The sequence below is a fragment of the Phragmites australis genome, chromosome 23, assembly GCF_958298935.1.
Source record: "Phragmites australis chromosome 23, lpPhrAust1.1, whole genome shotgun sequence".
Classification (NCBI taxonomy): Eukaryota; Viridiplantae; Streptophyta; class Magnoliopsida; order Poales; family Poaceae; genus Phragmites; species Phragmites australis.
The window spans coordinates 13934995-14006789 of NC_084943.1; the positions used below are offsets into that span (position 1 = coordinate 13934995).

Consider the following 71795-nt stretch of genomic DNA (forward strand, 5'->3'; position numbering starts at 1 on the left):
CACGGAAGAACACAATCTGAAATTGCAAATATAATTAAGCTCACGAGTTGGGGTTTCACAAACCGAACGACGGCGAAACTGTTTAACAACAGATTAATCTAAGCAAAACCCAAAAAGTCTATGACGACGGCTGCTAGATATATGAAGAGGGGTGTGCTAGGGTTTTGGGCGACCAGGGGGGTGTCCACAACTTGGGCTTAGACCCGAACACGTTTGCAAGGCCCGATATGGCCCAAAATTGTGATACAACACATTGTTTTGACGACACAAAATAATCCACCGTGAATCTGGAGCTGGGACCAGTACCAAAACAAAGCTATCATCCTTGGCTTTCTAACGCATCAAAGAACACCTTATTTGGACTCCATATGAAGAAGTTATGGCCGTTTTAGTGCGGCGCTGTCTACTGAATCCGAACCGAGTTCCGACTCCGACTTGAAGTTGGCTTGAGTCCCGTCCGACTTGACTGTTCCATAGGTGCTTCTTTCATATTCCTAAGCATCAAAAATTCATAAAAATTGAGTAGCATCTCATCCTTATAATTAGTAGTATGGACAACTAGTAACGAATTCACCTCATGAGTTAAACGATGTGCACGAGCCCGTGTAATCGGTCTTTGTAATGGATCAATCACCGGAGGATCACTTGTAGCGCGCGTATCTAAATGAGTGATGTCCTCATCATGGTAACTATGGTAATTAAGGTGGTAAGGTGAGGCAAGGTGATCAACTCCCTTCATAACACCTAGGTGCAAGGTGAGGCGACGCAACTCCAAACACATATATATCAGACAAAAATAAGAAAAAGAAAAATGGGAATATACATGGGCCGCTACCACAATCAGGGAGGCAGCCTACTGGGGAACAAAAGCCCAATCCAAGTCCTAACAGCCCATAAAGCACTAGCAAGGCTCCCTCCCCTCCCATGTCCTAGCAGAAGCCGCCTCCCGCCCTCCTATGCTCCCGTCTGCAGAAGCCTCTGTCTTCACGCTTCCTCCTAGCAGTCGGAAAGGGACAGGTGATGCTGGAGTCAGGCTAGGGAGGGGTGGGCAGCAGAATCGAGTCGGAGAAGGATGGGTGACAGCGGAATCGAGTGGGAGAAGGCATGCGCACAAAGTGGAGGACGACACTTTTCCCCTAAGGCAACATAGCATGCCTTACTTCTTAGGTGACACATTGAAAACTATGATGGTAGGAGCCATAGCAAGATGATATGGTGCCGCAGCTGTATGAAAGAAGCACAACATCCACCATGTAGCAGTCATCCCCCCTTGTTCACTATAGCAGCACTGTACCACGTTATTGTAAATGAAAGTTCAGAATTGTAGTCATAACCTGAATGACTTCTAAAAGCAAATTGGAATTGGTTAATTTCGGAAATCTATCAAGATTTCTTGAAATCCTGGTATTCCAATTAAGGGGCAATCATACATCAGATACGTTTATGTGCAATCTGAATACGGAGCAAAAACTCCATTAATAATTTTTTTTTGAGGCATCCATTAGTATATTTGGGGTATGACTAAGGTTAAGGGATTGAAAAAAATGGCATGTCATTATTCCAATCCCCTTAGTTTACCTCTGATTAGGGATTGATTGGAAATCCTACTGTACCTAGACAATATTTTATACTGAATTCATTTCTACTTATTTGGGCTCTTATTATTGGCCAAATAATTTTTTTAACTATACTTAACACATATGATTCAGTCAGATCTTTTGAATATATCTCTCACCATTTATAGCACTATATACTTCTTGATAACAAGAAAAAAAAGATACTTTGCCCTTATCTGAGCATCAATCTTAGCAGTATTTTTGGGTCTAATGTAATTTTAGTTCTTGCAGAAGAATCATCATCTGGTTTTTCTGAGCAGACGCTTCAGTCATTTACAGTGGAAAAGTTACGCTCTCTTCTAAAAGAGAGGGGCCTTTCTCCAAAAGGCAAAAAGGCAAGCACAAATACCGCTGAACTCTTGTAATGCTATTTCGCAACTTGACATTTTGCATCCAAGGGACAAAATTCTGCTCATCTCAACTAAACCTCAAATTCTAGTTTTCTATACATCAATTTGTGACTGATGTGTCACAAGTTATTGGGGGAATCCTATATGCATTATCCATGTTGATAAATCAAATATTTTTCAAGCAAAAGTGCATACCTTTGATAAATCCATCTTTGGGATTTGACTGGAACTTAGAATCCTGGTGGCTGGTGGCACGGGAATGGGGTGATTGCTTGCAGTCGGCCAGCAGTTGACGCAGCTGGCCACATGTTGAACTGATGGTGGCTCCCTTTGCCAGCTAAATGTGTGACAAGAGGATGCAGCAGATTAACTTTGGGAGGTTGGTTTGAGCAGATTAGATTTGTAGGTGTCTATTATGGTGCTAGTGCTGCTCGTGGTTGCCATAGAGGATAGCTCTCAGGATAGGTTTGGTTAAAGCAAACCAAAATAGTGGCACAGGGGACAGAGGAGCACTTTGTGGCCAAGGGCAAGGGAAGGAGCCGCGACTTGGTGTTTGAGGAGGTAAGGGTGATGGTGGAAGAAAATATGGTGGAGATGGTTGGGTTAGGTGAGGCGGCGGTCGAGCGTATAAAATGGGATGGTTAGGGTTAGATGTGTCGGAGAGGGATGGGTTAGACGTCAGGCGATTGAGGCTATAATATGTGAGAGTTAGGGTTAGATTAAGCGGAGAGTAGTGGATTAGCTGTGGCGGGAGTCGAGGGTATAAAAGGGGAAGATTTAGGGTTAGATGTGTGTGGGCGGTGGAGAATGAGCATAGCCTGTGATCTGATCTGATCATGTGATTCCAGGAGGTATCCAGTTTCTTTCAGTGGCATGTCATATGATGCCTAGTTAGCTCGTGGTTTACTTCCATTTTTGAGAAGGAAACATGCATACAGAGTCTGTATGGCTAAACTCAGCACTGATAGAACTTTGTTGCATTCGATGCCTACTGAATACAGTCTGAGGAAAGAGATTCCACGTGGGGAATAAAGTGTAGCATAAGCGTTGGTTTATTAGTTTGGACTTTCAAAATTCAGGTTATCCACATGAACTGCTTTTACAAGTTGGTGGACATAAATATCCAGTTTTATGTACGTATTGTGTCTCTACCTCTCAATTTAGGAACCTGTACCATATACTCTTTTTGGATAATTCATTTAGGACCCCTCTTCTTGTTAAACCTTATAAAAGAACATCTCCTCCCCCTTTTCAGGATGAATTGATCGCTCGCTTAAGAGAGGCCTTAGGTTGATCCCAACTCCAGTCTTGTTGATCTCGTGCCAGCCGCATCTTGTTGGATGTCGCTGAATTATGAAGAGCAGACTGAATATCCTGCTATTAGTAATGCATACTGTCTTGTTTAAAGTTCCCAAGGTGTAGTGATTCACTTCAGCACCTATACTTGGACTGAGCTTACCTCATGAGATGTGAAAAGCTTTTGATGTTCTGTACGCCTGTGAAGTCCTGTTGCAGATAGGGCAGAAATGAGGAATTGACTGACATTTTCAAATGTACGCCTTTTTGGTGTATGAATGTTACATTTTCGCAACTCGTAATCTGGAAACATGATTGGTGGCACTGATTGAAGTTAGGAATTCAGCATTCAGGCTCCATATTGTTTATGTGATTGATCTAAAAAGGTTGTGTGAAGATGAGTAATATAAATCTATGGTATATAATATGAATCTGAATTTCTAGGGGTCTCTTACATACTTGAAGCATATGGTTGTATTTAGGTAGGGAAGCATATGGTTGTATTTAGGTAGGGAATTTTTAGACGTATGAAAACTTTTCGCAGGTGTTATCTTTTAAATGAGAAAATTTATTCCTAAGTTTAAGTATGACATAATCTTACTCAAAAAGAAATTCATATGCCGTACAATGACCTCTATATTTATGGAGCCGAGGGACCTTGCGGAGGGAGATAGAGGCAATCGGAAGCACAATTACAATCCAAAAGCACAACCGCCATCCAGAAGCATAATCACAATCTACAACGTCAACTTACCAAATAACGTGTAAGGAGTTTTTGACTAGATCTCATCTAGACTAGTTATGATCTTATTTTTAATCTGTCTTAAGACCAATATTAGAACACAAGGCATATAGCTATTATACTTATATAGATATGAACTTATATAAATCTATGTTTTTTTGCGCTTGATTCGGCACGAGGGACTATCCTTTATATTCATCATGTATTCGTAAGGTTGGTGGTTTAGCCACATCATGATCTCCTCCTAGGATTTTTAACCATGTTTGTATAATAATATTGTTCAATAAATAAAACTTTTCCCTGGAGTATCAGCTGGTCTTTTTGAAGATTGATTGCATTCTTTCATCATATCATCTTTTTGGGCACAATGAGTATGGGATCGCATGAAAGCTGAAACTATGTGATCTTTGTGACAAGATTCCTTTGATCTGAACCTGGTTGCGCTATTGGCTGCTCAGCTCATCTCATGTATTGTTTGTTCCTAACGCTGATTACTGAAGGAAGTTTCTGGCAATGCAATGTTGCGTAGCTTCTGTAGCCATCATGACCACAGCTTTTCAGCAATGAAATTTAACAAGTTCTGAAACTACTGAAATTTGACGGTATCAGTGATGAATAAAATCATCAGAAAGTGGTTCAGTGCTCTCTCAAAGATTAAAAGAGTACCTTTTTAAAAGCGATTTAAGGGTTATCTTTTATTTATTTATTTTTTGGAAGGAGGCAGCAGCATTGTTTGGTTTAACCAAGTATTTAGCAGCATTGCTTTAAGAATTGTGCAAGTGGTTGCATCTCAAAACCATGGTTTCATGGGAGAATGCAGCGGTGCAGAAACCATGGGCGGCGGCTCATCCTGCGATGTGTACAAAGGATCTTGAACTAGAGATAATCAAGGAGTTTGACAAGGATATCTTGAGAGCTGAACCAAGACAAACTTCAGAACAACATGCTATTTTTTTCCTGGTTGGATTTAGTAGTGGCCGCACGCCAGCCTACATACCCATATTTGCTCTTGATTGTCTGCGACGTGCAAGGAAAATGGTCTTTGTGTGGTGCCACACGAAAGGACCGTGGAGAAGAAATACGGATATACAATATGTTGCGAATTTGAAAATCTAGTTTTATGTGTATTTTCTCCATTTTAAGATACATGGTGTGTCATAGTTTTTTCAATCTTGTTCTTATTATGTTGCTTCCCTCTTCAGTATTATGGTTAACAATTCACTCTAACTATTCTCTTTTATCTTTAAGACATTAATATAGTGGATAGCAGTTGGTATCATAGATATTATGGTTATCTCATCAATTTGTTTCTGATGATTTTATATCCTCTTAATTCTTTTGCCAATTAAACTATGCTTTATAAATGAAACGGAGGAAATAAGCAATATAGTTAAATATTTACTCCTCTAAGTGGTAATGATAACTTTTAAAAACTGGAGATAAGCGATTTTTCTTAGTTGTTTAGAACCTTTCATGACCATGAGGATGGTTTTATTTAAAAAAAGGTTATGAGACTAATGACGTTATTTGATGTTTAAAATTCACCTTCTGTAAAAGGAACAGGAGAACAGAACAGCAGAACTGTCAAGTATGAACTATTGATGTATTCTTCTTGACATAATTATTCCTGTATCTACTTTGCAACACCATTCCCATTCGCTCCCGTAACTCTCTACAAAGATCGGTGTAACATAGGATCCAGCACTTGGGCAGAATCCAGTGTTCCGAACCAAGAAAGATGACGTCTGTGATGACTTCATGTGCAACATTCCCAACTCACACTTCGCTTAAACAAAAAATAAACAATGCAGTCGCAAGGAACCTACTACGTGGATTCCACCGCATGCGTTCACAAGTCACTCGTTCAGTGCAGAGAAGCTGGATTCCGCTTAAAAGCCGTTGGCTGCATCGAGCAGTACCACTTCGCGGCCTACACTACACCCGTATCACGCAACCAAGCAAGCAAGAAGAGGGATGGCGGAAGGCGCGCTGCGCGGCCCCTCGGATTACTCCCAGGAGCCCCCTCGCCACCCCTCCCTCCGCATCAACGCCAAGGTCCGGTCCCTCGTTCGGCGATGACGGTCATTCGATTCCGTCGCGAACCCAGCGCGCAATCTCGTCTTCTCTTCCCCGGATTGAAGCCTTTCTTGATTTCTTCTTCCCGTCGATGGTCTGGGCTGACAAGGCCGCGATCTTTGCAACGCAGGAGCCGTTCAACGCGGAGCCGCCGCGGCAGGACCTGGTGGCCTCCTACATCACCCCCGTCGACCTCTTCTTCAAGCGGAACCACGGCCCCATCCCCATCCTCGACGACATCGGCAGGTGCTGCTCTTCTTGCCGTTCTTCCTCTCCGAATGATCAATGGCCTCGTTCTTGAAATGCAACAAGAGCTCTGTATGTTGTTGCCTTGATTTGCTGTGTGAATTTGCAGCTACTACGTGACCATCGGTGGCCTAGTCGGCAGGCCGGGGCGGCTTTCCCTGGATGACGTCAGGTGTGCGGTGTTCTGGCCTGCCTGCCTGCCTGCCTTGTGTTTGATGATATGCCTGGGAAGATGGCTGAGGGTCTTTTGTATGTTTGCTTTGCTTCGCGTGCAGGAAGTTGCCCAAGTACAATGTCACTGCCACTCTGCAGGTGGCCTTTTTCTTATAAATTTTTTGAATAATGTGTAGATTCCTGGAGCCGAATTTGTGTGACGTTTTTCGGGTAGTTCAGTGTGCAGGGAACAGGAGAACAGAGATGAGCAATAGCAGGAAGGTCAGGGGCGTCGGCTGGGATGTTTGCGCTCTGGGGAACGGTTAGTGTGCCTCTCTGTTCAGTCGTTAGTAGCTCCAGCAGTAACAAAAAATCAGAATTCTCCACTTGAATGTATGTGACAAAGTTGTGCCTAAGCGGACACTTCTGAAATTGGAGGAAATTCCATGAGATGATTAGTAGACGCCAACATGCCATACGGAAGTTAAGCATACTCGTTCGACAAACTTTTGTTGTCCTCAACGGAGCAGCAAGTATGCTGATGCTTGTTAAGTTCATTGTGTCATCTAGTCTTCGTAAGAAGGCTTTCAGTTGGATGTTTTTGTGGTCATTGGTTGCCCATCATGTCATAATTTTCAAAGTATCTGCTACTCAACATATGCTTATTTTCAGCAACTTGGGGAGGAGCTAAATTATCAGATGTCCTTCAGCTCGTTGGTGTGCAATATCATACTGAAATCACTCCATCAGGTGGAAAGTATGTTGAGTTCATTAGTGTTGATCAGTGTCCAGTGAGTTTCCTGAAACTATCTATTTGACAAAGTATGACAGCCTTAATTATTTTCTGTATAAAACCATCTTCACAACATTGTCAGGAGGAAAAAGGTGGCCCATACAAAGCATCAATTCCCTTGGCCCAGGCAACAAATCCTGCAGCAGATGTACTGGTTGCATATGAAATGAATGGAGAGGTACGGTACCATAATATGCATCATTTCACCAAGTGAACTGTTTTCTGTTATATTTTTCTGGCTATCTGAAAATGCGAAACTCCAGCCTGATAGCCCTATGACATGATACTCGTGAATTACTGCATATGGATGTGCACGCGCTGATGTAGATTCCAATTATGTTCTCTCACCAAGGTACTCAAGCGTGATCATGGATACCCTCTCCGTGCCGTTGTTCCAGGTGTTATTGGTGCTCGTTCTGTCAAATGGTTAGATAGAATTGACATAATTGAGGAAGAGTCTCAGGTGCACTATGATAACTTCTCAGTTATATGTACCTTTTCTGTTTGGCAATAAGACGAATGAAACTCATCCATTCGTGATTCAGGGTTTCTTCATGCAAAAGGATTATAAGATGTTCCCACCATCAGTTGATTGGGATAATATTGTGTGGTCAACCAGGAAACCCCAGATGGACTACCCAATTCAGGTGTGCTAATTCTTAACAATCTTGTCTCCCTCAGCAACAGCTTCTATGACTAGTACTGAATTTATGGACCTACTGAAGATTGAAGAGAATATCATGTTCACAGAAATGACAATTATGGTTATCTTTGTTTGTGGTAATACAATATATAGGTACAACATTGGATTTGAATAAGCTGGCATCTGTACAGTTGCTTATCTAATAAACAAGGTATTTGAAATACAGATAACATAGTAAGCTGTAAGCATGTAAGATAATACTATTTTGAACATATTGTACCCCACAAAGTTCGGAGAAGTGAGCAACAGCTCAATTGGTAGAGCCTCCAGTTGAGAGGCCGCCCACCCGGGCTTGAACCCAGGTGCTCGTAGGTCATGTAAGTACCTCCCTAAAGGGTTTGGTACTCCCCTCTCTTAAGACAAAGCTAGGGAGACGTCTTCTCCCCGTGGTCGAGTTTAGTTTTGAACCCCACAAAGTTCCAATTACATTATTTCAATTTTTTTAGTCAGATCTTCCTTTCAGCAGCATATATCTTCACTTAGAAATTTGTGTAGTATATTTGTCATGATGGGTACTAATTATTATTTTTAAACCAATATGGTATTTTCAGTCTGCAATATGTTCTATGGAAGACACAAATGTCGTCGAACCAGGACAGGTTACATGGGCTTCTTAACTCACAGCTTATTTTCACTCGATGAGTTCCATTTCGCATCAAGATCTAACCCCTTTAGACTTCATCATTACTGAGTTTCTCAGGTCACTGTTACTGGATATGCCTTGTCGGGAGGTGGCCGGGGTATTGAGAGGGTCGACATATCAATGGACGGTGGTAAGAGCTGGTTTGGTGCACACCGGTACCAAAAGGAAGATGTACCATATGTGGCTGGTGACATAACCAGTGATAAGTGGGCATGGGTGCTCTTCAAGGCAGTTGTCGATGTGAAGGGTTACACTGAGATTGTTGCAAAAGCGGTATTATTTCTTCGTTGTTCCTCTTACTCTTGTCAGTGATCTTGCTAGTTCAATTTTAGCATACCTTAACACCTCCGAATAGCTCATGATAAAAAGTGTGCTGAATCTTGTCACCATGTTCATCTTGCACAAAATCTGCAGGTTGACTCCAGTGCAAATGTGCAACCTGAGAGCGTGGATTCGATCTGGAACCTTAGAGGGATTCTCAACACATGCTGGCATCGTGTTCGCCTTCTAGCAACACCCAATCTTAGAAGCTTCATATGATGATCCCATCCATCCACCTAGTTTTATCAGCTTACAGTTCTGTTATGACCCTAGCAACTTCGCATTATCATTCCAGTGATGATCTGTGACTGGAGTGAAGAGAGGAAGGAGTTGTCAATAATTCCGTCTCTGCCAAAGTTTTATCATTCTGTCTCTGTCGATGATTCAGGTGATGTAACTCTTGGCAAGTGAGAAATTACACATCGTTTCAGATTGGCAGGAAGAGAGGAAGGAGTGTATTAGTATTTCTTACTCCACAACCTCGTAGAAATGTTGATAAACACCACGGGATATAAGTTTGGTATATGAGGGTAATGTGTAATCCTGTATTTTTACAATGAACTTGATTTGCCCCGTGGCCACATTCAACTGGAAGTTCCTACCTGCAATGCTCATAGACGTTGGAATTGTAATGTTTTGTTTCGAGGAGCTACTGAATGTAAAGTTTTGTTTGCAAACTTCAATGTGTCATCTTGGCATTGTAAATTTCTCTCTAATTTCTTTCTTTTAGTTTTAGTTTTTTTATTATTAGATAATTAGTTTAAAAAGAGTTTAGCAGATTACATTGTCGTAATTCAAAGTTTCTCCCCACTCCCGACGTGCGCCCTATAAAGTAAGAACATCAAGGCACTAGTTGCTGCATGACTCCTATTTTGTGCAAAACATATTTCTGTGTAATTTTTCGTCTATACATATGTGGACAATAACGTATGCTTATTTTATGCATACAAATGTTTAAACTTGACTTTGGGCCTGTTTGTGGTTCTTGTCTGTGCTGGGCTGCGGCATCTAATTAGTTAGAGAAGTAATCCTAGTGGTATAACCTGTTGCTATATATCAATAGAAAGATATTTCCAACAAACTGATTGCATTCAAACCCAGAAGACTGATAAAACACTTTTGATAATGTTACAAATAGACACCTTTTAGGTGTCATCATATGATCCATTACTAATAATTATGTCTATTGAAAAGGGATATCTTTTCAATAGATATGTTCTTTCATCATATCTTTTCAGCATGTATAAATATGTAAACAACACATGAATCAATACAAGAAATATTCTCTCTACTCTGAGTTCAATCTTTATTCTCTACTATGTTCTTCTACAATTACTTACAATACGTTGTCAGCCATACTAGTTTCTACCCTAAGAGGCCAGGAGAAACCATATAAACCAGAGGCACGAAGGCCTCTGAACAAAAGCGAGAACATGAGTTCATCGGCCACTACAATCAAGAAAAGAGAGGCACAAAAGTCTCTCCCAGAAACATACAAGCGCCATACATCATCCGCATAGCCACTGCACTACGAAGAATGAACACAGAAGACCGACACGAGATCAACTACAGAAGGTACTGGAGCGCTTGTTCCTCGACTGCAACCGCATGAACAGTGACAGCGGCCGACCTCTTCCATCCAAGCAAAGGCGCCATCCAAATGGTGATCATTCCCATCGGCCACCACCAAGCAATCTTCAACAGAGGGAAAAACACCACTGACAGATCGATCACACACGGTAAGCATCATTCAAATTGATAAACTTACCTTGATTACGATGGTTATCAAGGAAGCTGAACCCGCGAGAGCAGAGACCAGATCAAATTGATCCAGATTTGGCATTGGTCGCGGCATCCTCAGATGGTGGGGCCTTAGCCCTCCCGGCGTCACCACAGGCCGGTAGGCGGTGGCTCTCCAATTGCTTGGCGCTCCTCGCTCAGCTTACTCCTCCGTCGCACCGCCCAGATTCAATATCTGGCAAACGCGGCGGTCACATCCTTATGACTACGGCCAACCTCTCCGGTGGCGTCCCTCTTGATGCATTTCTCTTGACGGCCACCGGTGGCCGCTTAGACACGACCGCAAACCGCGCTGTACACCTCGACGGCCCGCCCTCCAGACGTGGCTCTGGCAAGGCTTCATGGCGGTCCTTGGTGGCTGCCCCATCTTAGGCGGCGGTGCTCAATGCGACGTGGTGACGTGCTCGCTTCGGTGCCACACGCCACACACCATAGCGGTGTGGCCTTCATTCCATTGGATGCGGCTGCTCCAACGATGATCGGCGACCAACAGTTCTTCAGCAAACAAAGGCACGACGGCGCCTGAGCGCTCCCCAAGGCGGCACAACGATGTGCCCGCACCAGCGTTTCCATCCCAACAGCAGCCGAGGCTCAAAGACGGCGCGAAGGCACTCATGTCAGTTGGCGCTTGCACCGGTGCTACCCTTTCATGCAACCCCAATACGACCGCCCATAGCGGCGGCGGCTGCGCTCAGTGGGGGGGGGGGACAAGCGGTTAGGGCTAGAACCCTAACCCGCCGCCTCCTTTCTGTTATATGGGACGAGGTGGGGGCAGCCCGAATGGGCTTTGGGCTAAAAAGGCCGAAAAGGCCTCAGCCCATATTTTCTTAGCCCATGCGCAAAAGAAAATAGAAACCCCCTGCTGCTGTTATGAGGCTCAATAGTAAATGGGCTTCAGCCCAGTCTCATTTTTGCCTGAAATTTAATACATTGGGCTAGCTATTTCCATTTTGACCCCTGGGTCCCAATAAATAGTCCATTCAAATAGTCCTATTTGTATTATTTCTATTATAGCCCCTGTAATTATTCATAATTATACTAGTTTGTGTACTTTTATGAATAAGAATCTCTAGATCCAAAGAGTACTAGATTTGCAACATGTTCAATGTGTTTGCATCCTCACATTCCTAAAATCATGTCTTTACCTTTTCATACTTTTAAATTCTTGCAATTTACTTTATATTGCAATTGAATACTCTCTGCATACCTATTTGGATTTAAGCCTAAAATTGCTTCATATAAGCACAAAGCCCTTAATTAAAAGCGAACTTTCATGCAAAATTTTAAGTTACTACCTCAACTAATATTGGTATAACACAAGGTCATGGATGATATGAAATCTACTGCAATATTTATAGATTATTCTCATAACAGCGAATTACTCGCCCACTACTGTGCGGTCTACACCATTTTTTTTACTAACGTCAAAGTGTTAAACAATTACTATACGGTCTACACCCTTTTTGGTGACTATCGTTAAAAGGTTAAATCACTACATTTGAGTTCTACACCATTTTGGTGATTACCTTCTATGTAATTACCTCTATTTAATACTTGCGAAACACAAGATAATGGAACAATGACATCTACTGCATATTTCCAGATTATCCACCATTACTGTGAGGTCAACATTTTGTCATCTTGACTTAATGATTACCCTTAATGTGTTCTTCCAAATATTATAATTATCTTAACACAAGGTAATAGGAACAAAGGCGTCTACTGACAAATATCAGATTATGCCTCCTACACCATGAGATTATCTTCAACGTGTTAGCTACATAATTTGAGAACTACACTATGTAATTCAAGTCAAATTGGTCAATCCAAAAGTGGTAATTAAGGAGAATTGCTTTCGCTCAACAACACAATGTTTTCCCTACGGAAGCAAAATGAATTTTTATTCCATAAGATGGTGAAATAGCGAAGCTGGTAGCAGAAGTGTTCATGCAAAGACCTGACATTAATTATGATGCTAGATACCATATGGTATGTGTGAAAATTATGTTCTTATATTCAATATCGTTAGCATATCAAATGAATTGGATAAATTCATAATGGACTTCATATTCTGAATCTAAATATAAATCACAATATATATTATGTACAGCTTAAAGTCACTCGATGACTTCAAGCAGTTAAGTTGATTGTGGTACAACTAACTAAATGAGTTCCTTCCACATAAGGGTTACTCTAACTACAATAATTTCATATGTGTGTTCACAATGAAATCCTAATTGGATTTTGTACATCTCCAAACCACACACGACAAAGTATGTAATCCTCTTAAGACGGAATTTGAGATGAATGATTTGGGTAAAACCAAATTTTGCTTAAGTTTACAACTTGAGTATATTCCTTCAGGAATATATTATCCATGAGTCTACCAATATCCAAATGATATTGAACAATCATATCCATCAAAACACTTATGATTATTCAATCCCTAAATATGAATTAAGATCAATTTATACCTTAGGCTGATGATAAAAATATATTGAACCTAAAGTTCTATATCTTAATGCTATCAAAGCGCTCATGTATCTTGCAAATCACAACATGTCTGATATTGTATTTGCAGATAAATTGCTAACTTCAATAGCGCAACTCCAACAACACTATTAGGTGGGAGTCAAAGATGATATCCACAGATATCTTTATGGCACTAAAGATCTTGATTTTCTGTCAGAAAAAATCAAGATATGATCATAGTGGGATATCCAAATACTGGCTATATATCTGGTCCCTATAATGTTAAATCACAGACCGATTTTATCTAGGAGTCATCAAAATAGATTCCAGTGGCTACTTCCACTTATCATTCTGAAACATCACATATATGTGCATAACTTCGCAGAATGATCAACCACATATAGCAATCATATGGTATTGGTTTCATTGAAACACCAACAGTTATCTATAAGATAATTCAGCATGCATTACTCATATTCAATGTTACATAAAGAGCAATATAACCAAATATATTACTTCTAAATTGTTGTATCCTCATAATAGGATATAGAAATATTGCAAACTAAATCACGTAATAATCTTAATGATTTATTCACTAAGCCCTTACCTACTTCCGCATTCCAAAAATGTATTCATGGAATTGGTATGCGACGACTCTGAGATTTGCAAGGTTCAGAGAGGGTTTATCCCTAAATAATAACTTGTTCATATTATATTGTACTTTATTCTTTTATAAGTTTTTCTTATACAGTTTCTCATATAAAGTTTTAATGAGACAATATCTACACAAGATCATATGGCATATCTCTTATTTTCCCCACCGGAGTTTTTAAAGGAGGTATTAAAGACATATCTATTATTCTCTAAACTTGCTTATGAGTTTTTCATTTTTAAAAGTTTTTCTCATATGAGTTTACAAAGAGACAATAATCAATATATGTTGTACTATTTTTTCCTTATTTTTTCACTGGATTTTAAAGGAGTTTTAACAGTATATCATTATTATTTCTCATATTTTCCTAAGAGGTTTTTCAGAAGTTTTATTATGATCTATAGATCATATTTATTGTTCTCTAAGCTCACTAAATGAGTTTTTCCTATCTAGGTTTCTCATATGAGCTTATAATAAGACAATAACCAATATATGTTATATCATTTTCTCTCTACATTTTTCTATTGAGTTTTAAAAGAGTTTTAATGGCATATCAACATACTATTTTCTCATCATATTTTCCCACAGGGTCTTAGAGAAGTTTTTACTAAGGAGTTTACAACTTGAATAATTGATCAAGGGGAGTGTTACAAATAGACACCTTTTAGTGTCACCATATGATCAATTATCAATAGTTATATCTATTTAGAAGGGGTGTCTCCTCAATATACACATCATTTCATTATGTCTTTTCAGCATATATGAATATATAAACATCATATGAATCAATACAGCAATCATTTTCTCTACTCTGAGTTCAATCTTCATTATCTACCGTGTTCTTGTACAATTACTTGCAATAGATAAGTCACCGCAAACAGAACCTAGATGCACCCAGTAGTTGTGTTGCCGTGCAAATAGGGAGGGGCTAATAAACCCATGCAGTTGCACATGCGAGCATTACTCGCATGATTAAATTAATTGCAGTACGTTCTTTCATTCAAAGTAGCCAAATGTAAAACTTAATCGGTAGCTCAAGGCCACTCCAATATCTTAGAGTATTAATTAGGTAGTCACGTATGATAAAAGATAGTGTAATAAGAAATTAAATGACAAAAGACAATGAGCTAGTGTCTTCTATAAGATATTAGTTGGGCTCAAAATCCAAGATATGAACATAATATAAATAATTATTGGGTAGCTTATGTCTTACTCGTATATGATGTGAGGTGAGAAGAGAGAATATATATTAATTATGTAAAGATCATTTTTGGTACAATGTATTGCTGTAGTTTATGTATTTTGTGTCTATAAGACATAGCAAACTTTAGACATTAGCTCGTGACGTGGGAGTCACCTAATTCCTTGCTCACGTTACACCTTTCGTCGACTGAAAAAAAAAGTGTAGCCGTGCAGCCTTTAATTTTATTCACTCCTTCAATAAAAAGCACTAAGCACGCAATTATTAGTAGCTGTCATGCGTCAGTTACTCTTTGTTTGAGGGATTCATGCATCAGTTACTTGGCGAGAGGTTCGTTGGGTAATGAAGTTACTAGCGCCGGACATCCCAATATATCACGTGTAATAAATCGATTCATCACGCGACAAATAGTTTCCATCTCAAAAATAAAATTGGAAAAGAAATTTCTTAGTCTCATGGCAAAAGGAAAAACATTTGGAAATTATTGTTAGAGTCACAATTGCATCGCAAAAGGAGCAAACCGTTTACAGCACAGGTTCACAACATTACATCAATTCCAGTTCATGGAAACAAAAAGAAAACTAATCCCAGATTTCTTCTTCATCATATTCCTTCAATCGGCAAGGCACCAACACCATCCCGAGCTTGCTTCTATCATATCCTATCCCATACTGATTCTCTCCGGGATATGTTTGGTTCAGGTACGAGGTGGGATAAGAGATGATCATCTCATTTTTAGATGTATTTGGTTAGGGGTTAAGGAGGGATGGGATGAGGGAATATGCCCTCAAATCCAGGACGAGGATATTCCAAAAAAATCACGGACGGAGTCATCCTTGGTGACACCCCATGCACGAGACCCAAGAGCGGTGGCGGTACGGTTTCCAGCTGCCGCCGGTGCCCAGGAGCCAAGCAGGCATGGTGTGCAGGAGCCGACCAGGTGCGGTGCCCAGCTCCAGTCTCCACATCCCGACCAGGCACGACGTGTAGCCCCTCTCTCCATTGCCCTCGGCCTTCTCCAACCAGGCGCGGCGGCGACCTCCATCTTTCATCGCCATTGCCGTTCTCCGACCAGACCCTTTCCTCCTCAATCGATTAGATCCAGCAGTACCTTACCCTATCCAAGGTACCCTAAACCCTATCTCGATTTCTCCATTTGTCATCAAATGAGTATGTAGTGATACATACTTACTACTTACTTCATGTGCAGTTTACTAAACAACAATCAACTATATATGTGTATGTAGCAAAATCTAAAGTTAAATCCGATTGTTATATTGTAGATGGACAAAAGGACCAAACTTTTAATTTATGGGGCAAACATATATTGCTATCAATGATAGCCATGGTTATTGAGTCTAGAAAAAGAAAAAGGGGTGTAATGAGAGTAGGAATAATCTATGTGCCAATGGATGAAAGGGATATGATGAGAATCGAGTACCTAAACACAAAAAACATGGAAGAATGGTACGACTTGTGTAAACATGCTTAGACTTAAGACAGTAGACATATGTGTGTGGAACAACAAGTAGTTATGTTTCTAAATACAGTGGGACATAACCTTAGGAATAGGTTAGTTGATACTAATTATGATAGATCCGATAAAATCATTAGTTGTTATTTCAACAAAGTACTTCATGATGTCGGTGAGCTACAAAGTGAACTTATTGGGCAACCTTCATTGAAGACTCCATCCAAAATAGCAGGAACCAAGGTGGGATCCTTATTTTTAAGTGTGAGGTACAGTCCTATCCCTTTCTCAGATTTGTAGTTATATAACTCCATATGGTCCTTAATCTCTAATGGTTTGTATTGAACATAAAATAGGATTGTGTTGGAGTAATTGATGGCACACATATACAAGCCTCGATTCCTAAGGATATTGGGCCTTCCTTTCATGGTAGAAAGTCCCATGCCACTCAAAATGTAATGACAGCTGTAGATTTTGATCTTCAGCTCACATATATCTTGGCTAGTTGGGAGGGGACAACACATGATACTCTAGTTTTACGAGATGCTTTAGAACGTGAAAATGGCTTTCATGTACCATAAGGTAATAGATTAATTTGTAGCTAATTTTCTCCATGATATTTCTTGATATGGAGCAATATGACCCACTTGTTCATCATATATTAGGCAAATTCTACCTAGTTGATACTGGATATGGAGCCAAACCCAGATGTTTGCTCCCTTTTCGTGCTGTCTGATACCATTTGAATGAATGGAGAAACAATCCAATGCGAAATGAGAAAGAGTTGTTCAACCTTAGGCACTCAGCTCTTCGTGTTACAGTAGAGCGTGCATTTGGTCACACAAGAGGATGTTTAAAATTCTTGATGATGCCACTCTATTCTTCCCATTTTCAACTCAAGTAAACATTGTTGTAGCTTGCTACATTATTCATAATTGGATTATACAAGATGGGGGTGATGAGTTAATTATACAAGATTCTAATTCTATATCAAGTCATAATCACGCTACATCATCAGTTGACTAAGCAAGTGAACATGTATTTATGATTAATTTTAGGTAGGCAATTGTTGATCACTGAAATTTATTTATACGGATAAATGGATAACTAAAATTTATTTATGAACATATATCATGCTACAACTTCTTTTTTTCATGATGCGTATGGTAGGTAATGGAGATTGAGGAAAAGGAGAGCACTTTGGGGAACAAGATGAAGGAAGTGGGCATGTCACATGGACCTCATCAATATCATCATTCATGCCCTTTAACCTGGTTAATTTGGTGGCTAGTGGCACTAGGACTTCATCAAGCTTCAAGAAAGCCCATCTTAATATGTGTGCTAGGGATTTAAATGAGCATTTCAAGATCAGACTCAGTGGAGAACAGATAAAAATCATTTGAGGACATGCTAGTGGAAGTATGCAAAGATACAAAGGCTTACGAAATTGAGTGCTGCTGGTTGGGATGAAGACAAATTCATTATTACTCTTGATCATGAGCATTATACAGACTATACTCAGGTATCATTGCAGCTACTTCTCATGTTCATAATATGCCTCACATATTTTGTCTTTTAATTGGTCTTTTCTTTTCTAGGATCACAAATCAGATGCTGACTATTTGAACAGATCTCTTGAACACTATGGTGAGATGGTTACAATCTTTAGGAACAGCATGGCTATTAGAAAGTTTACAAAGGGATCGAATGAGGCTCTAGGTACCGAAGATGGTGAAACTGAGATTGATGACGTGGATGCCAATATGGTTTCTACCACACCTAAAGATAATGGGGCATCTTCATCAACCAGCAAACCTAACAATGCCAGGACAACCGTAAATGAAGATGAAGGGTTGATTGCTGCATTCAAATCTATTGGTGAGAAGCTTGCAAAGGCTATAGTGAAGGCCGATACCGTGGACAAGGATGTACCTGATGATTTGCGGGACAACTTGAATAGCCTTCCAGGTTTTGAGGAGACACACATATCTTTCTACTACGCTCATTTGATTGCTAACCCTCACATTGCTAGAGCTTTCAACAAGCTACCATTCAACCACAAGTTAAATTGGGTTGCTATGTACATCAGTGAGAAGTTTTCTAGATGTTAAACATCTTTTGATTATGTAAGGACCGTCATCCTACTTTGGGCTTGTAACCCATTAAACAATGCATTGTAGGTAATTGGGTGAAGACTTGTACACGATTCTCAACTCTACTTTTGGTTTGTAACCTATGAAACAATGCACTGTGGGCTAATTATTAGTTGTCACCCTTATTTTGGTATACAACATGGTTTGTTTATGTGTGCAAGGTATAAACATGGTTTATTTATGTATCTCTATAAAACCATGGTTGCTTGATGAAAACATGAGGATTTATTTTGTTTGTTTTATGTATTGTAAATGCATGGTTTCTCTTAATTGATTGGATTGTAGTTGCATGATCAAATGAAGAAGAAAGAAGGAGGGAGTTGAAGGGAGGTAACTATATCCTACACTCACCAACTCTAGGAAGAGATAACCATATCTAGCTTTTTCATCCCCATCTCTCCATCCAAACAAAAAATAGGATCATCTTATCCACTATTTATCCTTCCAATTAAATAAAAAAGTAGTTCATCTCATCCCTGCAACCAAACAAAAACTAGGATCATCTCATCCCTAAAAACAAGGATGACAATAATCCATCCCACATTGCCTCCAAACCAAACAAACCCTCGGCCGCATGAGGAATGGCACCGCGTAGGGCACGTTACTTTCCAACTCTTGAACATAGGGATGGCTCTTCTCCAAATTAGCAACATAATGCTCCAATCTCCACTATGAAAACACAATTATTCCTCAGTTTCCACAGCCCCCACATGGCTGCTGAACTCAACATTCTGACTACAGGGAATTTCTTGTTATTTCACCAAAATTTAGCTACAGATCCATAATCTAGGCCTACTGAAAAACCAACTACTTCAGATATCACAATCCACATCTTCTTAGCCACTACACAATCAAATAGAAGATCATTGAATCTTTTTCACTACAAAACAGACATGTCTGTGTCTTCAATTCTTTTCCTCTTCTCTACATTATCTCTAATTAAGAGCTTGTTCTTAAAAATCAACTATACAAAAAATTGCACTCAGGTGGCACACAAATTTTCCATGATGATGGAGTGAAGACTGGCATCGCTCTAAAATTAACTAGTCTAAAATTAAAAACTTTTGGAAATTATATATCTCGTTGGAGAGGTAGTTGAAAAATTGTAGAACCTTGACATAAACATCACAGTCAATTGGAAGGTGTTGAAATAAAATTAGAACAAACTCCATACGAGCAACATCCAAATCCATGCAGATAAGCATCTTCTCAATGAGGCGTGCAACGTCCAGGGCACAAAAGTGAACATTTCACCGGTGTTGTTGTCGTTCCAATAAGTAGAATAAATTGATGCAACAATATTCCATAAATTGTTGAAACATCTCAAGAGTGGTGTCAGGGGAAACCTAGTTCAGTAGAATTCTTGCTACATTTGTACTAATCTCTATTATATGGAATACGAGTTAGTTCATGTGTCACATTTTTCCCTGTTCTCTTAACAAATAAAAATCTCTAAAATTTGAATAATTTACTCATTTTTACCGTCTACCCTTATCCTCTGACCTCTCTGTTTCGTTACCGTTACGGATATGAGACTATTCTTACTAATAAAAATAAATAAAAAATTATAAGAGAAATTAGCGGATAATCTCATCATCTTTTTCAGATTTTATCTAAAATCAAATTAATATACGTTCCACAATGCACCCATAACATATAAATGTCTCTATACTTAAATTTATATTTAATGTTAGGTCTCCAATATATATATTTTTGATTTCCAAAAGTTGCGATCGTTTTCTGACTTCCTGCCCGTTACCTTTTACGTCCACCGACATACGGGCCCCACGAGCCACGACCGGGTTGCCTACAACAAGCCCCGCCGAACCGAAACTCCCGGCAACTCGGGGTCCGCCTCCTCTCCTCGCAGCTCCATCCCTCTCCCGTCTCCACCTCTCCCTTCCCACGCCGCTCCGGAAACCCTACCCGCCGCCATGCCGCCGCCGGCCGCTGTGGCGCTTGGCGATCCTTCCCCCTCTGGTGATTACTTCTGCCTCCGCCGTCTACGCCTCCGTCGTCGTCGTCATCCGCCATGACGCCCGCCCGGCGGGTGCCCTGACCCCACCGCGCCCCGCCTCGGACGCGCTCGCCTAGGTCGGTGCGGGGCGGGGGCCTGTATAAGCGCCGTATGGGGGCCCGAGGGCGAGCGCGATCCCACTCTTGCTGCGATCGAGGCGGTTTTTGTGGTTTCGGCGGAGGGTTCCCGGCGTATTCCTGGCGCGGCGACTGCGGCAATCCCGACGCGAAGATCGGGGGCTTCTGATCGGCGGAATTTCGCTGCTCGGATTGACACAAAAGGTAAATTTCTGATCAAAATCGTTGTTGTTCTTCTTCGTTTTGTTGTGGTAGATTAGATCGATTCGCTTCCTCTGATTCTTGAAGTTGGGATTCTTCTTGTTCGATCGTGGTGACAAAAATTATGCGATCTGTCATCAGAAGCTACTACGATTTAATCATGTTTAGCCTAGAAGAAACACTTAAAACTTAGATTTCTTACGAAACTTGTTCAGGTGCGCTATTAATCCTCCGTTGATTCCCTTAAAAAAGGTTAGGTCTAGAAGGAAACTAATTTGCAAACATCTGAGCGTGACATATCTTCATAGGATCGTGATAAGTTAGGAAATACATGCGGAAATACTCTTCGTTGATCAATTTGTTCCCCAGGATTAATCTGGGAAACCAAACGAAATAAGATTTCAAATCGACTGCAGAAAATTCAGGGATCAGAACATCGTAGCTGTGCTACGTGAACAACTTCAATAAGTCATGACAACCTATGATCAAGCTTGGTTTGAAGTGGAAAATTGGTGAAACAGTACACATAATGAATTTGGCGTTTTAGAATGGCAAATCACATTGATTTGTTACAATATAATTTGTGGAAATTCAAATATTGTTTATCATAAGATATGCAAAACTTTTGTTGCAACCAAGCATTATTTCTTATTTGCTGATTAACAATACTAAATTAGGAAGCTGTACTCAGGATTGGATTGAAAAAGAATGTGATTTGTAAATGTTATCGGTGATAATATGATTCACCTAAATAAGATTGATCTGCAGAAAAATAAGTAAATAACTATGGACTTAAGGCATTGTTTTCTTATGTCATCTGCAACTTTGTGCCAAAGTCCTTGTCTATCACTCCTGATTGTATTGCTCCCAAACCAATTTGTTTAATGATTATGCTTGTGTACTAGATCGATTGAATTTTTTGTCAGAAATAACAGATTAAGGGAAAAGCAAGAAAAAACAACTGAATCAATATTATGATTTTATTACTCTTGTAACCTCCTATTTCCTTTATCATGTACTTATGTGCTTAAAATGGGTGAGATTACCATTGAATAATTTGTGCGTATTGGGATTTAAGTGAACACGAAAAAAAAAGCTGCAATGAATTAGACAATGTTTAGCTGATAATGCTAAAAAATATCACTGAGACCTAGGATTATTTCTTATTTTACCCATTAACATTAAATAAATTCTAAGAAGGAAGTAAGTCGAACTAGATATGAAATTACCAACATGAAGAAATTTTTAGAACTTTCTTGTCCTGAGTTGTTTCTGTACCTACCTTAATACATTGCCTTTGTTTATTATTAATTGGATTTCCTTATGATGAATCTGTTCACTAGAGCCATATCACGAATTAAGAATCCAATATTGTGTATCACTTTTTTTTATCAGAAAACTCCACCTTTTACATATTAGTATGGCATTGTTTTAGAAATGTTAGAACCAATTCAAACATTTATATGGAAATTGAAAAATGATTTTCTGCTTTCTTTTCTTTGAGGTGTTCTATTATTTGCTTTTATCTTAAAAGCAACTCCATATCTGGTAAATTGGAAAACTTAACAAGGGAAAAATGTAAAATTACTAAAGATGGTTTATCCTCACAACATATAGCCATTTCTGCGAACCATATTCGATACTTTGTTTAGTTGATCTTGTATCTTGGTAAACTTGCTTGTCCAAACCTTTTGCTGTGACGTTACTAACTTTGTGATCTTTGGACACACTGCTGATACCAGTGTTTGATACATTTTTTTGTTTTGAAGGTGCTTTATCTGTAAGATGGCTATTCTTGAAGCACTGGATCAAACATCGGCTCCTGTTAGTGGATCTTCTGCTGCTGTCAGTCCAGAAAACTTCATCAAATGCTTAAAGATGTTTTACAGCCATTGGAAAGGGGATATATCTGATCTTTGGGGCTCTTTGAGTGCAACTGCTGTTGCTACTCCTCCACCTTCTGAAGATATTCGGTATCAGAAATCATTGGCCCTGAGCATGTGGTTTTTTGGTCATGAATTTGCAGACACTATAATGGTGTTCTTCAGCAGCCAGATTCATTTTTTTGAGCAGACAGGAAGGTTGTGAATTTCTTAAACTTTTGAAGATGCCTGTTTCTAAGGCAGTCGGTCTTGATATTGTGCTGCACAATCTGGAAAAGGGTGACAATGGCTCTGCCTTAATGGATAAGATCTTACATTCAGTATTTGCACGTTCTGAATCCAATAGTCTCGTTATTGGGCACATAGCAAAAGAGAAGCCAGAAGGCAAGGTTCTTGAAGAATGGTCTGAAAAGCTGCACGGATCAAGGCTAAAGCTTTATGATGTTTCAGGTGGCATATCTGATCTTCTTGCTGTGAAAGATGTCACAGAAATTATGTATGTGAAAAGGGCTGCGTATTTAACTGCTTCAGTCATGAGGAAGTATGTAGTTCCAAAGCTGGAGAAGAAGATTATAGTGGATGAAAAGAGGGTTGCACATTCTAAGCTGATGGATCTGACAGAGAAAATAATACTTTCCCCGATGAAGATAAATGTGAAGCTTAAGGCAGAAAATGTGGACATTTGCTACCCACCTATTTTCCAAAGTGGAGGCAAGTATGACCTTAGGCCTGGTGCTTTTAGCGATGATAATCTGTATTACGATTCTGGAAGCCTTATTGTGTGCGCGATGGGTGCCAAGTACAGTGGCTACTGCTTAAATGTTGCAAGAACCTTCCTGATTGATTGTTCTGTGGAAAAATGCAACGCATACAAGGTCCTCCGCCAAGCGCATGATGCTGCTATTGCTTCTTTGACACCAGATAGCAAGGCAAGTGTGAGTTACGAAGCTGCAGTTGCTGTGGTCAGAGGTGAAGCTCCTGATCTTCTTCCCTTCCTTACCAAGTCAGGTGGAACAGGAATTGGCATCGAGTTCCGTGAAACTTGGCTGTCCTTGAATGAGAAAAATGATCTGACACTGAAGGCAGGGATGATTTTTAATGTTTCCCTTGGTTTCCAGAACCTTCCAGCTAAGGCCAGTGATAAAAATATCAAGGAATTCTCTTTGTGGCTGGCTGACACTGTTCTGATTTGCAAGGAAATGCCAGAAGTCTTGACAGCTTTTGTGTCCAAAGCTGATGACGATGCCTTCTATTTATTTGGTGCGCGCATGATTTGGTTGCTATCCAAAAGGTATAGCTCCAAGATTATTGAGTCAGTTTCTGAGACGAATCGATTAGCTCGAGCCACAAATATATACGGGAATCGCTAATTTGCTGTTACCCTCAACACGGAGAAGTAGCAGACACGTCTTGATTCGAAAAAACTTTCTGATTGACTTGAAAAACTTTCAGTTCAAGCAACTCCAAATTGAATTGAATCGACAAACCTTCAACTGAGAAGGGGAGCAGCATGTTCATTGTACGTGAGGAAGAGTAAGGAAAGGAGAAGAGGAAGATAGGTGGAAGCGCGAAGTGGGCTCGCTGAAGTCACAACGATGGAGCAACGCAAGCTTGCTGATGAGTTGCCAGTGCTCGACAAGCCACGATGCTGAGGTGCATGGCCCACGCTTTACCACGTTTCAAGCGCCTGCAAATCCTCAAGGTACTCCTCCGAATCCTCATCGTCGGTCTGAGCCACCTCCTCCAGATCCTTGTAGTCGATCTTGGCCACCTCCTCTGGGTCCTCTTAGTTGGTCTGAGTCACCTCCTCTGGAATCCTCGTAGTTGGTCTCGGCCACCTCCTCTTCCACTTCTTCGGGTTTGTTGTTAGTCTTGGCCATCTCCTCCGTCTTATCGCTGTTCACCTCCAGAGCTCAGGGTCCTCCTCTTTCGTCTCATCCCTGACTGCCTCGTCGGTCTCATCCACCTTCTCTTCTTCGAGCTCACCGTCCACCTCTACGATCTCCTCAGGGTGCGCCTCTTCCTTATCCCCAGAAGAAAGATCGGCCAACATTTCCTCCCCACTGCCACCATATCCCAGCTCGGCGAAGAGGACCATCATTGCGTTAGGACTAGAGAAGAGGTCCATCAACCAACAGAAGCAACAAAATCTTTAATAGCTTGCGGTATGTTCGTCTCTCGTACCATTCATCGTTATGCACATCAACCAATAGAAGAAGAGGGCGTGTAATCCTTGCCTAAGCCCGGTGCGGCAACAATTTGTTCTTTTTTTATTAATAGTGAATTATTTTCAAGTGTGATCTAATACACGTTGAGTCATCCCATATTTTCTTATTAATTAGAGTAATCTTCATAAAACTACAACTATTTGTACCATTGTAACACAGAATTACAACTATTTGTACTATTTTAACACAAAAATATAACTTTTGAAGTCTATTTCACAAAACTACAACTACTTTATCATTGGTAGCAAGAAATTATAACTTTTTGGCATATGTGTGGTTTATGGATGGGATCAGATCATGTGGCACATGTGTAGTTGATGGGTGTGATCAAGCTAAAAAGTTATAATTTCTTGTTACCAAGGTATAATTGTAGTTTTGTCAATATAATTCAAAAGTTGTAGTTCTGTGTTATAATGATACAAATAATTATAGTTTTGTGAAACTTACTCTATTAATTAAATTGATTAATAATAAAAAATTATAAGCATAATTTAATTAATTCTACTATAACGACTATAATTAATTATAGATTGAAAAAATGTAGCTAGTTTACATTTTTTTTAATTAATTGTAGTATAATTACTATAGTTATTTTCTATGCATGCATCTCGTAACTAGTTCCACCTCGTCATGCCGATTTGCATTGTACATTTGTACCACTATTACCTTTACAAATGAAACAAAATAATAAATGGGGTTTAGAATCCTTTATCATCTTAATTAATGATACTATATCTTCTATAATTAATTATAAATTGCAAAAAATAGATAATTTTATAATGTAGATAATTATTAATTATAACATGAAAACTTCTAGGGAGTAACATGGACTTCAGTGCTTTTTCTGTGTTATATTCTTCTGTTTGGCAATAAAAAATCGATAGTCCTTAAATAAGAAAAATCAAAGAAAAAATAAATTTTAAACAAGAGAAGATATACTTTTCTAAAAAAGATAATTTAATATAAATATTGATCTTTTCATTATAGACAAAAGAAAGATCAGTACATTGTTAACTTGCATCCTACTAGGTACACTATCCTAAGCCTTCTTCATCAGCGCCTTTGGCATAATTGCTAACTGATCTTTTCATATTTACACAAAAGAAAGATCGGCTACGACAAAAAAATCCGGATTTACAAATGGTCCCGTAATCAGGATCACAAAAGTGTCACCTACACCTAACTAATTCTCTGATCATCCTTAGTCAACCAACCATACTAGTAGAATCAAAATAATGCCAATTTTGAATAGTAGTGTTATTGGTTGAATTCTGTCATTTTATATGTCAAAATTGTTGGTTGCCTCTGTTTTGCTAAGGAGAGTATGCAAAGTGCAAACCAAGGTACTGTTGTGCAGTGATGCTCTTCTGTGTCTCCATAGGCTAAAGGATTTCATGCGTTCCTAGCTTTGTAGTCATGATTTGTGAAAACAAAAGCCTCTTCTCCAAAATCCTGAGGATTGATTCCTAAGACAATGAAAACCACAGTTAAGTACATGGGTACACCGATGTGTTAATGCTCCCAAGTCCCAACATTGACTGTTCTTCCTACTTCACTTGTATTGGCTATGGTTTTGCTGCTCCGAAGGCGATGCTATAGCGAACAAAAAGGAAGATTGGCCCAAACTGAGGCGTAGCCCAAGGCCCTAAGCCCAAGTTATCGCAGGTTCGACTCCAATTGGGAAAATGTGCAGTAGGTGTATGGCTTCCATTAAATGGCTATGCCTCATGTACTCCATGGTGTTGTGCAAGTCTTCAATTTTTCCTCAACTTTTGGGATCCGTTTAAAATGCCAAAATTCCACGTGAACTACCGGTTCATTCCAAAAGTGGTCACAGCAGAAGTGCCAAAAATGATCCTCTTTTCTCCTCAATCATACGTGGCCATTTCGATCCTGCTGCTACAATCCAATCTACACCTTTCACTACACTCCGAGATAACTCCTATCTTGTGAAAAATTTGAACCAAGAGGATTTCAAAATCCCATGACTGGGACAACTTAAAATTTGGATGCACAAACAGGCACGAACTCGAGGAGTCGGCCTTCTGCATTTGTGTGTTGCTTGCTGTGATGCCCCACTGCTACTGTGCCTGTTTTGTTACGAGCCGCCTTTCCTCTAAAAGCATCCGTGTTTTCAGTCAGGTTTCGGCTGGTCACTGAAAGATGCTGCTGCACCTTTTTTGTAGAATTATGCTGTTGCACTCTGAAATTGTGCATGCTATGCATGGCAGACGAGACAAAAGATTTAAAAAAGATCAGAGCAACCGCCAAAACACTTACACAAAAGAGAACAAATGGATGGCAGAAGAGACGCATCTAATTAAGGGAAAAAGACAATGCTAATGATGGGCTACTTTGAGCTGGAGTTAATTAAGCCTGGAGTACATATGTAAGCATTTGGGCCCCTAATTTGAGCTCTGATGATTAATGACAACACAATCATCGTGACAAACGTGTGTTTTGCAGGAGCCATTGAAAGTTAGGTCACGGTGATAATTCTTGGGTATTCTCGATCCATATTGGTTTTTATATTGATGGTTCAAATGATATGCGTGAAGAATGAGGACTAACTAGTTATAAGTGTCGTTGAGGGACACTTAGAGTAGTATAGGTCTTTGTTTTTCCTTTGACGGCTCTATTAAGGGGGTTGAGGATAGTAGCTTAACCTATACAGAGCTATGTAGATAGTCGTGATGCACACTAATCAAGTCTAGCACTAGGTAACTCAAAGGAAGCCCAAGAAAGCAAGGATCGAAGACGGTTCAAAATTTAGAGCGAAATGGAGAAGTTCAAAATTTCTGTGAACACCAAATGATCCAATGTTAACATCAAAAGATGAACAATGGTTCAACGGAGTAATTACATGTAGAGTAATTTTCAGAGGGAAATTTAAGTTATGTTTATCAGATATTCCGATGTTAACATAGGAGGATGAACAATAAATCACTCGAAGGTTTATGCAGAGAGCAATTTCTAGAGGGAAATTTATGTTCATCAGATGTTCCGATGTTAACACATGATGATGAATAGTAAATCATTAGAAGGTTTATGTAGAGAGAAATTTTGAAGAAGCAAGTTAAAGTTCTACACATTGGAAATTCCGTTGAGGACATCGAAAGATTGAGCACCAAAAGTTCCGATGGTCATCAGAAGAATCATTAGAGTAAGTGAGCAGAGGCTACCGTTAGCAAGGTCAAAAGTTGATGATAGGTAGTATAAAACTACCGTGTATCAATATTCTATACGCATCCATATCCCCTAGGTTTCCTGTATTCTCGAAGCATATCTGTGCCTGGGAAGGGAATCCCTATGAAAACTCCCCGTAGGTACCAGAGTATCTCACAAATATGGATGTTTATCTCTAAGAGTAACAGAATCCTACTAGGGAAGGAATCTAGAAGCCACACGATAGCCACCATATATGTACGGAGCCAAGGGACCCTGTAGAGGACAAGTCTAACCAGCAAGACACAAGCCCTTATTGCCTACAGAAGCCTTAAGCCCTCGAGCCTTCTGTACTCGTGATTTACATCGACATCTCATCGAGACTACATGTAAGGAGCCCTCGACTAGGTTCAGATCTATCTAGGCTAGCTAAGACCCCCTCTTGTAATCTGTCTCGAAGATCAATACAAGATCACAGAACGTAGAGCTATTATCCTTCGAGAGGTCTAAACTTGTATAAATCTCTATGTTTTGGCATACGATTTGGCTACATGGGGTATCCCGTATTTCATTCACATATTTGTAAGATTGATGGTTCACAAAATTGTCGACAAAAGTGTTATACACATCGGATGTTCCAATATTGGAGTTTAATCTTCAACGGATCATCTGGTGCGTATGGTCGCACAGTAATGGCTAGTTTCTGGGCACCGTTCCGATGAGAAGAAGAAAGGCATTGCCGGGTCATCTGGTGAGTGCAATTTCTCTGGGCCGAGGGGGTAACAGCTAGTTTGTAGTTGTTGCCTATAAATATCCCCCTCTACGCCATTGTCACATCCCAATTCCCCCAATTCCTAATCATGTCAATAAGCATAGTTTAGCATCATAATCATCATGTTTAATTGTTAAGTGTTTTGGATTTGCTTGTTAAATTCAAAAGGTAGTTTGATATTTGCTATGTATTTTGAAATTAACCGACATTTGAATCTTTGTTTATTTAAGTCTTGCCTAAGTTTTTGGGCGAATCCAATTTAAAATTGGGTTCATGGCATTTTGAAATCATGGCACAAAAATTCCTAGAAAGTTTGGAGCACTAGAGCACATCCCTTGGGTTAATAAAATGGGGAGAGAAAGAAAAGAATTTTTGCTACTGCAACAGACTTGCTATTCTAGCAAGTGGGCCCACTTGCTTTCCCACCACCTCTCCTCTCTTTCAGCAGCAGAAGCCCCACCCTTCCACCTCTCTCTCACACTCTCACACTCCCTCTCACCCTCTCCAACCGGCCAGCAAAGCAGCAGAGCTGCTGCTCTCTTTCCCTCTCTCAGACTTTCTCACTTTCTCCTCAAATCTTCCCCTCGAGAACTCGGATTCAAGGTATACATGTTATACCACTACTTTCCCCTCCTCCTTAGCTTCAAATCCATCTAAGAGTTTCTCACATGCACGGAGATTTGAAGATTTTACAAATTGATTTCGTCACCTCTCTTTTCTACAATTTCAGCAGCTTGCCTCTCTTCTCCAAGCACTTCTCCCGTCGATTTCTTCTTCAACCGGCAGTCACCACCCTCCAACAAGACCTTGGATAAATCCCTAGGTTGTCCATGGTAGCAATGCACGCTTTTAGCTCGGTTTTAGATGGATTTATGAGCTGAAAACGAAGTATGGTGAAGTATGTCATGTTGTTGAGGCATTAGTGCTAATAGAGAGTTTAGATGGAGTTGAGCTAATGATTCGAGTGTGTAGAGTGAGTAAATGAGGTCTAGAACCGATGTTTTAGTGTCAATACATGTTTATGGGGGTTAGGATTCAACATGCAAATCGAAACGACTTAAGTTGTTTGCAATACTTTATATTCTAGAAGGTATCGGAAGTTCTGATTTTCATATCGAAAGTTCTGGTTTTAACTCGAGTTAACCCAACCCAAAAGCCTCGTTTGAGCCAAAGTTTTTGACCCGATCAAAAGTTCCGACCTTGGGATCGGAACTTCCAATTGAATAGAGTTGCAACCCGAGAGCCCATTTTTGAAGAGTGTTGGATGTTCTGGCCAACACCAAAAGTTTCGACCTTAGTACCAAAACTTCTGATTAAACCTTTTTCTAGCCAAGAACCCTATTTTTGTAAAGTGCCGGATGTTCTGACATCATCAGAAGTTCCGACACTAGTACCGTAACTTTCAATTAAATATTTTCCGAACCGAGTGTCCATAATTTCAAAGGTTGGAAGGTCCGATGGACTAAAAGTCCTGACTTCCAGGCTGGAAGTTCCGATTTAAGTTGGAAGTTCCGATGTTACCCGGATTGCAAAATTTCTTTGTTCATTCGTGTGTCATTGTATTCTTAACTTGTTGTATTGCATCCTCATTCATTGTGCATCTTGTAGCATACAATTTAACACCTGATTCATGCTCATCACATTTCACACTTTCTTCTTTAGAGAATGAAGGATTAGATGATAACGTGGGCGTGATCGGGGGCGCTCTGGATTTCGTTGTTGTGGATTGTGATCAAGCGGAGCACCAAGGCAAGCAACTAAGCATATTGCGTCATTGGTTCAAATTGAATGGAGTCTCAATTGATAAATTATGCTTTATGTATGTTTGCATGTTTAGCGAGTCGATGTCGGGTCATGTGGGTAGAACCTATATTGTTGTATTATCTCTATCTTGATCTGTTGATGGCCCCTATTCCTTGTAACCTAGAATGATATTGTCGATGTCTAACTACAACGGTGAATCAAAATGCTTAGCAATGCTTAGGTCCTTGATAAAAGTCGAGCGACAGTGCGACCGTTGTTCGTGAGCTTAGAGCTTACTTACTATTGTTCATATTTATAATTATGATGTCAGGTTGGATGAGATGTAAGAATGAGGTGAGATGCAGACGGTGCTAGGGGTAGGTCGGGAGAGGAGCCCGGATGCCATAGATCGCTTGCATCGTTTAAGCACCGTCCGTCGGTGCCGTTGACTTTAACACTTTTCTGTGATCACCACATACCCGAATATGGGACGGGTAAGCCAAGTACCGTAAGTTGCCGCATCCATTTGAGTCATTTGCTCGGGGTGCGAGCAAGGGCTTTTATAGGCACTTGAGATCCGCCAGTGAGACATCGTACGCACGGGGTTTAGGTGGCCTCCACATGCATCGGGCATGGGAACAAAGGTTCGGGTGGGTATGTGAACGGGTTGGTATGTGAATCGTCACTCATAACTGACAGTTGTGTGTGCAATGGTCTCATATCGTGTGGGTTCAAGAGTACTCCCTTGCAGGGTATAAAATCAATTCAAATTGCTATTCTCTTGGTTATGAGCAAGCTTTTATCCATCCGCATCGGTCGTAGAGTTACGAATGTGGGATGTTTGATATAGAGGGTAGGTTGGGTATGGTTGGTGATGATCCTTGGTTACATGATATGGATCCTTTTACATTTATGTGTAGGTTTGTGTTTATAGGGTAGATTGGATATGTGTTTTGGTTAAGTATAGGTGCTCACACATAGTTGTTAGGTTGCTTACGCATACGAATATTTGCTTAACCTTGTGGCCTTTTTCTTGCTAATAAATCAATCCATAACCCTTGGAGTCGGGCTATTTATACGTGCCATATATGATTTAAGTCTTGCGAGTACCTTCGTACTCACGCTGCTCTTTCAGGTTGGCAGGCGAGGAAAGGTTAGCTTCTAGCTACTTCATGTTCGCCAGTGCCGGCGGCTGGCAAGAGTAGTGTCGTCTACTCGTGTGGCGAGGTTTGGAAGCCTAAGGGCATATGGCTCCACCGATCTTTTTGTTGTTGTTAGGTTTTAAATCTTCCACTGCGTAGTTTTATCTCTTTGATGTAAATTATTGTAAATATGTTTTTCCCAAAAGAACTTGTAATATAATTTTAATTACTCACTCTTTATTAAGCTGTATTGTGATACTGAATGTTGAAAAGATATGTGTTCCAATCTTAGGCACAAAACAAGTGCTGAGACTATCGGAGTAATATTCTAATTAATCATTGTAGTCGTGATTACCCAAATGATAGACTTAATGATTAATTAGAATATTATCTAGACTAATCCTCACAGCCATAAAGGTCCTCTTGGCAGGTGGTTAATCTCAATGGCATATTTAGAGAGTCAAAAAGAAGAAGAAGCACTTAAGTGATTTCTAAGCTCCGTAGTTGCAAGATTAAGGGTATTACTAGTGCTAGAAGAGTAGCTAATGTGCATCCAATCACCTCTTTGACTTAGATTTGGTCAAGTGAGATTCTTTGCTTTTTACTCTTTGTGATTGGTGTCACCTAAATGGCTTGGTGACGTTTAGTTTTGAGGAACTTCATGGTGCAGTGATTGTTGAGGCCCCAAGATGATCATATACCGGTATGGAGTCCACTGATCTAGAGTGGAGAAGAAATCCTACTAGAGAGCATTTGGTCCCTCGCGCGGGATCAAGAGGGAGCTATACCCTTACGCAGGTGCTTCAACGAGGACTAAGGGGAAGCGCCAACTCCTCGATGTCTCGAAAAAAAAATCAAGTCTCCCTATTTGTCACATTCCAAAAATGCACACACAAGTCACTAAGCATCATGTTTGACTATGAGCATTATGTATTTTGGCTATGATGAATTTTAGTGATTTTCCTTATATTTTTGGGAATTTAATCGATGCCATAAAAATTGCTAGGAGTTATGCGAGTAACCCAATTAGTAGAATTTTAGTTTATTTTTACCATAGGCTTTGAGAGTGAATTCAATTGAAATAGGTTCGTTCTGAATTATAGTTGTCGTGCATTTGTTTTTGGAATTTTGGAGCACTAGAACACCACTTATGGAATTAAGGAAAAAGGGAAAAGAGAATTGCTGGAAATTTGCAAATGAGTCACTTTTTAGTGGGTCCCACCTACTAGCCCCACCCTTCTCCTTCTTCTTTCAGCAGCAGCCCACCTCCCTTACTCTTTCACTCACTCTCTCATTCTCTCTCAAAAACACTCAAAAGGAGAGCACACTCTTCTCCCCTCTCCACTCCAAATCCCCCTTCAAGAAGTTGGATTTGAGGTATGCATGCTACACCATCACGTTCCTTAGCCTTCAAGCTTTCCATCCATCCAAGCATTTCATGCATGCACGGAGGATTGACGTTGTTCTTGATCTCTTTTTTTGTTGAAACAACGAGGAGTCGTGGCGTTCTTCTTCATCGAGCTTCTTCCTCTCGTGCCCAACCCAATGATTACCACCCCCAACCAAGACGTGGGGTAAGTTCCCTAGAAGCCCATGGTGGTGTTACATGCGATGATTTGGGGTATAGTCAAGCATTTGAGCTACATGCCCATGCTCGCGAAGCACCACTGTGTTCTTCGTTCCAAAGGAGCAATTAGGAGGGAAATGGTTTAGAGTGAGCATTTAGGTTTAGCTTGTGGGGAGGATCAATGAAGCTTAGAATCCATGCATTAGTGCAAACACATGCTTATGTGGAATGAGTTTTGACATGCAAGTCAAATCGACAGAAGAATCGATCTGAACTCATGCACGGTAGTTCAATCGGAAGTTCTGACTTTTGGATCGAAACTTCCGATTATTTAAGAAACAACCAACCAGAGGACCCCATGGTTGCAAAAACCGGAAATTTTAACCTACATCAGAAGTTTTGTCTTTAATATCAGAAATTCTAATTAAATAAAATCAGCCAATATGAGGACCCCATGGTTGCAAAAACCAGAAATTCTGACTAACACCAGAAATTTAGACCTCATACCGGAAATTCCGACCACCGTCAGAAGTTCCAACCCTAGCATCGGAAATTCTGATTAAATAAAATTAGCAACTCAAGAACCTAATGTTTTAAATTTTTAGAAGGTCTGACCAATCGGAAATTCCGATATTCCATCGGAAATTCTGATGTTACCAAGATGCGCTCATGTTAGGGACTTCCTTTCTCTCATGTTAGGGACTTTCCTCCCAATGTTGGGATAATGAGATGTGAGGATGAGACGAGATTTAGGTAGACATTATGAATGGTTCGGGAATAGAGTCTCAAAGGCCATAGGCCCGCCTAGGTCATTTAAGCATCGATCGTTGGTACTGTTGGCTTAAGCACTTATGCATACTTTTCACATATCTGAATATGGAAAGGACGAGCTGAATACCTCTTATAGCTGTGCTCCTTTGGGCTTGAACATCTATGGTGTGAGTGAGAGGGCTTGTAGAGACACTTGAAGTTGCTTTGGGAGTATACCTAAGTGGTCTCCGCACTAAGAGACACATGTTTCAAATGGTCGGGACTTAATTGGGAAGATTGTCACAGGTACCCTCTCTTGCAATTTGATCGGCTGCATGAGTCGCATGGTCTCGTGTCGTATGGGTAAAGAAGTACCCTCTGTAGGGTGTAAAATCAATTTTATTTAACGTGCTCTCAGTCATGAGCACGCTTAATGTCCATCCGCATCAACCGTAGAGTTTCTGATGATTTGGTGTATGAGTTGATATGTGGTATGTTGGGAGTTGGCTCATGTATGTCTTTGATGAGATGAGCATGTACTTATGATGGTTATGTTTATACTTATGTTCTTATGATGGGATAGTATAAATTTGAGATATGTTAGGTTCTCACACTCTTGAGTCAATAAATTGCTTTTGCATACAGATTCATTTAACCTTGTAGTCTATTCCTTTCTACTAAATCCAAATGCAATATCATTGGAATCGAGTTATTATATGTACCAAATATGAATAAGTTTTGCAAGTACCTTATACTTATGTTAGTATCGTTGAGTTTTTGCATGTGAGGATGAATTAGTGTATAGCTACTTCATGCCCGTCGATGTCAGTGACAGGGAAGGGTAGTGGTGTGCTACTCGTGGTGGTTTGGTGGTGCCTTAAGGCAAATGGAACCACCTCTTTTGTTATTTTAGATCATATTTTCGCTGCATAGTGACATTTACATGCTACTAGTAGGATATAAACTTGATGTATTTTGCTTATTCTAGTGCTTTTTCATGTCTATATTGAGAGCTCGAACACGTCTAATTGTCTCTCATCTTTAAATTCTAGTTGTAGTACTTTTAAATTGCTAAACTTGTAATGACTTAAAGACTTGTAATATATTTACATTACTCGCTCTTTATTACGACTTGATATGATGAAGCTTGTTGTAATGGTGTGTGTTCCCATCTTAGATATAAAACACATACCGGAACTACTAGGATTGGATTTATCTTAATCATTTAGTGGCTACTATTGTTGTTGTGAGATGTAGGTTAGCACATGGCACGTCAAGAGATGGATGTATGCTAGCTCTCATCTTATCAAATGTTTGCCCAATTTGATTAATTCGAATGTAATTTGGACAGTTCTCACACTATCTCCTCTCTTTATCTTGAGCAATTTAATTCCAAAATTTAATTTTCACATTTGCATCCTTGCAATTTCTTTTGCTAGGGTTGCTTTGCTAGACTACGGATAGTGTTTGATTGAGCTTGCATGTCATTCACTTATGAGTAAATTTTATAAACCTACAATTATTTATACCTTTCTAACAAATAACTACAACTTCTGATACCTATTTCACAAAATTACAACTATTTATGTCCTTGATAACACAAAACTACAACTTTTTTTATGGTCCCATCCGTCAGCAACATATTTTGCTAAAAGTTGTAGGTTTGTGAAATTATGCTGAAAATGTGTGGCTGACGGGTGAGATCAGATCAAAAATTTATAGTTTTATGTTATCAAGGGTACAAATAGTTGTAGTTTTGTAAAATAGATCTCAGAAGTTGCAATTCTCTGTTACAAATGTACAAATAGTTGTAGGTTTGTGAAATTTATTCTTCACCTGTAAACCAGTGCATATATAGATTAAAGTTGTTACTTTCTTTTGTAGTAGTTTTTAGGGCTAGAAAAGTTTTAAAATCCAATTTACTTCTCTTTTAGGCATCTTGATCCTACAACATGCTACTAACATGTGTGGTTGACTTAAGCGTAGTACCTTGCTTGTCTTATATACCTGTGGAGAGGGCCATTGTTCCATGCACTCATCTTTATTCTTCATCTATTTTAGTCAGGATATTTTCTTATTTGTCAAAATCAATTTTGTTTATCCCTTACATTCTGTCCATTGTCTCATTGCTATGTGGGTCCAGACCTACCTTATCAAAATTCAAGATTTTGCAGAATTGTAATGATAAATAAGGAATTAATCCATTTTCATTAGGGTCATACTGGCATTTTCACTCCTCTATAATATTGATGTGTTGTAAATATGGTTGCTGGGAATCCAAGAGTTGTGCAGAGCATAGTAGGGATATAAATGTCAACACAACTCATCTTTGAAAAGAGGGTCCAGGGATAGTGACTGAGTCTTTTTTGCGACAAGAAAGGAGTAGGCATGTCAACGGGGAATATTCCTGCGGGGAATGGGTAACCATCCCCGTCCCCGACCGGGGGAAATTTCCCCGTCCCCGTCCCCGTCCCCGCTCGCGGGGAAAAAAATTCCCCCATCCCCGCCCCCGCGCGGGGAATGGGTACCCGACGGGGTCCCCGTCCCCGCTATCGAGAAGGAATTTTGGGCTGGGCCGATTGTAGTTAGGTAGAAATTTTTGGGCTGGGCCGATTGAAGTTAAATAAATTCAGCTCAATAAAAATAAAACTTAATATTCGGAGCCCCGCGGGGAAACGGGGATGGGGGATGGGGAATCATCCCCGCCCCGCCATACCCGACGGGGGGGATTTTTTCCCCATTAAACTCCCCGTGGGGGAAAAAATGATCCCATCCTCGTCCCCTAATAGGGGAATTCCCCGTCGGGGAACGGGGAACGGGGCCCCGTTGACATCCCTAGAAAGGAGTGTGGAGAGCATGGTCTTGCAAAACAAAGATGGATCAAATTTCTTAAGACCTCAATTAGGTTCTTTCTTTCCCACACTAGTTGAGTAAAATCATATATTTAAGCAATATTTTCCCCTTGACATTAGGATTAAGAAAACTTTATAGCATAACACAACATAAATAATCGTTAAATATGATGAAATCTGACATATAGGACAGTGTAAAACCTTAAAAACTTCATAGAAGAAGGAAAAACCTCGGTTAATAATAGCTAAATCTGATGGAATCCGATATGTATGGCACTATAAAACCTTTCAAACTTCATATATAACAGAAAACCCTCAGTAAATAACCGTTAAATATGACATTTGTAAAACCTTGAAAGCTTTGCAGTAGAAAAACCACGCTTGCCGCTTCACAGGAGGATTGCAATGCGAAACACCTGATTCCTGATGAATGCACTGTTCCGTACACATGGCATCTTACGGTTTGATACGCCGCTACTCCACCAATGAAAACCCTAGAATCTGGGACTACCATTATTTAGCAGTGGCAGCACCACACCCTGCTCCAAGTCTCTTGACACCATGTGCGTCTCTACTCCACTTGCTTCATCCGCAGCAGGTCCACCTGGAAGCTGATGAGGAGTCATAAATATAATTAGACAAACAAAACTGAGCTGGTCCAGGACCAAACCAAACCAAACCCACTCACCCACTCACCGACCTCATCTTCATCGGCGCCGGCTAAAATCCATACCCGCGCAGCACGGAACTAGCATCACCTCAAATACTACGCCCACACAGTACGACCCACATAAGGTACACGTGGGACGTTTTGATTGGTCCTTATTGACTGGGCCCGCCTGCTGCACGGGAACGACACAACGATCTGTGTACGTTTCGCTGGTGCGCGTACGGGGATGTACCACTCGCATTTAATCAGTTCATCTAACGCCGCAAATTAATTTCTTCCCCCTCGCGTGCTCGCCAACGAGCCACGGGATCCCCTCCCGCACTGCCGCTGCTCGACTCCGCGTGGTCCACTGACAGAGGGGGCCAACCCGTTCGGCGGGCCCACCAGTCAGTGGAGGTATGCAGTGCTGCGGTTTGAGCGCGAGCATGTAGGAAAATTATCTAGCGCCGGGTGAGGGGGTCCCGAGCCGTTGCTGTGCTCTGCGTTTTCTCCTTCCTTCTCCCTTCCGAATCCAGCAGAAGAGGAGTGAAGGGTGGGGAGCAAAGATATAGGAGAGAGAAGGGGGAAAAGCTGCGCCGCCGCCGTGATTCTTCACCGTCGGGCGCTGCATTCCTCGCCGCTAAAGATCTTGGCGTAACTCCTCTCCGCTGCACCGGGCCGCATTGCGCGTCTCCGGCGTCGAAAATCCGGCTCGAATCGTCTGTCGTTTGCGGACGGGGATTCGTTGGTTTCTTGGTCGTTTTCGCCGATTCTGCTGCCGTTTGGGGGTTGAGAGATTCGCCGGAGCTGGGAGGCGAATTCCTTGGCGTTTGGCGGTTTCTTCCTGCCTCCGTTAGTCCTAGGAGGTTCAGATCAGGGCCGTGTGGTACTGAGGTGAGAGCTCTACTTGACTCTTGGTTAGTTGACGCCCTCTTGCCTGTGTGTTTAGAGAGTTTGGCTCAGTTTAATCTTGTTCCAGTTGGTGGCTTCTTTTCAGATAGCATACATCGGGAACGCACTTCATTTCTGGTGAAAAGGGCCTTCAGATTCTTGCGCCTGAAAAGGTATTCAGCACTTTACATCTTCCTTTTTGCACTGCTGATGCTCTTTTTTCTTTTTGCTGGCGCTTTATTAGAATGTGCCATTAGAAACGCTGAAGTAGGGAATGCCGTGCGGAGTTAATGTTGTTTTGGTCATCAGTTTGTTCCTCTATTGTATTAGTTGCGTCGGGCAAGAAACTGCCGTGTATCTAAAGATCTACCATGTTCCATTGCTCACAAATGGCTTGCTTTGTCTTTAGTAACTCACCCATTCGATTACACTTTGTGCTGGTCATATCAGGTCACGCCGGACGTAAGCGTGGCGGTAGTGGGGTGGAGTTCTTGAGCATGATGGCTCAGCAGCCTTGATACATGGTTGAATAGTTAGAGTAGGCGAAGAGGATTTCTTGATCTGTTTCGTGTTATATTTTCGTGGTGAGCCGGAGTGGAATATTTGGTTTATGGTGAAGAATTTGAGGGTAATTATTATTTCTGGGAGAGAAAATCTAAGCTTGTCCCAGTTCTTATGCTTCCAATGTCACGGACATTGAGTGGCACTGTGTTAATTCTTTCTCTCCGTCTTATGTGCATTTTTTTAGATCTTTCTTTGTTGATATAGAATTATCAAGACTTTACAAACTTTCCATATATCTCTACAGGCACAAGAACTTCCTTGAGATGATGTAGTGATCTTTACTCCCAATTGATCCTCCGTACAGTGATACATCAAGATGGAGCAAATTTCAGTGAGTTACTTCCTGCTGTTAATTACATTCATCTTCGACCCCAATGGTTTCAATTTCAGTATGTTGTGCACAAAAGTTTTCTTATCAAACAATAGTCTTTGCACAACAGTCATAACTGAAGCACTGAGAGATCTGTTTCTTTTTTTTTTTGACAACTTTTATAGCTGGGGAATCGGTACAAGGAGTGCAGGCCACGAAGAAGTAGCAACTGTCGAACTCAAATATTTGTTGGGAAAGATGTGATGAAAGAACTTGAGCAAAGGCGTTCATCGCCCAGTTTGATTGCAAAACTGATGGGAATCGATGTACTGCCACCTTCTAGTGTAGTCCATAGTCGGCATCAAGAATTTAAGGATGTCTTTGAAGTGACAGAGGAGCCACCAGAGGCTGTCACAAAAGAGAGGTCCCATCATTTCTCTAAAGGCTTGCCCAGTTTGAGACAAAGCGCGCTAAAATTAAAAAAGCTTATGCCATCAAAGACACTCTATAGAGATGATACATTTTATAGCAATGTGGAGTGCACAGATGGCCTGGATAGTTTGAATTCAGTGGAAATAAACAATCCTTTGTTTGAGAAGCGCCCTCACGACATGAACTATTCTCCAAAATATCAGTATGAGAAAGATAATGCAAGAGCTTGCAGGAAGTATCCTGTGGGTTTAGCTAATTCCTCACTCGGCGATTTCAGAAATTTATTGAGAAGAAAGAATGAGGATTTCAGCAGCATTGTTGTTTTGGAACCAAGCTTGGAAAAAGGCCATGATCCAGAAAACGTTTTTTCCATTCCATACCTTTCTCCTCTTAATAAGAGCTGCAGGAGAGGCATGAAACATGAACAATCTGAGTTTCCTGTGATGGATGATGAAAGAGTTCCGCAACATCTTTTAGGTACTGAAGATGTTAATGTGCCGAGAAATATAAGGGAAAGATACTTGACTAGCGATTTCATTGATCCACTAAATGGACAGGAAGCATCCTTCTGTCAATTCAGCACGATAGATATGAGTTGTTCTGGATCATCTCAGAAGTATTCTAGTGGGAACGGTACCTTCAGGCAAAGCAAAAGGTCATCATCAAATAGATCGCCGTTGAAAATACGCCAGCAGTATGAGGAATCTGCTCTTGGATCGAAAACTCTTGCAGAAATGTTCGCTTTATCCGATTACGAAAGACTGAAACTAAACTCAGACTCACATGCTCAGATTCGACACAATAAATTTGACCAGGACAATGGTCATAACAAGGAAGGATGCTTTATAGTTTTACCTAAGCACGCACCTTCATTGTCTCTTCAAAGCTCTTCGGACAAGAATTCTTGCTTCGAAGGACCCCATCATGGTACAAACAATCCTACATCCAGTAGTTACAGCAATGGTATGTTTCACTTCGATGATAAACCAAGACTGCTGAAGCAAATTGGCAACACCAGCGAAGATAACGTGAGGAATGCTTCCGGTTTCAAACATATTATGGCTGACAACTTCTCAACTTCTGACTGCTTAAATGAGAAAGTATTGTTCACAACAGATGAGGACTTAGTGCAACAACCTGCTGAAACTAAACCTTCAGTGTTTGACTCACAGTTATGTAGGAAACAAAAGGTATGTGTCCTTGCATCCATGAATTTAGAGAACCAGAAAAAAAGGAGTGAACCTGAGGATCTTTTATTTGTACACTCACTGAATTGTGTATCATGTTCCAATGTTCCATCCAGTTTCTTTTTCTGAGTTCTTTCCGCATACAGATTTTTCTTAGAGTACCTTTTAGAAATTGAAAATCATCTACTATATACTCACACAAACCTGCACTTTTCTACCAATAGATGTGCTTCGGTTACTGCGGTGCTCTAAATTTCTATTTCATGGCAATTTGTGAAGCTCTTTCTCAGGCAGATGTGTTCTGTTTGAGTGTAGTAAGCTACCTTTTTGGTATACCTTTTTAATTCTGTTAACTAGTTGGTAATGTTTTTTAGTGAGAACTTGTGCATTACTTCACTATTGCAAAGTATCATGATTAATCTTCACTTAATCCACTATTGTGCACTAAGCTCTGATCCAGTTTTGATCTATTGATAAGTTTGGCACCTTAAACATAAAAGATATCCGATTTTAGGTCTTAATTTACTGTATTCTTGTGTTCATATAAAGTTTGAATTGTACAACTCATCCAAGTGCTTCCCGGTGTGCTTTAGGTGACAAGATTACCTTTCCACTGTCATGAGTATGAATCAATCCCTCTTTTGGATCATGCTGATGGAGCAAAGTCTTTTAAACGCTTAAAAGAGGTTGAGCAACCGAGCCCAGTGTCCATTCTTGAGCCTCCAACTGATGAAGATAGTTGTTTTTCTGGATATTGCAAGTATGATCTGCAAGACATGGCTAGTAAGTGAGACAAACTTTACTTTCCTCCAGTAAAACAAAGGAAAAGTCTTCACTGCAGCCACATACTTTTATGGTTTTTGTAGATGGTGATGTGCAGTTCAAAAATATTGAACTCAGTATAAGTAATTACTAAATCAAGTTTAATAATTACAATTTGCACCATACTCAAGCATCATAGGTAATTAGCCTAACTAAATAGTGCTCCTTCAAAATGTTATTGTAGCATGTGGTGCTGAAATCAAACATTCTTAAAGCACTTTTATGGATTTGTGAAAACTTGATACTACAGTTTATGTATGACAAAATTCCTCAACAAATCTGTTGAAGAAATTTCCTCCATTGAAGTTTCTTCCTTTTCATTGATGTAGAGAAACAAACAGACAACCATCAACTTCGTGATGAATCTGAAGTTTCCATGTCAAGCGATGATGAAGATCATTCTGCTTACCAATTTTTGGAAGCATTTCAGGTTGAGGAAGACAGGGACTTCTCATATCTCCTCGACATACTTATAAGCTCTGGTATCATAGTCGCTGACTGGCAACTCTTGTGCAAGTCATGGTACTCACCTGGTTGCCCTGTTGGCCCTCATGTCTTCGACAGGCTTGAGAGGAAGTACAATAAAATTGCTACATGGGCAAAACATGAAAGGAGGCTTCTGTTTGACCTTGTGAATTCTATCCTTTCTGAGGTTCTTGCACCATGCATTGATGTGCACCCATGGGTGCAGTCTAGTAGACATTGTGGGCCTCTTTGGGGCCCTGAAGGGCCTGTTGAGAAGGTTTGGCAGATGATTGTCAAGCAGCGGGAAGAGTTGACCACACGGCATCCTGATGAGATGGTTCTTGATCCAAACTGGTCAGAACTTGGTGATGACATCAACATGGTTGGAAAGCAAGTAGCCAGGATGTTATGTGCAGACCTCTTGGAAGAAGTCATAGTGGAGTTCCTCTGAGGGTAGTCTCATGAGGACCCAACTGAGAACTTTGTAATTGTAACAGAGTACTAGGGCAACATGGGGTTCGCGCAAGCTTCATGCAGATTATGCTGGAAGCCTGTAATGTCATTACAAATGCACATATGCTGCATTTTTCTTCTGGTTTATGATAGGAGATGCATATCATATGTCATTACACTGGAGAGCGTAATATACAGGCCAAACGCTCGTGCAGGTATGACTGGAGTAACAGAAGATGTACTATCCAATACTTACGTGTGTAGTAATCTAGAAATGTGAGCTTTCAGTATACCTTTTCTTGTTATCCAGATTTCAGATGTAACCAATATTTAGGATCCAGTTGTTCCTATGTCCAGCACATATTAGAGGATGATAACATCTAAAGGCATGTAATCGCCAGAAGCAGAGTATTCAAATAGGGTAATAAGACGTGAGGATCTGAAAATAATTGTCCTTTTTTATTCTCATATCTAGAGCACATGAAGTGTTCAAACAGCATGGCGACCTATCGGAAGAAGTCATAGTGGAGTTCCTCTCAAGGTTGGTAGTTTCATGAGGATCTGATGCGGTAACAGAGTACTATGGCAACATGGGTTTGCACAAACTTCAAGCAGATTATGCTGGAAGCTGTAGAGCCCACGAACCTATTATTTGGTCTCATGATTGGACCACAAACACAACTGATTTTTTTATGTGCAAGTTTGAATAGCGCATCAAATTGCTCGGGGTAATTAACTTTTCAGATCTAATGTAAGGGCTAAACCTGTCTTAGCATACATGATGTGTAACGTGTATATGACCTTCAGATGTGCCTTCTCTAATTTTCTGTATGGTCTGACCAGAATTCTGTGTTAAAGGTGTTCTAATTATAGCATTGAGTGCCTATTTCTTCAGTTATATTCATATGAACAATGAAATGTTGTTTGTGTTGTTTAGCTCATTTTTTCAGAATCGCTCTGCTGTGTGCTGCTGGTGTGAAGAACATTGTTCCCTATGATTCTGATCACTGCTTTCTCCGAGCTGTGTCAGTGAACTTTTCATTTGCTTGGAGTTTGTCTCCCCAGAAATGTCATCTATATGTAGGAGTTTAAATGTTACATTGGAAGACGTGGTCCTTGCATATTATTGAACTGTGTGCTAAGGCTACAAACAAACTAAGAAAAGCAGAATTTAGGAAATGATTTGCAGTTATTTATACCCTAACGGCCGCCAGCGGTTGGCATGGCTATCTTCTTCGCGTCTGGCCTCTATGGTGTCCTTGGGATTTCAGGTGCTGTCAGTGCTCTCCCTGGGCTGCTCCTCCGCTTCCCTGACCCGGTAGGGTGGCGCGGCTTTAGGGCCTTGCCTCCGCTCCGGTTGTTTCCGCGCTGACCACCATAGTGCCTTCTTCTTGCACTACCTTCTCCACCTTTGCTTGGTGGTGGTTTGGCCTTTGGGTCTTACCGCAGCAGCCGGCTCAGCTCTGCCGCCGGTGGCCGTAGAGATGGTGGTGGGTTCTCTCTGCCACAACTCCAACCACCGGTGACTGCCCCTGCTGTAGAGCTTGGCTCCCCTCCTTAGTTCCTTCTATTGGGCCTTAAACCGTAGCCAACCCCTCACTGTCTTCGATTGTTTTTTGGTATGTATGATGATGAACTAATGCTTATGAATGCTCTGTTATGTTGAATGTGTGCTGCTGATGCTTGCTTATGATATGATGCTTGACGAATTTTACAGGTTTAGCTGAAGCACATTATGAGTAAAGCTTGATGATTAGCCACTTTGCTACAATGGTCTGCACTAATCTGAGCAAAGACGCATCTCACTTATTAAATTGACATACAATTAGGGATCTTGCCTTTGGGTAACGTTATCCTCTTGCTACGCTTACATGCACCTATGATTTCAATTTTTATTGGTTTATGGCGCTGAAAATAACTGAGGTGCTTGTTCTCACGTTAGTAGTTCAACACTACTCCTATGCTGCTAGTTAGTTAGACCTGAAATCAACTCCTACTCTTGTTGGTTTCATTCTCGAAACCCAATACATGCTAGTTCATTCTCTTTCTTGATCTCACCTTGAAACAAGGAAGAAGTTGGAAGAAAGTAAGTGAATTTACTATATTTGATGATGGTGATGCTTGCGCTCTCTTTAATCCTCCTTCTTCCTCCTCCTAAGCATAGCAATTACAATTTCTTGCATTAGCCATGCCTCTTAGCAAGAGAAGATAAAAAGAGAGGATAGGGATCACTTGTGGTCTACTCGATGCAATGCATGCATTGAAGAAAATTGTTCTGTTGACACCTAAGACACATGCGTCACTTGAAATGGAAACATGCCATGGAAACATTTGCAAATTCGGTTGTTACACTTGGGTTCCTAGCTTAGATTGGCTTGGGTCTTTTTGCAAAGTGGCCTAGGCTTCGGAATGTTCGAAATGACTTGAAATTTTATTTAGAAAAGTAAAATGATTTTCTGGAAATTCTTCTGAATGCCATAGCTGCTGAATTGTGCTCCTATAAAGGTTGGCACAGTCCAACGGCTGTAGGGAATTCAGGGGTTTAATTTTCAAAGCCAAAATAAGTTTTAAAAATTAGACATATGGGATTCTATCCTACAAAACGAGGCTTTTCCTATAAAAACAGACATTCGTTTTAAATAAAAATAATTTAGTATCCCTTCAACTGATGCATGAATGCACATGATGACATGAGTAAAGTATTAGGGTCGAAAAAATTATGGTTTGTATTAAGAGAGCTACAAGAAGCTCACGGCTATAGCACGAAAAACCAATACATAGGTATATTAGGCTATTGCTGGCATCACAGTCCATCCAATGCGTTCACAGCTTTGTGTGAATTCACCATTCCGTTTTAATAGGTTAGCTGAAACCCGAGCATTAAATTCATTGCAAAAATACATTTTTATTAGGCAAGAAGCAAATATTAATTTGCCGTTAGGATCTACAATACCTCTCACCTAAAAAGAGCCCAAGTATTATTCATAATTATTCATCATAAATGCAAGCATACACAAATTTATCCATAGACTATATTTTTTAGGAGGTGGTTTGAATTTGCTATCCTATAAATCATGAAAATGTGCAATCATACACAAATGTATCCACAAAAGATGTTTAAGGAGAAGCCTTATACTGCTATTTACTAAATCATTTTTTTAATGAAGGTATATAATAATAAGAAAACTTGGTATATGATGATTCGCCAAATACAGTTAAGATCAGGTGCAAACCCCAAAGCATGTTTCACAAACCCTATAACTTATTTTATTGCTCGACCTTGTATGTCATATTCATTAAGGGTGTGTTTAGTTGGAGAGCGAGGTTGTAGGGCTATCTATGTTTTTTTGGATGGAATGATCTAATTTTCTAGTTAGTTGAGATGAATGAGATGAGTCAGTTTTCTGTTTGGTTGGTTGGATGAGATGAGCTAAGTTGATTGTGATGATTTTTTGGTAAACACCCCAATTTGTGCACATTCATATATATGCATTCCATAAGTGTTTGTATGAATTTGTGCATGTTTGAATTCAAATTGAATTAAAAAGAGAATATCACATGAAATGAAAAAATGAATATAAAAAGAGCATTGTAAAGGAATTCACTTTTTTACCAAATAACCTAGGGTTGAAAATAATTTTAGAAATTATTACGCCACATGAGGGAATATTAATTATTTTTTCTAGATTTTTGGGAATTTCTTTGTGGCCTTAAAAATTGCTAGAATTTCTAGGAGTAGACCACTTTGGAGATTTTTATTTTGAAATATTCATGGGATATTGAGGTGAATCATTTTAAATTGTATTCATCATGAATTATAGAACCTATAGAAAAAGTATCATTATTTTTGGACCATGTCAATCTCACTGTCCAAATAGAAAAAGAGGGAAGAAAAAATTTGAAAACGGGCGGGTATTGTTCATCTGACCTTGTCATCCGCTCTAGGTGAGGAGTCACGGACGTGGACCGAAGTAGACGAGCTCATCCGGGTCTTTTTGCGGGATGAGCTTGTCTGGAAGCTTGATGGAATATTATTTTTGCTTGGACGGTCCTGTCCGCTCTGGTCCGTTAACCAAATAGTCGGCGGGGCAAAATACCATGATAGGGCAATCCCATCCACCACTTGTCCCATGAACCAAACAGACCCTAAGTACATTAAACACTCATCCTTTCTTACATTCCCTTCATATTACAAAGAAGCGAAAAAAGGTGGCAATGTGAAAGATAATTTCAACAATCCTCTAGGTTACATCGACGATTGCACACATCTACTCTCAGCGGATGCATATTGAGTCCTTTTCTGGATCTTTGGCTTGAAATATATTCAGCCTGCCGGCAGTGTATATGTATTGTACTAGAAACCTTGTAACAAGTCTAAAGCATTATTGAAGCTCGTGTTCTGTATAATCTATGAGCAACTGAAATCCTGAATATCTACGTGAATACGATTCACTAGGAATGAAAATGATGTCCATAGTCACAACAGAAATTGAATGCGTGGCATGGGTGCGGCTTCATGAGATAGAGTATAGTAGTATTAACAACAAATTTCATTCCCAAAATTTCCACCTGTATAATGAATTGGTTGCAATAATGAATTCAATATGTTAGATGCCATGAATGTCAAGGATTCATCATATAAAGGAATCGAACACACTCCATTAAAAAAACAAAAGTACCCTGTTAAAATGTGACCATATCTATTAAAATAATATTCGCCGATGTGACTTGAAGTATTCGCCACTATCAATCTCATTATCATGCGGGAACTACGGGACACTCAATGCTTGGCCAGTTTAGTGATATCCATCAATTTAAATCAACCGATATACTGATATATTCATGTTCTACACCTTATTTAGTGCTGGTAATAGAGGTTGGAAGACTGGAGTACACCATAATATATTGTTCTCCAAAGGCAAGTTCTATCCATACTTGGAAAATATCTCCCAATAAGGAAACCAGTGTCCCAGATACCTTGAGAGGTATAGATCAAGTCAACTACGCTCAGATTCTGAGTAGGACACAACCTATCTCTGCCCGACTGTATAACCAGAGTAGGGGGTACAATCAAGACAATTCAATTCAAGTTAGCTCAACTCTACGAGATCTAGCCTTCAAGCTCTGGAGAACCCATCAACAAGATAAAAAGACTCACCAATTATCTTAGAGTTTAGATCTAGAAACCTTACATTGTAACCCTCTATTCGACTTAATACAAAGGCCAAGGCAACACATAGGATGTATGACTATTATCCTCTACATTGCGTGTCATTTTATTTATGATCTAAAGTCGATAGCTACCTGCCAGGTGATCACTACCCCATACAAATAATGTATTATCATTTTACTAAACCTTGAGAGCTGGCACTGTCCGTGGGGATTGACAAGGTATTTTTGTCGACTGACAAGATCATATGTACCAAGGCGGGTTTTTTAGACGAGGGGTTCTATGATGACTTCGGTCCCGAGATCTATGTACAACCTAGCCAGGTGAACATGGGTCCACAAGATCAGATCTCATCTTCTGGTGATCAAGTTCCTCAACTTGGGGGCCAGTTTCTTTCACCCAAATCCGTACTTGGCGCACGATCGACCAGAACTTTGCGGCTTGAGATGTAGCTAGCTCCTCGCTCTCCCTGCTGATTGCTTGGAAAAAACAACTCTCAATATAAATTGATAAGTCTCTCAAGAAGATATCTAAAGCAGGATCTAGTCGAGAACCTACCGACTAGGCACCCTCTTGTTGTCTCCAACTTGAGTGCGTAAGTTGTGTCCTTCCAAGCGGTCTCATTCTTGAGGGTAGTGACCTTGTCCTTCTCTTCTGCCAGCTCTTGATGTAGTCGTTGAAGCTTGTTTGTGGAGAAGTCTGAGGCCTGGGCCTCAAGGTAGGCGCACTGACCATACATCTTCTTCAAGGAAGCTATGCATTTTATAGTGGCTTGAAGAAACAAACAAGTTAAAAAACATCCAAAGTTCATTCCTTTTGACATGGATTTCTGAGGTAGGTAAAGCCTACTTCGATGGAACTCAAAGCGTCTTCTCCTTCAAAGGAGGGCTTGGGAGCCTTGTCAACTTTGTAGACAACTTCCGGCAAACCCGGTAACTTGTGGCCATCCACTTGGACAGGTGCAGTGGAAGAAGGGTCCGCCAGGTTAACGATCACCCCAGCACAAAGGACCTTTTCCGGCTCCTGAATCATCACCTCTGTTTCTACCATTGTTTCCGGGTCAGGAAAGACTTCTCCTATTCTAGTGGTAGTCAAGGATATGTGGCGGTTGGTGCTGGTGTGATTGGTGTGTCTTGTGCTCCTTTAGCACCTTCTGACTTCTTACTACTACACAAAAAGTTATTGACTAAGGAAACCCCAAAAGAAGAGATGAAATTAACCGATAAGAGATAAAAAGAGTATCTTATCTCTTAACCTTATGTTTAAACCATCATAGATTAGGTGGGGGCATCTCTCTTGATGGCATGATCTGCACGGAACTCAAGCATTGGTAGCGCACCTCCTGTGTGTTGCCTCTACTCCTATTCTGATGGCTCTTCGAGAAGGTCTACCGAGTTCGTGGCTTGCATGATCTCCGGGGTCTTGGATAGGTGGGGACAACTCCTTGTCAACCTCAACATCCCCTTGGTCATGCTGTTGTTGTTGTTCTTGCTCCTCCCTCAGGAAAGGACTGTATGTAGTCTTCTTCCTCCTTTGGCTCAACCTCCTAGTCCTTGCGACTTTGGTTCGTCATCGATAATCATTCATGTCGATGAGTTTGACGAATAAAAGAGGAGTGGACCTCAAAACCATGATAGCTTGGGAGGAGGGTTAGAACATACTAGTGGCAATGGCTAGCGGTGAATGATAGTGTCATCTGACTTGCTATCAGAGTTTTCTACTCTGATGGGGCATCATCACCTCCCAGAACATGCTAGGGCAGCATCACTTGGACCTAGAGGCAAGCTGGAAAAGCTTCTCCTCTTTTTGCCTTGGTGGTGCCACTAGTGCTTATCACCGGTGAGCCCCGTGTGATGATCTTAGAGCACCGATCAACCTCACCACCACGTAGATACTCTACGATCGGATCCATAAATCAAAGGGGCACTAAAAAGAACAATGCTACCGAAATATAAATAATTTTTACATCTAAGTTCACCAGCCGTTGGCTTGTAGTCAACTCACAGACTACCTTCGGAAGACCACACCTTTTTTGTAGAGGAGTCTTCTCGAATAGGGTCTTCACCCTATAGGTAAGCTTCTTGTGGGAGAGCTCTATAACAAAGAAATTGATGTTAGCTTCAGGGTTATCCCTTGTCAGGTCATTCTGACCCATGTACACAGTCGCCATATGTTGGTGCTTCTTCAGAGGACAGAGTTAGTGCGTGATGAAGTCCTCTGCCATGTCCCATGCCATGAGACCTTGAATCTTTAGCTTCTAGATGCACTTCAAAAGTGCCTTGAGCTCTGGAGTCATCTTGACTTCCTCCTGCCATCTAGGCTTTGCCACGGCTAAAACGCCACTATAGTCGAGGTGCCCCCGGTAGGTATACTGGCAATAGAACCAATGCCTCTTCTAGTTTCCCCATGAGGACTTCATGTGCATGGTGATGTAAGAGTTAGCCATGCCTTCAAGGAGCTAGAATCCCGCAGACCTTGTGACGTTGGTGGGCAGCAACTTCTTCATCTAGGAGAAGCACTGGAAGAGAGTCATCGATGGTGGCACCCCTATGAATGCTTCACATAGGTGGGTGGAGACACTTAGCATTGTAATGGAGTTGAGGTTGACCAATTCAATGTCAATGAAGATCAACATATCCTTTAGGAGATTCCAAAACGGTCTCTAGAGACTGCAATAGAAGAACTCCTCGAACACCACAACCTAATTGGTGTCCAATCTCGAGACTTCATGCTTTTCTGTTTGACCCCAAGCGATGAGTTGAGCCAAGGTGATCCGCTGCTCCATCTCTAGCTTCTGGATCCATGCAATGGAGGATTCTGATTGCATCCAAGTAGATCCCATTGCTAGGTGAAGAAAAGTTTTTGTGGAATGATGGAAGGGTTGAGTCTCGCTGGCGATAGGAAGACAAAAGGCAACTAGTGCGCAGGTATTTGGAAAGCTCGAGAATGAGGTAAGGGGTTGACGTTGTCACTCACCTTATTTATAGAATTGGACAGATTCCTTGATAACCTCCCTGGACTTAATGCACCCATTAACGGAGAAAATAGCGGCATGAAATTCAAAATAACCTTTTAGGTGCAGCATGACCACACAACTTCTACACAAAGATTCTTTCTGCAAGCAGAAAAAGATGAAGGGTAACCATTGCAAGCCAACTACATGTCCTGCCCCATTTGAAGCAAAATTTCTGAGTTGGTGATTTCCTTGTCTTCGAGTTAGTTGTATGTCTCTCGACTAGGTTGTAACTCTTTGAGGTCATAGTTTTTTCTTGAATAGATGGTGTTAGGTTTGGTCGAGGTCTTCACACAAACAACAAAATTTTCCAAGAGAAGTGCTATTCAATTGAAGCTGAAGCTTCATCTTGTCGATAAAGTTGACTATAACTTCAGTCACTGAAAGTTCTCGAGGGATTGTTACTTATGTGAAAGATGCTTCTTGTGAAAATAAATCCTAACCCTAATATGGAATACATCAACTTGATAAGGTTTCAGTACACAATCATGAATAAGTTATGGAAAAGCGTTGAACACACGATTTGATTTGAGTTCTCATATTCATAGCTTACAAAGTTCTCTCGAAGATCTACTCAAGAGGATGACCTAAACACAGAAAAGGCCAAAAAGGTGAAGATTGCAGTGGTCCTAATATAAATATTTTGACCTACACTAATCTACACCTTCGGTTCCTATCACCATTGCTTTCTATGTTGCTAATGGCCCAGGGTCCTCTTGACTCATCGTTGTCGTCATTGTCACTGGAGTTGAAGGAAGAAGACTGCACAAGGGGTGCTAAGTCCACCCCTATCATTTCTTCTTCTTGTCTTTTCCTGGTAGCATTAAAGCTGCCAAATGCAGGCGAGGAGGAAGTCATGATGGAGCGCTCATCATCGAGCCCTCTTTCTTGAGATTCATCTTCTTCTCCTCCTGTGAAGCCTGTCGGCAATGTGCTACGGCACAAGACTACATCGTCCATCCACTCTATGGTGTGCTCCTCGCTTTGGGCCCTGTCTTTGCCATATTCTTCATCTTCGTAGAACAATGGCCTCGTCGTTGTTGAAGTTGCTCTTAGCCTCAGCATCGAATTTCTCTTGCGAGATAGCAGCTATGACTTCATCATTGGAGATATGTTCATTCCCCTCTTTAGAGGATGAGATATCTATTATTGGGAGCTATATATCTAAAGGCACATGTGATAGAGATGGAGAGGATGGAGATAGAGGAGGCGTGTCCACCATGGGTGGAGGAAGGCCGAGGAAGATGGGACTTGTTGAAGGCTTAAGGGCATAATTTGGATTCGAGTATTCCCCCCTATTTATAGGAGGAAGTAGGGGAATTCACTGTTCCGTTACCCAACAATATTACTCCTGCTGGTTCACAACCCTCCATCATTTTGAAGCCTGAAATGGTCCTTTCCCAAGCGTCGCTTGAGTTGATTTTTGAAGTGTCATGATGACAAAATCTCCTCAGAAATCACACCAGGTTAATGCAATGTGACTAGACGACGAAGAATCTATCAGGAGTGGGTTCTTGATCTTAATCTTCTTGATTAGGTTCAAAGCTTGTAAGGAACCGTCCAAATAGTATTCAAATTAATCATCAGGAAGATCATTATTTATAATTCAACCTCGACGATTAACCCGAATACCATTCCGGTAATCCCGGCACGTGTTTTGTGCCCAAAGATCGGAACACATGCCTTCCAACATACACATCACAACACAGTTTAATAAAGAGCGAGTAATTAATATTTATATTACAAGTTCTTAAATATGCAACTGTTTCCAGGAATTTACATCAAAAGACAACAAAAGCTACGTAGTGGAAGATAAACCTAAACAACAAAAGAGAACGGCGCCACATGCCCTTAGGCACCGTCCCAAAAGCACGACCTTCAGAGTATATAATATCCTGACTCCAAGGATTATGCATTGAGCTGTTAGCAAGAGTAGGCCACAAGGTTAAGTAAAACATATGCGGTAAGCAACTTAGACATATACGTGTGAGCACCTATACTTAACCAAACATACCATTTTACCCTGCAATAACAACTGAACATAATGCATCTGCAATAAACGTAAACATAGCTGTAAGAACCATAACCACCTCGAACCGACATATGAACCATCTCGTACCACATACCACAATATTGACTACAATCCACAACTCGAAAACTCTACGGCCGATGCAGATAAGCAATAGCATGCTCATGACCGAGAGCGCGACAGTTCGAACTATTTATACACCATGCAGGGGGATACTCTTGGACCCACACGACTTTATCAATATTTATACTTTATTCAATCCAACTGATAGGGTGAAATATGTTAGATGCTTGCCTTGATACACTGTCTTACAAAGGCAGGGCGTGCCAGGATCGTCCTCGCTCGCCGGGATCGTCGGCTCGGTGTTCTTAAGAAGGATCAACACATGCAATGCAATGAGTATGAATGAAGTGCAAACATATGCCACAATATGCATATAATGGATGAAAATATTTTTCCTAGATAGAACAAGTCATAAGGAAACTAGCAAAATTGGATTTATCAATTTTGGACTCGCAAAGAACCAACGGTGAATTAACGAAGCCTTAACCTAATTAATTCGCTTCAGAAAGTTAATTAACTTTTTCATGGCTGGGGATATTTTTAATAGGTAGATTAGGTTATTATGAAACAAAAAAAATTGGTTTCAAATTTTTTGATGCTACGGAGAATTTATTATGAATTTTACAAGCCTCACATCGCATGATGAACAGTAACTACGGAAGTTCCGCAGATTTCTTCAGAAGTTCTGGACTTTTGCGGAAGTTCTGCAGATTTCTGCGGAAGTTCTGCACTGCGGAACTTCCGGACTTTCTAGAAAATCTCTATTTTGGGGGAAGACTTTGCCAAATCGATTTGCAATCCTCTCCAATCCAAAGGGGAACATGTTTGAGATGGTTTATGGAGTCTAAAATTCACTCCTCCTTAGCAACTCGATTCCCAACTCAAATCTCATCTAAATCCTCTTTTTGGTCCAAAACTTCAAAACTCATGAACTTTTCTCCAATTCAAAATCGACCACTCAAATCATGAATTCATGCCATGGGGAGTCTAAGGGACTTACCCAAGATGCTTGTGGAGTTGGGTGACCGTCGGGGAATAGAGGAAATGGAGGGAAATCGAAGAACTCCAGTGTTTCTCGTGCTTCAACCAAGAACACCAAAAGACATCAAATCCTGCTCGAATCTTTCAGGAAAGAGCAAATAAATTGGAGGGATAGGAAGCTTATGAGCTAAGGATCGCGTGGATACCACATACTCACCTCGAATCTTCTCCTAAGAGACGGATTTGAGGGAGAAGGAGAGGAAGCTTGAGAGAGAGAGGGAGAGGGGGCTCCCTTGCTGTGCTGTTTGTGTGGGTCATGGGAGGAGTGAGGAGGAGAGAGAGAGCAGGTGGGGACTACCCCAAGGGAGTGAGTGAGGGGTGGTTGGCCCACATGTGGGCCCCACGTGCTAGAGAAAAGAGGTAATTTCAATGCGATTTCTATTCTTTTCTCTCTCAGATTAGTTTCTCTCATCCAATTGACTTTTAACGAAGTGTATTAATATTCTGAATTACAATTACGAAAAATTAAATATAATACTTAAAAAGCATGATTATGCTTAATTGCGTGATTAAGAATTTGGGATATGACAGTTGCCCTCAGAAAATTCCCTGTATAAGGAAGCACCTGACTAGGAAGATTTTTGAAATAAGAGATTGGCACCTAGTCGAGTAAGCCTCTTGGCATATTCCAAGATTCGTTCAAGATAGCATTTTGATTGGCGATTCTAAGTAGAATTGGGGGATTGCTAAAAAGGAATATATAATCAATAATTCAAATATTACTAGAAATACAGTATTATTCAAGGATGGAATCTTCATCATACACATGTCTAGCTTCCATGAGATAGGGTTCCAGAAGCCAACCTGGTAAGCACAACACAAACTCGCTCTCCAAGGGCAACTTCTATCTATACTTGGAAATAAATTCCCAATAAGGAAATAAGTGCCCTAGATACACCGGGAGGTACATATCAAGTCAACTACACTCATACTCTAAGTAGGATATGATCCCTCTCCTCCTGACTATATAACCAGGGTAGGGTGTACGATCAAGATAACTCAATTCAAGTTAGCTCAACTCTACAAGATCTAGCTTTCATGCTCTGGAGAACCACTCTACAAGCTCGAAAGACTCATCAATTAGCTTAGAGTTTAGATCTAGACACCTTATATTGTAATCATGTATTCGAGTTAATACAAGGCCCAAGGCAACACACATGACAAGGCAACATACAAATGCATCTGTACGTGGGTAATCCAAGGCATACATGATACAAATGCATCTGTACGTGGGTAATCCAAGGCGTACATGTCATCAGGGGAGAATGTTATCGAAATGTGAGACCACCGGAATTGGGTACAAGGTGCGTTGGTGGCAACATTATTGACACGCCTCACATATTCTTTGTGCTGGTGCTTGGAACTAAACTCTTGGTTAGAGCCCCCAGTGAAAGCCAACATGATATTATGAGCTCTGCTCACATGGTGCAGCTGTCGGGGACCTTGGCCTGGCATGTCCAATGGAGGTGGTGGTAAAGCTTCAATTTTAGGTAGTGGTAGTGGGTGGGGTATGTAGGGTGGTTGTTCGTGTGGTTGGGTAGCGGGTAGTGCTTGTGTGTGTGTTGAGGCCATGTTTGGCTGAAGGCATGTGATGAAGGTGGGTGTGTAGGTTCGGAGGTGGATTTTGTGGCTGCCATGGTTAGCGGTGATGACCGGTGAGATGAACTATAAGACCTTGTTCAAAAGATTGGTGGTGGAGATTTTCTTTGTAGGCAAGAATACTTGGACATGCCTTCGTGGTGTGGCCAACTTGTTCTTCATGTATCTCATAGTACATAGTATTCAGATCTCTATGTGGCCCTCGACGCCTCCGCATCCCTTACTTGAGCGATCTCCTTCATGTCTCCCTTCACAGCTTGTACGGTGTTCACTTTCTCCTTCGATATTATGGATCTCCTGCTTGTGCCTTTTCTGTCGAGATTTATCATTGTATTTTTTTTTGTCCCCCCTTGTGATATTGACCTCTGTTTTGGGGATCCTTCACTCCTCGGTTCTCAATCCGATCTTCTCTGCTCTGAGACACCACCTTCGGGTTTTTGAGCTTCAGTTGAGCCCCTTCCTTCTCACAACGCTTATCATCCTTTGCCCTAGCATATTTGTTCCATTTTGGACAATAGATCATCCATGTCTACAACTGATTTTTTGTTTAAAAGTTCTCACAGAGGGACACTTTGAAGATCCCTCATCGCTTGGAGATGGAGATTCGTCCTGAGACTCCCCCCCCCAAAGTGTGTTGGTTCAAAAATTCGTGCTGCTAAAATGCGAGTAGTTCGCACTAGAGCTCCTCCACTTGCTTCCATGCATCCTTCACCCGCTACATGTACTCTTCATCTTTGGACATCACCGTCTGCGCCTATGCCTGTTGTACATCTACCATCACCTTTTCCTGATCCAACCATTTCTTGATCAACGCCACCTTCTTCTCTGCTTCTAGGGCCAAAGCCTTTCCACGCTCTATTCTTATATTTGCCTCATTCGCCACCCTATCTTCATCTTCGCGATGATGTCGTGCTTTCTCCGCCACCGTTTCATCTTCCACTACCTCTTCGCCAACCGTGGGTGCATTTTCTTGGCTTGGTCCACCCCGATTTCACCCCGATACATCATTCATGGCCAGAGCTAATGCTTCAGGCCTGACATTGGAGTCTAGTGATCTTGTAGTGGTACTAGGCAGAGGCATGTCTGATTGGCCAGTTTTATGGGTACTTTGTTTTCAGCCCCTGACAACTACGTGAAGGAGCTTTTAGTTTTCCTGCCATTCCTAGTTCGATCCCTACGGTCAGCACCAACTATTGTGGATTTAAGTTCAAACAAGTGAGGACGTTAACGATTGCAACCGGAAGTGGATCCTATGAGGTTAAATGAGAATCAAACTAAGTGAGATTGAACTATATTAGGTGTCTAGCACTGAAAAAATTTGAGGTTATTACAACTCAGGATGAGAGTATTTATAGCCCATACCTAATCATCTTTAGAATCTTTATTGTTCTGCTGAGCATATATCCTGAGTATGATGGTCCTTTTGCATTGACCCTAAGACATAATAATTTACTCTCCTTTCCAAGTCACTGTTCTTGACCCAACACAAGTGTACTCAGCCTGAAGTTCTTCGCCGTCTGAGCCAGGCGTAGGTGACATTCGCCCCATCTTTGTACGGCTCCTCTTCACGGGAACCTCTGTTATTGGTTGAAGGTCCATAATCATTTCCGGCCGAAGTGGGTGGCGATGTGCAACACCCCCAACAATAATGATAGAAAATTCTACTTGATTGATCCCATCTACTGAACTAAATATGATTAGCGTGTTTAAGAATGTGCCCCCCTGCTTATTACAATACCTCCCATTGCAGTGAGAATAACGAACAACACAATTGCATCTAGTGGTTAGAAAACACTACTGTGGAGGCCTGCATGTATGCCGATAATTCCCGGTGCTTCTCAAACCTGTGTTCTATCGTTGCACGGCTAAAAGTACTTTAGAAAAAAAATACATTTTCGTTGAGAAACACACAAGATTATTCTCTTGTTCTGCTCGTGGGCTTATGGCGTGGTGCAAAAGTAAAAGATGTGAATGAAAATAAAATGAATCGATATTCTCTACTCTCTTGACCCACATGCTCCACATCTCCTTTCTTTTATCGCCATATCTACCCTTTCTTTATTGCTTAACCGAGCAAGTATAATGTGTTTTGCGATAAGTGTGTATTTGGTTTTTTTGACGAAGTTATACAGTTGTATCGTATAAGCAGGCTAAACAGAGTTATATTTGTTAAAATGAAAATTGTTTGATTGGTTGTATCTATTTGGATAGGCTGAACTGAGTTTCTGTTTGATTGATTGAATCTGAAGCTACATACGGATACAAGACCTAATATTGTGATTGGTTACATGTATGAAGATGATTTTATAACAGTAACAGGTGGGATCTACTGCATATATGGATGCAGAGGCTGCATCCGTCGCGACAGGCTGCGGAGTGAAGCTCGAATCAAGTTTCACTCCCAAGCCAGGATAATACCGTATATTTGCATCCATCGGTCTAGACTAAAACAGTAGTTACGAGTAACCAAATACACTTCTTTCTGAGATTATACGTATTCACCGAGTTAACCTAGAGGAGATTCGTATAACCAAACACGCTCTAAGATTTTGAATGAATGGTTGCAAGGTGATGGAACTGTGTTTCAGTAGTATGGTACGCTCCAAAACAGCAATCTTTACGCCGGGCGGAGAAAAAATAGAAAATTTACCCACAAATCCCATTACAAGAGAACAAATAGCAATCACAATGAATAGCACAACTGTGTATCCAAGGAATAAAATTCCCACTAAACTGCACGAAATGATCAGTTCATTGCTTCGCCGCTAAAATTTGGTTACAAATCAAATTCAATACATTCTCACAGATAGAAATGACAAATGGTGATACTTCTATGCCTGACAGTACAACCCCACCACCAACTCAGGATGCAGAAAACCACGCTAAAGCCACCCCAAAAGCTACCCCCAAGAACTGACCGCCCACCGCCGCTGGTCCGCTCCTCCCCTCGCCGCTGTTGTTGCCGGCACCGTCTCCATGCTCGACTGTACCGGTGCCTGAGAAGGCCTTCCCGGCCGACGGTGACGCGGGGATGTGTTCCTTGGGGGTTTGCGACGGATGTGAGGACACACTACTTGGGGCCGTAGGCGATGATCGTATGCCTTGGGGGTAATGCGTGCCGCCGTCAGGTTCAAAGAAGAAGTAGCTCTCGCTCTCAAAGGTGATCGTGACGGCCACGGTTCAAGCCTCCTCGACAGCACCGACGCTGATGGACGGGATCCTCTGACGTACTGTACGTCCGCTGACACGTGGAGTCTGGACCCGCATGTTAGCAAGTGTGCAGCTGTGCAGTACATCAGTGACCGATACCCTCCCCCCACCGTAGATGGAGGTGGTGGGTGATGGGTCCTCGCTCTCACACAGTGCGTAGGAGGTGGTGTTGGCGGTCTGCACCACAGCAAGTTGTTGGTTCAAATTATGAGTGGAAATGAAAAGTGATCCTGCAAATCAAGGAGCATAGGTGTAACTGAATCACCACAGCCAGGATACAATCTTGGACAGAAAATAATCACGCAAATCAGTGTATGTAGATATGTATTCGTAAGAGTTCTAATTAAGAGAAATACAATATTACGAAAAGTAATGTTGATGGGGAATTCTATTTCGACAATAATGGGATGCTGAACCCTACGAAAAAATTTAATTATTGTGTCCAAACGGTGTGTAATGCTATTTTCAGTTGACAAATTTGCATCCTTCTATCAATAGAATTGCTACGGGTTGTTTGGATTTTGTTCGAATGCATAATATTTACTTCGAGTTTGTACTAAATGCTAAACTGTCCATGGAAATACCGTCAATTCAAATAGACCCTCAGTTTTAAAAGTTTCTCTGTTTAGTATGTTATTCATTTAAATAACTGGGGGTGTTTGTGCAGTATTGATAAGCAGAACAAAGTTCTAAGTTTAAGAAAGCAGAATCCTCTGCTCTAGAGAAAATAGCACGGTATACTGCAAAATTGAGGGAAAATTGATTGCTTGGCTGTTGATCAGATGTGTAATTTGAAACTACTGAGCGACATCGACTTATCCCTGTATGAAAATATAAATTTCTTAGCCGTTTACAATCAGAGGATTGACCTACAGAATATTCCCATTGGCGCTAGGTGCCTGGCGCAAGTAGCATGGCAGGTTCTTGGTTGATGCTCAGATCTGGATCTGAATTCTAATTCCTCAGTTGTTTAATTGTGCATTCCCTTTGCGATAAGAGTCATAAGGCTAAATTGATCCGTTATTGCCAGTTTAGTGGTATAGTATCTCTGATTTTAGTTGGGCCTATTTCCAAGGACAATTTTATTCAATTTTCAAAAACTTGACTTTGTACAAACTTGTATTTGACCTCCTATTTTGTCAAGAAAAATTGTAGACTAAGTAGCAGCATGTAATTGAAGTGTTGCAACCATTGGTGGTTTACGAAATTATGCTGAATCTTTTTTCCTCGCTAGAATGGTAGCTAGCTTCCTTTTCTCATGGCACATTCCAAGTTCTAACTTTCAAGAGTGAAAGCAACTTGAAGCAGCAATAATGACGAGATAAATGTACTGAGGTAGTCGCCGAGGTAGAAGGTCTTGCAGGCGGCCCACGGCTGGTTCCCGGACGCTGCCTTCTCATCGCCTCCTGAATGCAGCAATTCTGCCCTCTCGATTCGATCCATTGGTAAAACTCCACCGGAGAAAACAGGAAAGCAAGCACACAACTTGTCTTCACCTATACTGGTCAGTGGTCATCATTTACGAACGAAATTGCTGATTAGAGGAGGAGAACAGACGCTCCAATAAATTTCTTGTGAAATCGATCACCTTCTTCTATTTGGATCACTCAACGCTCTTCAAAACTGAAGCGAAAACAGAAATAGAGAGAAATTTTAACAAGAGAAAATCGAGGCAATACGACTTTATAGATAGTATATGAACTATAGGTTCTATTTAAGATCAATTAATGTGTCTTAGCACTCACACAACTTACAAAGAAACAAGAAAAGATAACCAAAACTCTCCAAGTTGATTGTTTAGAGGTAAGAAAATTCAAGACCTTATAACATAAACATGTGTATGCGAATTTTATATCTCTAGCAACAAGAAGAATGATTTCATAAGGTGCTGAAATTTCAGAAAAAACCAAAACGAAAATCAAAACCGGAAATCGAAAAACTTGCAAACTTGTAAGAAACCAGTAGAGAGAAACTAGAATGAGGAGAATTTAAACATATGTAAAAATATAAACTTTATTACTCAAAGAGGTCAGTCATATTCAAAGATTTATCTCTCAAAACTCTTACATATTACATAAGCTAAGAACTAATCATTCTCTCCTCTTAAACCCTAACTCTAAGCTCTTAAATGGGTGGCACGAGGGGGCTCAAGTGGCTGGTTCAAACTCTTTCATAGCTCTATCCCTCTATTTATAGTCCTAGAAAATTTGACTCCTAAGTTTTCTAGTTTTTTCTCAAAATACCCTTCTCTTGTAATATACTCCTACCTACCATCGAGAGTATTTTGGTCCATTTTCTTTGCCATTCATCGAACGGCCACGACGCCTTCATGACTTAGCTTCACCTCGATACAAGCTTTGCGATGGTGCCACGTACTCCTCCAGTCCTCCCATGGTTTTGAGGCTAAACCGTGAAACCGCCTGCATGCTTCTCAAAGCGTGACTCGCTGCCTTGCTTATACTTTAAACAAGCGCTTTGATGACAACACGTGTACACCATCATGCGATCCTAACTGCTGACAAGTTTCTCCCACTCCCGATCCCTCCGGCCGCCTTGTCACTTGCACCGGTATCCCCTTCACTTAATTTTATAAATACGCTGTCTCCATTCGTCTTTCATGCTTTGCTTGACCTCCACGTATTCATCTAGGATCACCCTTGACTCTGCTCGGCCTCCTTTATCTTCCGGCACCAAGCACTCCGCCGTCGACTGTCAAATTGCATCCATCACCTGCACACCATGAGACAAGAAAACACATATCTCCAACTCTAATTACTATTAGTCCATAATCAATATGCTCAAATAAAATCCTAAATCAATTCAAATCACATCAAAGCTCATGCAAAACCGAAGATCATCAAGCCAAATAAATATCAATATCAATCACTCATCACAAGTAAATAATGGCACATTTAAACTTGGTTTTCAATATCCCCCTTGATGAGTGCATTGACAACCCTCAAAGCACAAAGATTTTAGTTTGAAGAAATTAAAACAAGATAAGCTCATTCAAGTAACCAAAAACTCGAGAAAGAGTAAAATATGTCACTTGGCATAAGAAATATTGCAAAAGTCCTAAGAGAGATAAAGACGAGCCAAAAACCTCAAAAGAGCCAGAAAAACTCAAAAATCAAAGAACACATGCTCCTCCTTGATGATTGCACATATTTCATTTTTTTCCTTTCATTTCTAGATAAATGCAATTTTCTCTCCCTTTGTTGAATATTTGTGCATAACATCTTTGAACGTACTTTCTCCCCCTTTGGAAATACAAATATCAAGGATACAAGACAATGCAAAAGATGTGTAAATGATATACAAGCCTATAAAACTTCACATATAGATCCCAAAGCACTTGCAAGGACTAGAAATGTCAAAGCACTAGGAGAAGTAAATAACATAACTCAAATGTACACAAAGTCTCGAAGTGAGTTCATGTCACAAGCACCGGGATGAAGCAAGTTTTAATCATATTGTTCAATTATCCAAAAGATATTACCACAAAAACATCCACAGTTTCCTGATCAGTGCAAAGATTAGAGAAACTAGTGCTATGTCAAGTTCAAACTAGACAACCAAGTTCAACCCAACGGGCTATGCAAACACCCACATATCAATCCAAACCTTAGTTTGACAACAGAAAAAATAACATTCTTAGCACATTAAAAAGTACAAGGTAACTTTCTCATTTGATCATTTAACTATCTTGAAGTGAATTTTAAGCAACCATAGATTCACTTCTTTGGCAAACCACATAAAGCCTTAAGCCATCGTATTGGATTCAATTTTAGCTAAAAATTTGATCATTCATTTTATTAACTCAACATAGAATTCAAGTTATACAATTTTTCACAAGGCCAAAATAAGTTGTGCCTTTGCGACACAAAATAGCACATACTCTCCTAAGGGTTAATCATGGGCTAAACATTTACATAGACAAAGGTTAAAGACTCCCAATCCATTGAATTGAACAAAGCGGTCTAGCACAAGCTTTTCACAGAACTAGCCCTAATTTAAGCACTGATCAAGTTAAAGCAAACACTCAAGGGTGATAAGAGATTATGTTCATATTTCAAGTTTATTCATAGAAAAGATAAACTTGCTTAACAAATTTTATATTATGTTTCAATAAGAGCCTAAGTTTGCACAAATTGTTATACGTCCACTACACTTAGCACACAACTAATATAAGAAAGTGCAAAGAACATAAAAGTGAAGCTTTCTAACATGATTATCTTACAAAAATACTATGCAGTGCAAATGCAACAAAAATAAGATAGAGTATGTACAAAGGTAACTCTCCCTCACACAATGACATAGGGATGACACACACCAAGCTTGCCTCTCAGAAAGGCAAACCTTGTTGTATCTAGAGACTTGGTAAAGATATCAGCTAGCTAGTGTTGGGTATCTATGTAGCTCAACTCAATGTCTCCCTTCTCGTTGTGGTCTCTCAGGAAGTAAAATGTCACATCTATATGTTTGGTTCTAGAGTATTGAACTGGGTTATTAGCTAAGCTTATGGCACTGGTGTGGTCACACAAAAGTGGCACACTCTAGAAATCTAACCCAAAATCCCTCAAGGTAGCAACTATCTACAAAATATGTGAGCAACAGCTAGCAGTAGCTACATATTCAGCTTCAGCAGTAGACTGCGCAACGATAGACTACTTGCGAGAAGACCAACACACAAGAGAAGTACCCAAGAAATGACAAGTACCAGACGTACTCTTCGTGTCAATTCTACAACCAGCAAAATCCGCATCAAAAAATCCACGAAGAGAAAGTGAAGAGGATGCAGAAAACCAAAAGTCATACTCGAGAGTGTGCTTGAGATACCTCAGAATGCGTTTCACCGCTTGGCGGTGAGACATCCTCAGGAAGCCTAGAAACAAGCACACAAGCAGACGGTAAAGTGGATGTTGGGTCTTGTCGCCGTCAGGTACAGGAGGGAGCTGATCATGGCCATGTACTCCCGCTGGTCCACCTCCTCGCCATCTTCATCCGGATAAAGCACAGTCGAGGTAGCCAACGGTGTCGCTAATAGCTTTGCATCGCTCATGTCAAACTTTTTCAGCAAATTCTTGGTGTACTTCATTTGGTGGATATGAGGAACCATCCAAACAGTATTCTAATTAATCACTAAGTCGATCATTGGCACGATTATGACTTTAGCGATTAAACAGAATACCGCTCTGATAGTTCCGACACGTGTTTTGTGCCCAAGGATCGGAACACATACCTTCCAACATGTACATCACAACATAGCTTAATAATGAGCGAGTAATAAACATCTATATTATAAGTATTAACCATGTAACTGATTTCAATAATTTACAACAAAAACGAGCTAGGAGGAGACAAAACCCCTCAACTCCTAACCACAAAAGAACTATACAGGGGAAAGTTAAACTTATAAACAACAAAAGAGAACAACGTCGCATGCCCTTAGGCACCGTCTAAAAAATACCACTTTCAGAGTAGGATGAGCTACTCTTGCCTGCCACCCTGATCGGCTGGCACGAAGTAGCCAAAGACAGCCTCTTCCCCAGCAGCAGGAGAACTTAAAAGCGCAGGCATGAGTATGAAGGTACTCGCAAGACTTAAACCATATAGAGCACATATACATAGCTCGACTTTAAGGATTATGCATTGATCATTAGTAAGGATGAGCCATAGGTTAGGTAAAACATATGCACTAAGCATCCTAGACATAGTTGTGAGCGACTGAAACTTAACCAAAACATATGAAAAATACCCTGCAACTAACAACTGAATAAGTGTAACTGTAACCAACATGTTTATGAATAAGTAACAAGAACCAGCATCACCATCTCCCACATACCGAACCATAAACCATACTCGAAACTCTACGACCGATGCAGATGGACAGAAGCATGCTCATGACTGAGAGCGCGGTAGTTCGAACTGTTTATACACCCTGCAGGGGGATACTCCTAGACCCACACGACACGAGAACCATACGGCTTGTGCCACCGGCCAAAGTGCACACAAGGGGGTACTCGTGACAACCTTTCCGAACCAGCCCCAACCATTTGGATCATGCATCGCTTGGCGCGACGGTACTAGAACTACTCCTGGAGCAAACTAGTACCGCTACAAGCCCGCCCGCTCACACCATCGATGTCCAAGCCCAAAAAGTCACAGCTGCGAAGGTATTCGACTCGCCTTACCATTAGATTGGCATGTGATGAGTAAGGTAAGTGCTAAAGCCAACAACACTGACGATCGGTGCTTAACCGGTGCAAAGCAGTCTACGGTGTTCGATTTCCTCTACCGACCTACCCAGGGGAACTCCACATCTGAGCAGGACAAAACACCTCCTAGCACCACCCACACATCGTCTCATACTCACCACTCATACAACCATCTCAACCTCAACAAGTGTATGTAATCATAAGAAGGTCATATGCTCACGAACAATAGGATGCACCGTCATTCGACTTCTACCGAATGACCTAAGTATATAATTCGAACTCATACCTAGACATTGACAACATCTTAAGGCTACAAGGAATGTAAATACATAATTATTCAAAGTAGAAGAATGCAATCAGCATAGGTTCTACCTATTGGTACCCGACACTGACTCACTAAACATGCATACATACATAAACATATTTCATCAATTTTAGACTTATCCAATTACACAAGATGGATTAATATGCTTAGTTGCTTGCCTTGATGCATTGGATCAAATAGTTGGGGCGCGTCAGGATCGCTCTCAGCCTCCAAGATCGACGGATCGGCATGCTCTATGAAACATAACGTATGCAATGATAAGCATGAATGAAATGCAACAATACATGTCACAAGAAGCATATGATGAAATGCCCCAAAATATGCCACATAATGCATGAAAACAACTTTGCTAGATAGATCAAGTCATAAGGATACTACACAAATTGGTTTAATTCATTTTGGACTTCTAAAGAATTAGTGGTGAATTAAAAAAGCCTTAACCTAATTAATTCATCTCAGAAATTTAATTAACTATTTCATGGCTAGGGATATTTTTAATGGGTAAAGGAGGTTATTATGAAACCAAAAAAATTGGTTTCATAATTTTTGAAGCTACGAAGAATTTACTATGAATTTTACAAGTTATTAGCACAAAAGAGAAAAAAGCTGATGAACAGTCAACCCGGATGACTCGGATACTCCAGGTACCGAAGTCTCTGGATGACCCTCCGGGATGGGTCCTCTGTTATTTTTCGGCTGGGAGTCGCCTGGACCCTTCGGGTTAACCCGGATTCTCCGGGTGGCTCCAGAATAACCCGTTTAAGAGGGGGGAAACTTGGCCAAAATGATTTGTGAACTTCTCCATACCAAAAGGAAACATATTAAAGCTAATTCAAGGGTCCTAGAACTCACTACCCAATCTAGAAATTCAATTCCTAACTCAAATTCATCCAAATCCTCAAATTAGGTCTAAAGCATTAAAAATATCCAAACTTCGCCACCTAGCTCCAAATTCGGATTTTGACCAACCAAATACGTATCAAGCCTTGGGAAGCCTAAAGGACTTACCCAAGGTGCTTTGCCGAGGTTGGGGACCATCAGGAGAAGGAGGAAACGGTGGAAAATCGAAGAACTCCGGTGTTCCTTGAGCTTCAACCAAGAACACCAAAAAGACAATAAAATCAGCTCGAATCCTTCGAAAAGAATGAAAATGAATTAGAGGAATGGATAGCTTATGAGCTCATGATTGCAATGGTACCACACGCTTACCTCTACTCCTTCTCTTGAGCTCAGATTTGAGGGAGGAAGAGAGAGAGCTTGAGAGGGGGAAAGGGGGCAGCAGCAGCTGTGCTGCAATGTGGGAGTGAGGGCATGGGAGAGAGGGGGTGGGAGCAGGTGGCTGCATGTGAGGGAGAGGGAGGGGTGGTTGACCCACATGTGGGGCCCACGTTTTAGAGAAAAGGGTCCGTTTTGACTACGAATTTCATTCTTTTTCCTTCCGAATTTCTTTTCTCTTATCCAGTTGACTTTTAACGAAGTGCATTAGTATTTTGAATTACAATTACACAAAATTAAATATAATGCTTAAAAAGCATGATTATACTTAATTGCGTGATTAAGGATTTGGGACGTGACAGTGAACGAATGTACCTTGCTTGCATTGCTTGATTTGCAACCCAAGGAAGAAGTTGAGCTCACCCATCATCAACATCTCTAACTCCCTATTTCTGCAAACTTGGCCACAAGTGCATGAGAAGAGCCAAAAAAAATGATATCATCCACATAAATATGAACAAGTAAGAAATCATTACCATGCTTGAGATAAGAAATCATTACCATGCTTGAGAGTAAACAAAGTTTTATCAGCTAACCCCATCACATACACATACCCATACCCTAGCAAGAAAAACCTAAGCCTATCATACCAAGTCCTAGGTGCCTACTTAAGCCCATACAAAGCTTTCTAAAGCTTGTATACTCTATGAGGTTATTTGGGATGCTCAAACCTGGGGGTTACTTGATATAGACCTCTTCATCTATGAAACCATTTAGGAAAGCACTATGGACATCCATTTGATATAACTTGAAATCTCGAGATATCGCAAATGCAAGAAGGATCCTAATATCTTCTAGCCTAACTATTGGTGCAAAGGTCTCTCCAAAGTCTATCCCCTCTACCTGAGTGAAACCCTGAGCTACTAGTCTAGTCTTGTTTCTTACTACAGACCCATCCTCTCCCTGTTTATTTTTTAAAACCTATTTGGTACCTATGGTGTGAACATTTGGGGGTGGCTCTACTAGGACCCAAACTTGGTTTTCTCTCAAAGTTTTCAAGCTCTTCATGCATGGCATTTACCCAACGGGAATCAGATAAAACATATCCAACATCATTGGGCTCAAAAGAAGCAACAAATACAGAATCAGTGAAATGAGCATGAGAAACAGATTTAGACCTTGTTACCCTCTCACCAAGGTTGCCAATCATCAGCTGTAGGGGTGTCGCCATTGATTGTGTTGAGGGGCTTCGCACTGCGAGATGACCTCCCCCTCAAACACTGCAGGTGTAGGTTCGAAAGTAGCTGAAGTGGAAGTAGAGACTGCAGGATATTCTGCTGGTGTCAAGGAGGCAGGAACCAACTCGGGAGCGAGTGTAGTAGTAGAAAGTAGTGGATCATCCTCATCATCCCCGAAAGCTGGAAGGTCGCTATCTACAAAAATACTTTCGCTCATCTCCTGATCACCTGCACACTCAAAGATAGGGCTAGCACAAGGGGTTGATTCATCAAAGGTCACATCACATGAATCCATGATGGTGTTAGTGTAAAGATTAAAGACCCTGTAAGAATGAGCATGAAGAGAATATCCTAAGAAAATGTCATCAAAAGAATGCGACTCAAACTTGTTAAGATTATCACGCTTTAGGATGAAGCACTGACACTTAAAAACTCTCAAATGCGAAACCTTCGACTTTCTCCTAAAACGCAACTCATAAGAAGTCAAATTCAAGATCGAGCGTAAGAAAATTCGATTGGAAATATAGCATGCCGTGCTAATGGCCTTGGCCTAAAAATTCCTAGGAGTCCTATGCTCATCGAGCATCGTCCTAGCCATCTCCACCAATGTATAATTTTTCCTCTCAAGCACGCCATTCTGCTGAGGAACACGTTGGGTAGAAAATTGATGCTTAATGCCATGCTCAAGCTAGAAAGCATCAAAGAGATAGTTCTTGAACTCGGTACTATTATCACTGCGAATTGCTTTCAATGCACCAGGGAGTTCTTTGAACAATATCAAAGCCAAGCTCCGAAAGTGTGAAACACTTCATCTTTTGCTCACAAAAAAGAAAACCCAAGAGTAGAAAGAGAAATCATTAACAATGACAAGTACATACCATTTCCCACCCGTCAAAAGAACCCGTGAAGGACCAATAGTGTCCATATGGAGAAGTTCTCCCAGTCGTTCAGTCATCACCAGATTGACTGGTTGATGAGAGGCAGCAACCATCTTACCATGCTGACAAGGAGCACAAATGAGGTTATTCTCAAACTTGAGTTTAGGCAATCCTCGAATCAAGCCTAGGATACTCAAATGAGTAAGCAAGTCAAAGCTCATATGCCTTAGTCTCCTGTGCCACCCAAAGATCAAAAGAATGTTGAACAATCAAACAACGAGAAGAACCAAGGGACTAAAAAAAATCAGCTCCAAAAACTCTCCTAACTCTGGAAATCCGGCAAATCAATATGCCTGAAGAATCAAGAACTCGAGAAGTATCGCGTTTGAAATGCACTTCCAAGTCCTCATCCAACAACTGAGATACAGAATGCAAATTGTATCCCAGATGCTCCACTAAAGCCACATCCCTGAGAGTAAAACTCTCATTCACCCTTACCGTACCTTTGGCTTTCACCCTTCCTTTCCGATCATCCCCGAAAGTGATGTACTCGTTCCGCTTTGTTGGGGTGAGGCTGGAGAACAATGATGTATCTCCAGCCATATGGTGCAAACAACCGGAGTCAATGAGCCACTTGTTCTCTAGGCCTCCGCCTGCCACCTACATGCGGAAAGAGTAGTAGGTAGATGGCTCAGTACAGAGGTTAGTTATAAACTTCTTGGGAACCCAATACTGGGTCATCCGTCCAGAAGCAGTAAAAATAGGTGCATGCAAATCAACACTAGTATGCTACAGGCGAGAACCACTAAGAGAAAAATGAGGTCTGCCAAAGCGCTGGAACTTAAAGCCTCTTACATATGGATCAAAATCATATGAGTCATGGTAAAATCCACACCGAGCACTACCTCTAGGAAGAGACTAAAAAATGTTAGAGACTTATGGGTAGGAGCGAGGAGAAGGCTCATGTACACCAACAGAGGGGTGGTACATGTCCCGGGTACTCCACTCCCACTCACGCCACTCATTCCTCCTACGACGAAAGCAAAACCCAACCAAGTAATCCTCTCTCTAGCAGTAGGTGCAGTGGTAGCGTCTTTCAGAAACTCGACTGCCAGTCACTCTAGGCTCTCTCACAGGAGCTCTCATCTGAGACTGTGAAGCTCTCTTGAGTTGTGGTGCGGGACTATTCTTGGTAGGCTGTGGTGTGAGTTTCTTCTTGTTGAGTTATGGTGTGGTATTGATTTTAGATTTCTCAGCTTTTAGGGTAGTAGATGTGATGAAAACAGTCTTACTCTCCCATTGTAAGCCACCCTCTCAAAACCCAACCCAAGAGCCAAACCCGCCTTATCGGCACACATCTTGGTCTTAGCCAAGATCAAATTAATTTTGCCATTGCCTTCTGAGCATTTCTTCACTAGAGAAAGGAGATACTCATTTTTGGCTAAAAGCTTCTCAACTTGCCCTCTAACCCAGCTGAGTTTGTCCTGAAAGATGATGCAGGTGAGACAATTCGACTGCACATCCTTTGAACTCCCAGCACTCTCCAATCTAGATTCCAACTTCTTGATGCACACTGCTTTCAGTTCAACATCCTTTGCAAGCAAAGGGCAATCCATGCAGGCGCCTAAGAGAGTGGATCTAGACTCCTCCTCAGAGAGCTTCTTCTTAGCAGTCTCAAGTCAATTGACAACTTGAGCATGCAAAGTATGAAGCTTGGCAAGTTCTGTCATAACAACCAAACAACTCTCACACTCCTCATCATCACGCCTAGACTAAAAAATGCAAGCTTAGAAGAAACACTCATACTTAGGCCTAAACTCCTTCAACTCATGTACAACTTTATTAAGTAACCTATCCAGGCTAACGAGTGCATCATTCAAGGTATCGAATTGGATGGAAAGCTGATTGTAGGAAGGTAATACCTCGGAGGGATTCAAGGTATCGATTTGGATGGAAAGTTGTCGTTGTTGTCGTCCGCCATGAAGCAGAGGCTAGTGAGGTCCTTAGCATTCTTCTTGCTCTTCACTTGTGGTTCATCCTCCTTTGAGCTCTCCTCCTCGCTTGAAGAAGTGTCGATGTTGCTGAGAGTTGCCCCGAACGCCCTAGAAGCCGACTTGGTCGTCTTCTTTGCCATCTTATCACGGTTCTTCTTGAAAAATAGCTTCTTGTTCTCCTTCTTGTGCTTGTCATAGTCATGGTCGTGGTCTTCCTTCTTCTTGAGCTTAGGGCAGTCCGCCTTGGAGTGGGTGGTGTCACCACACTCAAAGCAGGCATGGGAACTTCCCTTACTCTGGTCTCAACGGTTGTTGTAGAAGTAGATGAATTTCTTCATGATCAGTGCAAGATCCTCATCATCAAGCACACCCATATGCTCCTCTATAATAGAGACCAAGGAAGACAAAACAAATCCACCAGATAAAAGTGTTAGCATAAGAAACACCAACTCCAGACTGGTTGCCACCACTAGGTTCGGAAACTAACACCATGTTCTAAGATAGGGGGTTTCTGAGACCAATCCGAGCCGCTTTGGCTATCTCGGTAGACTTGAGCTTGCTGTAGAGTTCATCACAAGTTAACATGTCGTAACTTGATGACTCTTCAATGCTTAAGATCTTCACTTCCCATATGCTACAATCTAGAGTATAGAGAAGTTTGATCGCTCTCTCGAATAGGACAAAACACCAGTTGATCGAAGATTGCTAACAATTCCATCAAAGTGAGCATATATGGCATCCAAAAACTCTCTGGGGTCTTACACAAACATTTGATATTCTTGATTGTATGTACTTTGACGTTTGGACTTATAATCTGATTAGTGCCTTCATGAAAGATATTCAGAGTAGTCCAGATCTTCTGAGCAGTACGGAGGTGCTGAACCCTATCAAACTCATTCCGACTCAGACTTGTGAACAAAATATTTCTCGCCTTGTTGTTGGCC

The 71795-nt window shown here is 40.9% G+C and overlaps 4 protein-coding genes and 1 pseudogene across 8 annotated transcripts in view; all 5 read left to right on the forward strand.

Moving 5' to 3' along the window:
- Window positions 1–3610, forward strand: part of LOC133905768 (uncharacterized) — a 7030-nt gene extending 3420 nt beyond the window's left edge. Inside the window, exons 5-6 of one of the 2 annotated variants that reach the window (XM_062347529.1) lie at window positions 1839–1951; window positions 3222–3610. In XM_062347529.1, the coding sequence (XP_062203513.1) occupies window positions 1839–1951; window positions 3222–3260 (152 nt within the window). In that variant the 3' untranslated portion in view covers window positions 3261–3610. The remainder of the gene's footprint in view (window positions 1–1838; window positions 1952–3221) is intronic. The other variant, XM_062347530.1, reaches the window with a different exon arrangement.
- A 2222-nt stretch (window positions 3611–5832) lies between these two features.
- LOC133906219 (sulfite oxidase-like) lies at window positions 5833–9616 on the forward strand. 3 transcript variants are annotated; one of them, XM_062348044.1, is made up of 12 exons: window positions 5833–6059; window positions 6211–6326; window positions 6436–6498; window positions 6602–6638; window positions 6720–6801; window positions 7152–7270; window positions 7355–7450; window positions 7625–7735; window positions 7818–7919; window positions 8527–8574; window positions 8676–8891; window positions 9033–9616. In XM_062348044.1, the coding sequence occupies exons 1-12, from the start codon at window positions 5979–5981 to the stop codon at window positions 9156–9158; spliced, it is 1197 nt and encodes a 398-aa protein (XP_062204028.1). In that variant the 5' UTR covers window positions 5833–5978; the 3' UTR covers window positions 9159–9616. The 3 variants fall into 3 exon arrangements, with proteins under 3 accessions (XP_062204028.1, XP_062204030.1, XP_062204029.1); XM_062348046.1 differs by lacking the exons at window positions 5833–6059; window positions 6211–6326 and having other exon boundaries at window positions 6430–6498; window positions 6715–6801; XM_062348045.1 differs by lacking the exons at window positions 5833–6059; window positions 6211–6326; window positions 6436–6498 and having other exon boundaries at window positions 6505–6638; window positions 6715–6801.
- A 7480-nt stretch (window positions 9617–17096) lies between these two features.
- On the forward strand, window positions 17097–18646 carry LOC133905993 (uncharacterized). The gene is made up of 3 exons (XM_062347805.1): window positions 17097–17117; window positions 17706–17756; window positions 18134–18646. The coding sequence occupies exons 1-3, from the start codon at window positions 17097–17099 to the stop codon at window positions 18644–18646; spliced, it is 585 nt and encodes a 194-aa protein (XP_062203789.1).
- A 1889-nt stretch (window positions 18647–20535) lies between these two features.
- On the forward strand, window positions 20536–25171 carry LOC133906375 (FACT complex subunit SPT16-like; annotated as a pseudogene).
- Window positions 25172–38205: 13034 nt separating this feature from the next.
- Window positions 38206–43307, forward strand: LOC133906272 (uncharacterized). Of its 2 annotated transcripts, none has more exons than XM_062348130.1 (6): window positions 38206–38628; window positions 38714–38798; window positions 39434–39520; window positions 39685–41121; window positions 41712–41901; window positions 42270–43307. In XM_062348130.1, exons 3-6 carry the CDS (start codon window positions 39506–39508, stop codon window positions 42854–42856), a joined length of 2229 nt encoding a protein of 742 aa, XP_062204114.1. In that variant the 5' UTR covers window positions 38206–38628; window positions 38714–38798; window positions 39434–39505; the 3' UTR covers window positions 42857–43307. The 2 variants fall into 2 exon arrangements, with proteins under 2 accessions (XP_062204114.1, XP_062204115.1); XM_062348131.1 differs by having other exon boundaries at window positions 38732–38798.
- Window positions 43308–71795: the final 28488 nt, after the last annotated feature.

What these genes read in the sequence shown, in the direction of transcription:
- LOC133905993 (XM_062347805.1), top strand. Translation starts at nt 17,097, where the DNA reads ATGGCTTTCATGTACCATAAG. An exon ending in TGGCTTTCATGTACCATAAG is followed by an intron (nt 17,118 to 17,705) that starts GTAATAGATTAA and finishes TGCGTATGGTAG; the next exon opens with GTAATGGAGATTGAGGAAAA. An exon ending in TGGGGAACAAGATGAAGGAA is followed by an intron (nt 17,757 to 18,133) that starts GTGGGCATGTCA and finishes TTTCTTTTCTAG; the next exon opens with GATCACAAATCAGATGCTGA.
- LOC133906272 (XM_062348130.1), top strand. An exon ending in AGTTATGTAGGAAACAAAAG is followed by an intron (nt 41,122 to 41,711) that starts GTATGTGTCCTT and finishes GGTGTGCTTTAG; the next exon opens with GTGACAAGATTACCTTTCCA. An exon ending in TGATCTGCAAGACATGGCTA is followed by an intron (nt 41,902 to 42,269) that starts GTAAGTGAGACA and finishes TCATTGATGTAG; the next exon opens with AGAAACAAACAGACAACCAT.
- LOC133906219 (XM_062348044.1), top strand. Translation starts at nt 5,979, where the DNA reads ATGGCGGAAGGCGCGCTGCGCGGCCCCTCGGATTACTCCCAGGAGCCC. An exon ending in TGTTTGCGCTCTGGGGAACG is followed by an intron (nt 6,802 to 7,151) that starts GTTAGTGTGCCT and finishes GCTTATTTTCAG; the next exon opens with CAACTTGGGGAGGAGCTAAA. An exon ending in CATATGAAATGAATGGAGAG is followed by an intron (nt 7,451 to 7,624) that starts GTACGGTACCAT and finishes TCTCTCACCAAG; the next exon opens with GTACTCAAGCGTGATCATGG.